Below are 71,520 nucleotides of genomic sequence, written 5' to 3'. Positions count from 1 at the left end.
ACATATTTATTTCGGTGTCTTCTTCAAACTGTTTGCAATTTCTTTTCATATTTTCTCGTTTTCTTAATTTTCCCATTTACTTTTATGTTTCTCGAGAAAAATGTCAATATTCGTCCTAATGCATGAAATATCTTAACGTCTGAAGGTTTGAAACTTGTGTAAGGTTATATAAATTAAAACATTCTCTTAGTTAATGTGCTGTCTACCTGTGAAAACATGTATATATCAATCATATTCAAATGCCTTCTTTATGTCTATATGATTATGAAGAGCACTCATGCACACATGTGCATGCACACACACACACACACACACAGGTAGAGAGTATATTCTGTGGGGAAAATCTGCAAAATATTGAAACAGTTAGAATGTAAAGTACATATGATGTATGAAGAAAAATATAAAATATTACACAGTATAAAATTATAAATTACTACATCACATTAATAATAGATAATATTCATTAAAGTTGGGATGCTTTGGTTTACAAGTGCTACTTTGTAATTATCACATTCTTTGAATATATTGGTTTTTGTGAACTTTCCATGGAACTTACATTTTTGAAAAGCTGTCAATATTTGTGACTATGATACTTTATACAAATGAAGGTTGGGTCAGCTCCCTTCCTCTAGAATGGTTCTTTAAGGTGTTTGTACTTTTATTATGCTTGTAAGAATGCTATTTGTCCTTGCTCTTCATTTGAAATTTGGTTGCTGCTAGATCTGTTTTCCCATTGATTCTGATTTTCTGTAAGGTGATTGGCTCACGAATAGACAAGGATCGTATCCCTGGAATAGATATTGCACTAAGTGATGGTGAGACGTGGATGTTTGCAGGGCATAAGGCTCTGGTCATAGAGACCCCTGGTCATACACGAGGTGAATCCTTGAATCTCACAAAATACTCAATATAACATGTGATGAAGACGCAAATACAGAGAATATTACAGGCTGGGAACATCTGTGTTTCTGAAAGTTGCTTTTTTGCTTTGGTCATGTAATGAAGTGAGATCGTGCCTGAGTTTGATGAAGTTGGATTTACTGTTTCTTATACTTACCTGTTCTCTATGTTCAGTTGCTCACATCTTCTTGGGTTCACCACATGCATCCAGTCTCACATTAAAAAGGAAATCTCATTCAGATCTAACTAATTAAGAGCATCGGGTGTTATCTACTCAACACCTGTGAATCTTTGCACCAGCAACCAACGATGCAGTGACTAAGTCACATGGGTAACCCTGCCTGGCTGACATACCAGTGTTGGTACAACAATTTAGGGAACATGAACACTTATAGTGTATCGTGCTTCATGGTTCAGATCTGGATCAGATTCAGATCCCAGCCATTCTTTTTTAAGGCTTCCATTTTTCCATCTTTAGTTACAATGGAGTGTGGACTATCCATAGTCCATACATACATACATATATGTATATATAATATTATACATAAAATGACATTGATTTGTCCAAAGCTAACTGCTATACATGCATCCATGTGACTTAGTATAGAAATTCTCTTTTTCAATAAATGGAATATCCAATATTTTAAAGCATCCACAAGGCTGTATGGTACATGGTTGTGGAAAACATTTTCTAAGCCATTGACCAAAAACCACAAAAACACAGAAAAAGAAATGGCAGGGTGCTTTACAGCAAAAGTTTGCAATTTTCCTCTTCCATACACTGCATAAATAGATATGCTGAATCCTAGCAGTTGCTCATTTTTTTGTCTGCATATATAAATAAAGGGAGGGTCTTCAGTTCTTAACTTCTTTCTTCTTCATTGAGCTTGCAAGATTGGCAGTCTGATTTGGTGATTGTTATATCAAATGAGCCTAATTTGAGCTTGAAATGGTAGTAGTTTAGCTCATGAGTTCAGAACTTCATATGAACTCACACAAGCTTCTATATAGAACAATAGCAAATAATTTGACTTAATGCAAAAAGATGTGGATTAGTGGGCAGCATGTGATAGGAGCGAGGATGCAGATGAAAAAACACATGTAGAAGATCAACATGGGCTGGGAAAGAAGCATATATAGAGAAATATACAGAAACACATATGCACGCACACACACATGGAGCTTATCCGAACAACTATAACATGACTCACCATGAAAATTTGCATGTGTGTGTGTATGTGGACCATGTCCAAAATCTACCTTACCGCTTCCACATAACATATCTTATTTTCCTTCTAGTTGTAGAATTAAAAGAAAATATATCTAGAGACTCTTGAGCATCGTCATGATATGGGGTTGGCCACCATGTCACATTGGCTGACTAGGTCTTGCTCGACTAGCAAGTTCGCCACTTGACCTTGATTAGGGCCCTCGTTGTTTAGCCTGTGAGATATAGTTGATAATATGCATTTAGACGATCATGGAATCTGTACTCAAACATTTAGATGAAATTTGCATTCAAATGAGGTCAAATAGGCAATGAATTTTAAATTTTAAACTACATGAGATGGATTAGTAATAGGTCGAAGTACATCGAGAAAAAGGTTTAGCGACAAGTTAATTTTTTTTTTCATGCAACTAGATGGTACAATTTCTGCTGCAGTACATAAAACCTGTCTCTTTATGAGGAAGTATATTATTTCATCAATCATGAGTAGGTAATTCAGGTGATATTTCTTATGCTGAAAAATCTTGCCAAATGTGTTCTTGCCAGGTTGTGAATGCGTCTTCTAATCAGTATCCACATATTCTGCTCTTATGTAAAAGGTTTTCTAACTTCTTATATTCAGGTCATATCTGTTTTTATTTTCCGGGATCCAAAGCAATATTTTCGGGAGACACTCTCTTCAGCTTATCTTGCGGAAAACTTTTTGAAGGAAATGCAGCACAGGTCCTGTCATTTCTATATGTAGAGCAGACCTTTACTTTAAGATTTTATATGTAGACATTTTCCTTAGTTTTCTGGTGATGACATTGTTTAGAAATTTGAAGCTGTGCTTTATGGTGATATTGGACTTCTTATGGCTGACCATGAAAAACCCCAAGAACTTGGACCTGTTACTGTAGGATGTACAGGACAACAGTTCAAAAATGTATAGATAGTATAATTAGTGAAATGCATCATTCACAACAATGAAGAGTTTTTTTAACTTTTCCAACTCCTTGCTCTTATTTTGGACAATCTCTAATACTTCTAGTGCTTTGCTCCTGCAGATGCTCTCATCTCTAGCCAAACTCGTGGCATTCCCAGATGATACAAGAATATTCTGCGGTCATGAGTATACATTGGTAAATTTTCCATCACAACTTTACATCCAAATTCATCTCATGTAGTAGTAATGCTTTTGCTTGAAGCCTTCATGTGAAGGCGTCTTAGTTGTCAAGGCGGCCAGGTGCTGCCTAGACGTGCCTAGCCTAAAAAGGTGTCCAAAAGTCGCTGCAATTTTGTTTATTTATTTGTAAGTCTAAAATGTTAGATTTATGTTTTATGTGTTAAGTTAGCATGTTAGCAAGTTAGAAATAGTTAAAATCAACTTATAAAACAGCAAAATAAAATGTTTAATGCATTGAATTTGAAATATAAGGCAAGTCTCTAACCGATTACAAGATAGTTTAAAAAAAAAAAAACTAAACCTAATCTATATAAGATGGAATGCAAATCATCATGAAAGATTTTATGATTTCACTAGGCTCTTCTATTTGAAGTGGAATATTTTCTTCATTCGTCTTCATCAACTTCCTTCGTGGTTGATAAGCATCATCGTCTTGCTGAGCGTTTGGGACTACAAGCGAAGACAGATCTTCTTGTGCCTGAGTGACAGGAACAATCTCTGGTAGATCATCTAGCTAGACCTGGGCATCGGGCTGGCCCGGCCCGACCCCATAAGAGTCGGCCCGATGCTCGAAACCCAAGCCCCAGCCCGGCCCGATTAAAATAAAAAATTATTTTTTAAATATAAAATAAAAAATTTTGAATATAAAATACGTTTTTAATAATAAAATATATATTATTATTAAATAAAAAATAATAAAAAAAATAATCGGGCCGAACCAGGCTGGCTCGATATATTATCCGGCTGGCCCGGGCTGGTTTTTTCAGCCCGGGTACCAGGTACCCAGGCCCATTGCCTAGGCTTACATTGGTAGTGGTAGATCATCTTGTTCTTCTGTATCAGGAACAATATCTTATGAAGGTTAGATGTATTGTTCCTCAGTGTCGGGAAGCGGGAACAACTTCTCTAGACATAATAATATCTAATAATGTAAATAATAAACATGATTAGCATAAATTGTAAATAATAAACATGGTTAGCATATCAATTAGCAACTTAGCCCAAACCATAGACCGTGCTTCTTAAGATTCAAATGAAGAATTATATACAATAGGCAAAATAATTTTTTAAACATCTATTACGGAATTGAAATTCAAAAACCAAAACATCCTAATAGGCTAAAATTCTCAAGCCTCGGGATCTGAGGAAAAAGATGATGCAAGGCCATCATCATCTGAATCATCATCTAAATCAAGTGACGCATCATCTTCCTTGGTGTCTTCAAACATTGTTTCTTCTTCTTCTTTAAGTTATTGTATTTCAGCAAATTTCGTCTTGCCTTTGCTTCCAGATGCACCCTTTGATTTTTTTTTTTTTTTTTGCTTATCTAAACATGTGGATGGGCCATCTTGTCTTGGGATCCTCTGCTTGCTTTGTCTACAAGGTCCCATGTGAGAGAAAGATCCCCATTGTATACATTTTCATCATCACTGGGCCATTCTTCATTGTCATCCACTTCTCTCAATATGCTTGGATCAATTTGTGCTCTAAGTCTTTTTCGTTTTTCGTATCATTCCTTCAGCCTCCAATTATATGAAACATATACTAAGTCGTTCAATTTCTTATGTTGCAATTGCAATCTATCTCTTTTTCTTATGAAGTTGTATACAAAGAAGCATTGCATAAGAGCAACGTTCAATCATATGAATATATTTAAATAACAACAAATGTCTTGGTATAATTACCTGTTCAAATGTACTCCAATTATGGTCACAATTAGAAGCACTGCATGTCAGGCCCAACATTCGTATGGTAAATTTTTTGGAGTTCAGTACATCCAATGCCATAAGATGTCCACCAATCAACTAATGGAATATACACTCAAATCAAATGATATGGTAAGTGATAGAAATACAAAGTGACAAACATTAATTACAATAAAGTATAAGTGTTGTATATAGGTATACATACTTGGCAAAAGTGTTTTTTGCTTTTGAATTGCCATGTCCATGCCAAATGGTCCCTTTGCTAGTTTGCTTTCCGATATGCTACCATTTGGTCATGAATCTTGCTCTGGTCTAATGGACTTCCTCAAGAAATATGCTTGAAGAGCCCATCTTTGATCTCATAATTGGATATCTGGATAATCATAGAACAATCCAGAGTTTAAGTATAGCCCTGCTGCATGTAAAGGTCGATGTTATATTGATCCTCCCATCTCTTGTCAACAATGTCTCATATGGGTTGATATGAGGAGTCTTCATTTTTCAAAGGCACCTAATTTCATGAAACGAAAACATTATGGGACATCGCTGTAAATTAATAACTTAGAAATAGAAAAACCTAATTTTGTGACTTACCTTAATTTTCTCCTTTGCACGGGTCCATTGCCTCATATATGTAACCCATTGATGGTCTTTCATCGCTATCAACCATGCGAAGTACTTCTACGAGTGGGTGCATAACTTTAAGGACCATTCCAAAATGTCTTTCTCAAAATGGTTCGATCTGCCATTTTTCCAATTGTAGTCTTAGCTAATTTGTTTCTGACCATTCATTAGATATGAACATGATAATAGATCCTTTTTGCATTTTTCTAAACTTTCCAAAGTTAAAAATCTTGTCGCAAATCGAGTCACAGCTGACCTATGAAGGTGTATGAGACCGCATCATGTTTAGAGTCTTGCCATGTGCATAAATAAAGACCACCAACTGCCTTGCTTTAGTAAATGTGCTTTTGAAATCTGGAATTTCTCCAATGTCTTCTAACATCAAATCCAAGCAATGTGCTGCACATGGCATCCAAAACATGTGTTTCAAATCCGGTTCATCCATCAACATCTTACCTTCCTTCCACATAGTTGGAAGCATTGTCAGTCACAATCTGGACTACATTCTCGTAGCTGCTAGAAGCAGGGGTGCTTTGCTGAAACGAAGCACTGGATGTGATTTATCAGTGCTTTGAGGAGACCATGATGAGGCATGGTGAGTCTTTCAAGCCTCTTAATCACGTTTAAGTACAAAAGAGAAGGAGAAGCTTTGTGGAAGCTAAGCGCAAACTATGCAAGAAGCATAAAGGCTACTGGAGGCAGCTGCTGAGCGTATTTATTGTACATTAATGAATCTATACCTGATTACTTAACTACCTAATTCTTAGACTGAAATGCCTATTTCATTTATTCTATTATTTAATTTTATATATATATATATATATATATATATATATATATATATTATATTGGCAGTTTTATTTGTTATATGATTGCTACAAGTGAATTATCGGTTACATTTTTTCAGTTATATTAGCATATAAACTTGTTTAATAGGCTGACTCTAATGACATACTTGTTATATTACATAATTATTAAATTTTATTCACTTTGTATTCATACACGCACTTTAAGCATTTAGTCATGAAACTTACGCTTCAATGCATCAAATTGTATGCCTCACTTCAATATAAGCACAGGTTAGAACTCTGATGATTCATACTAACAGAAAGTAGCTGCATTTGTTTGATTAAGCAAATAAAAATCATGCAAAGCAGGACAGGTTAAGCTAAAAGGCAGCAGCAGCAGGCGGCACAGGTTAAGCTAAAAATGATGCACAGCAGCACAGATTAAGCTAAAAATGATGCACAGCAGCACAGGTTAAGCTAAACATCATGCACAGCAGCACAGGTTAATCTATATGAGTAATATATAACAAGTAGTTAGTTACTAGTTGTATACCTGTTTTTGGCAGCAGCATCAGGCGGCAGAAGTTTTTGCATGATGGAAGGTAGAAAATATTAGCCCCTTCATACAGCCTATATAATGTATTTTTTTGGATAAACATGCCTTTTCAGATTTCAAAAACTGTTTCCAAGTTTATCTTAATCAGTTCCTAATATATTATCTTTACTAATTCACATGTTTATCCAAATGGAAGGTGATAAGTCACCTTCCAAATGTATTAGGCATCCCAAATGGACTAGGCAACAGAACGCCTAGTCCAACCTAGGCGCCAAACAAACACCCCACACCTAAGTGATGGACTTAGGCGTGGGATGTGGACTGATGACTAGTCCATGACTAGGCGTCGCCTTGACAACTAAGGAAGGCGTTGAAAGTGGCATCTGAATTTTCATCCTACCTGCTGAAGCTAGAATGCTAGATTTTGCTGTTGGAACTGCATGCACATTTAGATTTTGTTACACGTCTTTTCTACTTGCGCCTATGTGAACCATGTGTCTGGGATAGCCAGTTGAATGCTCGACATTCATATGTTTACTCTAATTTGGTAACTGAATTCCATCTTGTAGCCTTAGGGAGACTTAATTCATGACCGTCACTTCATTTTCATTATAGAGGTATATACAAAAGGGGACAAAAATGAATTAGGGATCAATAACTTTGATGCCCTGATCCCACCACTTCTGCATGCACGAGATGCTGTAACCATGGTTATCCTTGTATCTCTCAGTTATGATGGTTTTTTCTGTAATCCATTCTGCTTTTTCGTCTGCGGATTTCTTTCCTTTTCTTCCTTTTCTTTCTTAGCTTGGGGAACACTAAGTCTGAAAATACATGGTTGTTGTAATGATGGTAGAGCAATGCAAAATTTGCACTCTCAGTAGAGCCCAAGAATGAAGCTCTTCAAGCCTATGCTGCCGAGGTCTCTCAACTCCGTAACAAAGGCATTCCGACGGTAAATTTCTCAATTGCTTGTCATTTTTCTATAGTGAATCACTTATAAGTCTTGGTTACCTAGTGGGGGATAGGGAAAATATCTGCCTTGAAAGAACTGCTGTTTGTATTTCTGGTGTGCTTGTTGTCTGAGAGAGCTTTCTAGTTTGCATTCATTTGATGTTTAAGACATAGTTGTAGGAAGCAAAATTGCTTAGATTTTAAAAGGATAGAAACATGTCTCTATCAAAAAGTTTCAGTCTTCTTGCAGTTTGATCAAATTTTTCTGTTATTAGCTCATGAAATATTCCTAGGATGCCAAAAACTTTTCATCTTTATTTCATTGATTGTGCAAACTGCCTGGGGCCTTTTGTCATGATAGCAGTTTTGCAGGCTGGCATCCTCTGTCCATATGAGAGCCTGGGATGAAAATTGTGCTGGTGATCCTAACCTACATATCTCAAATGCCTATTGAGTTGTGCTGGGCTAGGATATGGGCTCACATTCAGCTATGAACTAGGCTCTTCATATGGGTCCTGATCCTGTTAGGCAAAGCACTGAATCTTATCTTTGTGATACCGTTGGTTGAGGAGAATTCCAGCTTTCCTTAATTGTTTTGTCTTTTTTTTCCAGATACCAACAACCTTGGGGACAGAGAAGGCATGCAACCCATTCCTGCGAACAGATAGTCCTGAAATTCGACAAATTTTGAACATTCCAAGCTCTGCAACTGATGCTGAAGCTTTAAGTGTCATTCGCAAGGCAAAAGACAATTGGTGACAAGCATGGAAATCGAAGTTCCATCATTATAATGCTACAGGAAAACGGCACATGCCCATGATTCATCCTTGGAAACTTGAAGGGAGCATTGTGAGATTGTAATGTGTGCTCAAAGAATACCCTTTTGCTTCTGTCTAGTTTTATATTTAAGGGCATAAAGGGTTGCCTGGTTAAAATTTTAAAAATGGTCGTCAGACCATAAATCATTGTTAAAGCCACCATAAATCATGGTTACATCATCGTTACATCATAAACTATGACCAATGTTTAATTAGTGGCTGTTTTTTAACGATAAACCTTTAAGTTTTAACCATCCGACATCTGGCACACAACATCAAATGACTCCGCTATGTTTGGTCGGGCTATGGATTTATTAGTCACGCTTTGGTCAAAACGGTTCTTCGTACGTGCATCAAAACACTATCGAGTATGTCTAGTTGACATGTTAGTATTCACCAGGGATACGCTTTTCACAGGTTCCAGTCGTATATGCATTGAATTAGCGCCGGTCAGTTTTACCCTCCTTTCAAAATTCATCCGGTGGCGCAAAAAGATTGTTGCCACATACGATGTTCTACACATACTATAATTTATTTGTGAATATATATACTCACCACATCAGTATATGGAGGGTAACATTGTGAATGTATATAGGAAGGATTTACAAGAAGTAGCCTTGTAAGAGATTTCAAGGCGTAAATTAAGGTGTGATAACTAAAGAATCTAAAAGCTCAAATTGTTTCGAGGCAGTAGCCTGGGCATCTCGGCCCGGGTACTCGGCAGCGTGCCCAGCCTTGCCTTACTCATGTAGGAAAGGAAAAAAGATGCCTGGGTTGAATGATGAAGCGACGTTTGAAGATGTTGCTGATCTTATTGAGAAGAAGCTGTCAAAGGAGAACTACAGTTAGAATCTCCATACCATGTCGCCACCTGGTGAGATCGGCGGTCACAGTAACGTTGTGAATATGAGCAAAAATAGTGGTTGGTTCCGGAAAGAGAGGTGGGAAATCAAGTCGAATTATTTGCAAGAAGACGACAATGGAGCCGAATATGGTGCATGATAGCATGTATAAGGGTCCAATCAATAGTAGTCATGGGAAGAATACCGCATTGATGAAGGTAGTTGGGTAATTGTACATGAAAAGGATTTCGTGGAAAGGGTCGGAGGGGGTACTTTAGATGGTACCACATTAGGTATGGATCTGGTTCTTTCTGGTACATGAAGAGGTCAGACTCAGGGAAAGTTGAACGGCGCCCCTACCCTGACTTCATCTGTTCACAGCATCATCTTCACTTTGGAGTATTTCTGAAGGGAACGTGTCACCTCTTCACATCGAAAGTTTAAGCTTGAAAGATGGTTGTCACCTCTTCACAACGAGAGTTTGAGTATGAAAGCTGGTTCTCATAGTGAAATGGAGGAAATTCTAGTGTGCCAAAAGGAAGAAAAGCGTTGGGTACCATGATCTGATCCTTCTCTCCCAAAAGGAGAGGATGGGAGCCCTACTGGCAAAGTTGAAGCTTTAGGCACAACCTTGGTGTCAAGAGTCGGATACGAATTATCCACCATTCGCTTCAAATAATTAACTTGCTCGATTCGAAGTTTGGTGGGATCAACAGGAAGTGAAAATAAAGATTATCTGAATTACAGTGAAAAGCATAAGTTGACTAGTCCTTTATAAGTGTCATAATTAACTTAAAAATGCATCGAGTAAAACTCTGTCCAAGTTCAGTAGCTTCTCTTTCCTTGGGAATTTAGAATTGTTCAAATCTATTTGAATTCATGATCAGAAGAACAAAAACCGTTTGATGGATATAATCTACATAATTTATTTAATAAATAACAAAAGTTAGATCGCGTCATTTTGATGAATACGAGGCGAAGTCAAGGCCATGAAACAGCTAAAAAAGCGGTTAGGAATTCATAGTGCCAACCTAACTATGATTGTGGCGCATTAGTCCAGGCTTTATCGCTCCCTTCGAAGACATCCTATAAAATTGGAAGACAGACTGGCATGGACAAAAAGAAGCTGGTTTTTTTATAAAGAGAAAAATAAAAGTTCATTTTTGGCATCTAGATATTTTACACAAGCCAAGCTTGGCAGCCTTAATTGCTGGGATGATAAAAGCCATGAGATGCCAGAAGTGTAGACGTGAGGTGAGACGTAGGAAAGCAAACAAGTCGCCTGGAACCACATGTAAATGAAGTGAAAACAAATTTACAAAGTAACGAAATGTCATCTTAATTTTGATATTTAATCCAACTAACCACAATATGACCACTTCACATCCATGATACAAATAGAATACCCTGCCATCTTTGCATCTCAAGCTTATGAGAAGCTTCACAAGATGACTTTTAAGGAAAAGGAAAAAATGGGGATGCAGTAACTTTCCTTTATCCCCATTTATCCGGGTACATTAACATTTAGTAATGGCGGTTCTTCTCTGGGTGGCATCAGCCATCTCTTGCATCAGTACTGCAAACTACACGAACCATTTAGCAGACGTATCATGCAAGCATCATGCATGCAGAAATATAACAGAAGCAATTGGCTGGACTGCTAATGTGCAGCAATGAATTGGTAAAGTGCATACCGAGAGAGCTGGTGTGCATGCAATGGAAATAAACAAGGATGGAGAGTAAAACAGCAACTCAACCCCAGGAATCAAGTATCACAACTTTGAAAGCAGCAACAACTCATCTTGCAGGCTTTGAGTCTGAAACCTTACTCGGCTGCACTGGTGCTGGAGTTGACTGGTTACCAAGTGCAGCTGCAGCGGACTCCACATGCACAAGCAAATACTCATATATCTTTTTCCTAAGGTGTTCAATGGTTTCTGACAAAGAACAAGCCTCATCATTTTCCTTTCCAGAACTGATTCCGTCTAACCAGTCATTCACTCTCTTAAGTTGTGATAGCATGTTGACAATGTGAACATTGTCTGGCACCCCAGAAGTAGAAACTGACTGGTTTCCAGTGGTGACAGTGCTATCTGCATCCAGAAATTTCTCAACAAAACCCAAGAACCATTCTTGAGATGTCGCTTTCAATTTTGTTGCCAAGTCAGCAGTGTCCGACAACCCAGATCCTTTAGTCCATTCTGCTGGAGGTGGGAGCTGGTTTTTCTGTGCTGTTATTGACCCATCGATAACACGCCGTGCTCCTGCTATTGTTGTCTTGGAAGTGGTGGGAGACCGAACTTTGCTCTGTGGCTTCTGCGCTGCAGCTTTTCCAGAGCTATCGAGAATCACCACAGGATGATCAGATGAAGAAGAGGTTAGTTTGTTTTTCGTAACAGAAGGAACTAGGGCCACTCTAGATCCAGTGGAACGATGGCTATATACAGAGAAAGGAGATAAATTTGTGGCCAATGCAGCTTGAACCCAGGAAGTAGCTTGCTTTTGTTGATCATATGAGATTTTCAGGGCTTCTTCTGTATCTCCCTTGTCACACTCTTGATTTTCAGGTGAAGGAACCGATTTAGATAAGGATTCAGCAATCAAACTGACCCTACCAAGGTCTTCATGGAGCTGTAAATATTGTTCAACTGCAGGTTGTGGATCATCATCTTTAGCAGATGAGTTCAGTTCAGCATATACACTGCAATGAATTAGACAAAAAAATAAATTAAAATGAACCAAAAGTCTGTACTGACAATCATACAAGGACTGGCACGCATGACTGCATGTCTAACTGGAAGCATGCATCTGTATGAAGAAACTAGGAACAATTTTTTCCTTCCCAAAAGAGATACCAAAGTATCTTCCACTGTGCCTAACAGAAATTAATGCACTTGCTTCTGGAAACTACGACGACAACAAAGGACATTCCATGCCACTCAAAAGTCTTAAAGTACGGACAACCTTTCCGTTGGGACATTTAACTGCAGAAATAGACCAATTTGTGAGAACGGTATTTAAATGACACTAAATATAAGTCCATTCATGCACCATATATACTAAGAATTAGTTACCATTTGCGAACATACAGTTTTCCCAGTCTATGGTATTCTTGAATTGTGAATAATGAATTCCAAATCAGTTTTAAAATTATCATGGACATATCTGAGCATGTTGTCTGCTTCAACAAATAGAATATTGCATGATGTTAACCAATCAAAACAATCACTGAAGCTAAAAATAGAGAAAAAATCACAGCTTAACAAGGAAATCCTTTCAGCTCCCCAACATAGACTATGCAGAACTGCTCCAGCAGCAATGTTCGAACCCCACCACAAACACAACTCTTTTTGTCAAGTTAAGAATTCACTATTTTGTTTTTAAATAGGAAGTTAGCAATTAATATGTTGTCAATTACTGTCACACACACATGTGAGTGCATGGTACACACATGCACACCCCACCCCATACAACCTGTTTAGTGCATCTGCACCTTTTCCCATGCCTGCAGCCATGCCCTGTGAAATAGTTTCTTAGGTTCTTGACAACCAGGTTGCTCCAATCAAAATTTTTCTTCTGCCACTTCTTTTATTTGACGGAACCTCAGTCTCTGAACCTTGAGCCAATTCAGGTTACTGTAAAGTGTAAACTGGTTAACATAAACTTATGATCTTAATTTTTCCCTCTCTTAATAGGTTGAAATTTTCATTGGTTTAAAACATGCAAAAGGTAGACATGCAAGATAACGTTCACTCCTGATAGGTTGAAATTTTCAATGGTTGAAATGTCCGATGCAAAACATGGACATGCAAGACAAGGTTACAGGGAATGTATCATGCTTAACGTGTAACTTTAAGTCCAATTGTGCCGTTTGCACTTTGGACAAAGACAATAGCATGGTGAAACCTATGGACATAGAACTTCAATCATCAAAACAAGGTAATCAGGTTGGAGGCTGTTGTATTATCAGGTTAGTGTCCCAATTATGCAGGTAAATAAAAATTACTGAATAAGGTGGAAGACAAAGACATAGATAATATAGTGCATGGGATTCCGGCAGGCAATTTAGTCGACTTAGATACAGTAGATTTACAATTCTTTGGGCCTGGTCAACACGACTTTGTTTGAAAGTAGGAGGCCATATAACAGAACTTGGTGCAAGCAGAAGCTTGCTAGTCTTCACACTGAAACATGGATGAGGACACATACTCTTAAAAGGTCTGGCCAACATGTTGTAGGCTAAGCATTCAGGTAGATATGCCTAAAAGAACAAAGCAGATATACCGTCACTAGCTCAACAACTAAATTTAGCTCTGCAGGTTACAGCTGGTCAGACTCAGTCACTCAGGTAAAATAAGTTCCCTCAAAGAAGACCCTTATGTGTAAAGGATGATAACAAATTTGTAATAGTTAGTCTGAATGATAATGTATCGAGGATAGAGCTGACTGAGCTACTGGCCACCAAAATAACTTTTCCAAAGACATTTTTTTTTCTAGGTAGACGATGTGTATTATAGGAAGCAACAGACTAGGTATTCCAAAAGTGGAGAAGGATCTCAAAATTCAGTTTGAAATGTCATGTTTTAACTACATAAGATACTTTTTGGGGGAAGAAGCAGCATATTCTCCTTCTAGATCCTTGTTATTTTAAACAAAGTTCATTACTAACATAATCTCTACATCTGGTCTTGCAGATGAAAAGCAAGTGTATACACCAAAAGTGGAAAATCCAAATGAACTTGAAGAATACCCAGAATCCTACTCAATATCAGTTGGTGACAGGAGCATTGACATATCTACCAATCAAACAGCCTAACGTTGGTGTATACACCAAAAGTGGAAAATCCAAATGAACTTGAAGAATACCCAGAATCCTACTCAATATCAGTTGGTGACAGGAGCATTGACATATCTACCAATCAAACAGCCTAACGTTGCACGTTAGTACATACAACAAGCCAATTCTAGCATGATCCCACACCAGTTCACAGGAGTAAAGTAATGAAAATCATAGATATATCTCAAAGGGATTCCTAACAAAAGGTTCTTCTTTCATCTTCTTCCTTTATAGATTTTAATGCATATCTGATCTTGATGGGGGAAAAGGCATAAATAACAGACCCTCAACTACATGTTTTCTGTGTTTTACCAGGTGGCTCGTTAATGTCATGAAAGTCTAAGAAATGACATAAAGTCTAATTATCATTCACAAAGCAAAATACAGAGCATTGATGTCGCAAGGGTGCTCCTAAACGGCTGCCGCATCCATGTCACAGACTCGCACCCCTGTTCATGCTGGTGCTTCTCTGACACAGCACGTCTGGTACAGTTTGCTGAATCGGGTCAAAATTGACCATTTTAAATATGCAGCTGACAAACTAGCTCCAGTACAAAAAATTCATATGTAAATATAGACAAATAAGGCTACTAAATAGTTAGCTTAACTATATCACAAATGATATATATACACATTATATATGTATACATCCTCGCTGCACCCACACTTTTTTTTAAAAAGAAAAAAATTCTGTATCTGCACCCGCACCTGCATCCTGTACCCATATGACATAGCTTTGAAGACTATGTGGTGGTAGATCCTTGAAAACATGAATCTCCATTCTATTGTGAAAAAAAAGAAAAAAGTGTTGTCTACATGGTGAATAACCACATGTTTATGTGCGACATATTGAGATGCAGTCACCATGTCAAAGAAGCTAAAAGAATTTGGCTCCCATGTGTCATTTAAGTCTCAGATAACAGACTTCTTCACAAAATAGTTCCAGGAGTTTGGGACCCAAATCTATGTTTTATATATATATACCAAGTTTACTTTCTAATTACTGAAAGGTTGCCTAGAAGGAACATAGATTTGGGTCTCAAACTCCTGGAACTATTTTGTAAGAAGTCTGTTATCTGATATTCAAATGACACATGGGAACCAAATTTTTTTAGCTTCTTTGACAAGGTGACTGAATCTCAATATGTCGCACATAAACATGTGGTTATTCACCATGTAGACAACACATTTTTCTTTTCACAATAGAATGGAGATTCATGTTTTCAAGGATCTACCACCACATGGCCTTCAAAGCTATGTCATATGAGTACAGTGTGTGGGTACTAGTGCAGGTGCAGATACAGAATTTTTTCAAAAAAAAATTAAGTGTGGGTGCAGTGAGGATACATATATAATATGTGTATATATAATTTGTTATATAGTTAATTTAACTATTTAGTAGCCTTATTTGTCTATATTTACGTATGAACTTTTTGTAGTAGAGCTAGTTTTGTTAGCTGCATATTTCAATTGGCCAATTTTGATCCGATTCAGCAAACCGTACCAGACGTGTTGTGACAGAGAAGCACCAGCACCAGCATCAACAGGGGTGTGACATGGGTGCGGCAGCCGTTTAGGAGCACCAATGTGACCTAGCTTCAAAGTAGTGGTTGATATGGCCTTCAATATAGACATCTCAGGAGAAGCCTAATAGCTGTTAGGACTTAGGACTTTAGGAGTGTCCAGCAGCTAGCTGACCTAGCCATCGGCTGCTCCCAGCATCTAGTAACCTAATTACATAAACATCCTTCGGACAAAAATAGAATTACATAAAAAAAGGAAAATATTTGCATCCAATAATTATATTTTTGTCCGAAGGATGTTTATGTAATTAGGTTACTAGATGCTGGGAGCAGCCGATGGCTAGGTCAGCTAGCTGCTGGACACTCCTAAAGTCCTAAGTCCTAACAGCTATTAGGCTTCTCCTGAGATGTTTATATTGAAGGCCATATCCTTTGTAATAACAATGCTCTTTGAAGCATTTTTAAGATTACAACCAGTGTTATCAGAATCAACCTAAATTGGCCGATTTGATTCCATTGCCAATTTGAGAATGCCACATGTCAATTACAAATAATTTTTTGATATATTTTAAAATTTTCTGCTGTAACAGTTTTCCTACTAATGTTTTTATTGTTTTATCTCATTCACTATGTTCCCTCTAAAGGCAATTCTTTCGATAATTACTACATCGTTTTAGGGGAAACAACTGAAAGCAAATCCTTTCATAATTTTTCTGAAATTTACAAATCCGATTTTCAAATACTTGTGATTCGTTCTTATTTTCTAACTAACATATGTTTGAGTGAGCAGATGGTTTTAATTTAAACTTTTAACACCTGGGTTTCACACATTCTCTTGCAGTTGCAGTGGAATCATGGAGTAAAGAATCAACAGACAAAATATCAAAGTAAGCTATGGAGAAAAACTAACCTATAAAGAACCAAAGTAGATTTAGAGGGTGTGTAGCAAGAAAGAGGATCATTCCAGAACTACAGAACCTAAAATTTGGATGAGAAAATCATTGGCAGTGTACAAGTTATAGTTGTAGTCTTATACAAAGTACAATGTGGATATGTATTAGAGAAACAAACACATCTCGTGTGAATGCACTTCATTAAATATGAAAACCTGAAATTCTGCTAGTTCCAACATAGACAGTGTAGTAAGTAAGCAACTATTTACCTCAAGCACCGAATTAAGCTATCTGCAGCAGAAGCTTCCTGCATGGCTTCAATAGCAGCTAGTTGTGCTGCATCTCTATATCTCATGACCTCCTGCAAAGCAACAATGAGATTAAATATAATTTCAGTGGTTTCATAACACAATGTGGAAAGCAAAATTTTTATGGTAAAAAGGAAATAACTAAGTGAAACTTCAAGATTTCATGCAAAGCAGATAAGACTACCAAGTGAACTGTACCTTCCCAAGCTTTGCTAGAGAGAGTGGAAGGGAAGCCCAGGAAATATTGTTCTCTGCCAACTTTCTACTGTTAAGGGCAATCTTAACCAGGTTTCCTGGACTAGTACTACTACAGCCCTCTCCAGGTACTTTCTTTCCCAAAGTTGTCTTAGGCTTACTTGACTTTTCTGGTGTGGCTGGAGCTTTATCTGTAGATGCCTGGGGAGTTTTATCAGTGGATGCTTTTTTGGATGGCGGAGCACTATTTTCCTCCTTAGATGAGGATTTGCCATTTGCAGCCAATTTCTTCGACGAAACCTAATTTTTTCAAGAAAAGTTAAATACCTTCCAAATGATTATATATAGTCAGGGGGATATGACATAAAAAAAATGCAACCTTCAAAAGTTATTTAAAAAACAAGATATGGACAAAAAAAAGGGCATCAAACACAGGGTCATTGATACTAAAACACTTCTCAAAAAGTAATCCAAATGGTCAAAGAACGAGATTGAGCAGAGTCAACAAATGAAGCAAAGTCTAGTATAATTCATCTGACACAAGTTAGCAAAGGCATCTTGGATTAGCTTCCAATAGAATCTGTCATCATGCTTGATCTGTATAAGATTGGAAATGACAAATCAAAAGAACAGGTAAACCTATGATAAGGATAAGCAAACAATGTAAAAAGAGATGAACATAAGGGCAGGAAAAGCACTCACAAATGTAAGGGAAGGAAATTTCAACGTAAATGAGATAAATCTACTATAGTCTTGAAACCAGAAACATGATAGAATACACCTCAGTCTACACTTTTCAGCATTGCGAAAATAGCTGACAAGATGTTAGACCTAACCAAATAAAATCCTGCAGGTTTAAACATCTTTAATGTCCAGATTTAGCTTTGGTATGCTGGGGCTTTTTGTTTGGTGGTAGGAGGAAGGACAAGCTAATGGTAGTTTCTAACAACAAAGGGTGGATGAGGAGGTTAAGAGGTCTGTTAAAAGGGAGGCGATTTTGGCATGTGAGATGGTCTAACGTCAAAGAACATGCTGGCTGTGTTCTTCTACTAAATGATTGAATTAGCAGCAGGAGTGGGCCAGGTGATGATGGACGAGAGGGCTCTGGATGGAAGATATGACTTTGGGTAAATGATAGCTTGATTCGTTTAGTTAGAGTAGTTTACTGGGTTCTTTGATAGAGCTTTCTGTATGGATTTGATTTTATTGGTTTAGAGTTACAGTGTTGCAGTGACTAGCTCTGGTGATTCGGTTTTTCTGTGAGATTCTTTCCTGTACATAGCTCATTCCAAATAAAGGTAGGGAGCCTACTTGTAATGATCAAGAGCTCAAAAAGCATCTGATGAAGACTATACAGAAATGGTATCAATGATCGCATCATCGTCAACCATAACGCATGAAATTGCTAAGCATTTAAACTTAGTGAGATGTGGTTGTGAATATATGTGTGCATGCGTGTGCCTCTGCATCTTTTTTGTGCACATACGCGTGTGTGTGTGTGTGTGTGTGTGTGTGTAGAGAGAGAGAGAGAGAGAGAGATTTATGAACCGGAGCAAAAGAATATAACAGAAAAAAATGACATGCGGAAAGAGCTCACCGAAGAAGGACGAGAATCCTGTCTGGTTTCCTTCTTTACAGCTTTGGGGCCTAAGGTTTCCCTGCCTTTGAGTTCGATGACTCCCTCCCAGCTCTTTCTGAGAGCCTTCTGTCCCAAGTCAATCCCTTTAAACGAATATAATGCAGGAGTCTCAGCCTTCAGGCCCTTGCCTGCTGGACCTCCCCTTAACACGGACGCTGCCTTCTTCAGCAGCCCTTGCCTAACTGTCTTCTCTGCCGACCCCTTGGAAGCCACAGAATGAATCGAAGAGACGGAACTCCTTATCTTGTCCTGCTGCTCCTTAATTCCCGCAGAGAACTTCTCGAACGAAGTCGGCAACGAGAAGCAGCTCGTCGGCGATGAAGGGATGGATCGGACATTCAGCGGCTTCAATTTCGCCGCCGCGAGAGCCAATGGAACAGAGCCGTTGCCTTCCTTCTTATTGGAACCACCGACCGACTTCAGAGAAAGAGACGTTGATCGGCTGAAAGTTTTCTTCCCCGAGTCCCCATTGAGCTTCGATGCCGGTTTGTTGTCTTTCGCCCCCGTTGAAGAAATAGACGCAGACCTTGATTTCTGCCAAGGCCCATTCTCGCCGATTTTTTTGTCCGACCTATTGCTCGACTTCTTCTCCCCATCAGAACCAGATGGACTGAGGAAGCAAAGAGACTGAGTTGCGGTGAGATCTTCCGGACTTCCCACACATGAATGCCTGCCGGGAACGGGGCGAACGCCTCTCAGGATGGGTACAGGGGATGCAAACTCCAACCTCTCCACATGAATGAACTGACCCAATTGGAGCTTATCGCTCAGGATGAGATCATCATGTTCATCAGGCAGGGTAACGTAGGTGGCATGGGAGGAATCAGAAACCTTCAGATAGAACCCCTGATTCGGCCACAGTTCTCCACCGGCCAGTGCAGGAACGATGCTTATAACCTGCAAAAGAACCGATCTGTGCTCACCTGCTATCTTTACATCTGTTTTCATATGCTGAAGCAGCTTCAAAAGAACTCCAGGAACCAAGGTCGCCATTAGTCCGTCTGGATACCAAAAGGTGCATCACTCTGAAAGCCCACAAACCCAAGAAATCATTTTTCTCGGAAGCCCGGCAACTTTAACCGTCAGAGTTTTTGGGTGTTGGTGATTGACAAGAGCCTTTTCCAGAGGGCCCTCTCTTTATATCTTCTCAAATGTTTGGCCGCTAAGAACAGAAGAAGAACATAAGTTTTTGAGAACCAGGAAGCAACAAGGTTGGTGGTCAAGAAATGAGCTTTTCTCCTTTCTTCTTCCAAATCCCAAATGAAACAAAGGCTGGTCTCTTTCTTTCCCCAGGATATTAACTGCCTTCAAAAACCAAGGCAGCCAATAAGAGTGTCCTGTTCTTCAAGCAGAAATCGAGAAAACCTAGACCCGTTTCAGGTTTTCCAGAAAATGGGTGTGGTGGTTGAATGAGAGAGAAAGCAGACCTCTCTGATGCTTCCCTTCTGCTTGATCATCAAGACTCTAGCTGTAGTTACATGATGGGTGCTGTAGCGATGTAGCTACATGATGGGTGTTGCAGAAGAAAAGGTGACTTCCTGCATGATTGAGTTGTTGCCCTCTGGCTCTTCGACATATACAACTGCAGCCCAACAAACCAATTCAGTGGAGAGGCAAGGAATATGACCCACCAAAACTATAACCGCCAAGAGATTGTCATATATTTTATGAAGGAATAATTAGCAAAACTGGTGAAATGATGCAGTTGGTAAGTGACCGCGGCCCGCAACCGGCACATGGGCAGCCTGCCTGCGACTGCCAACTCCACAGCAGAGAAAAGAAAAGTCGCTTGTTTCAGCTATTCACAGTCCTGCGTTCTGCCATGTGAAAACTAAAGAAGACACCAATTCCATGGCTACGTTGGTCATTTCCCCTTCATGGGTCCAGATGTAACAGGTTACCCATCCTCCACTTTTTATGGGAAGCTGCCTAGAAAGGAATGCACATACCATCGGAGCTCTTTCGTGTATGCAGTCATTTTTCCAAGCAGAGTTTCTGAGAGCGTTGTAAATGAATGAATGCGGTCTGCTTCTCGATACGGCATGTCAGCCGATACGTATCATTGCTGGTAATGTTTTATTTTAACAACAATCTACCATTCTTCTGTGACTCCGTCTGCTTTTAACCTGATCATTGCTGGATCTTGGCGTCCTTACAGGGCTAAGAAAGAGGATAAATTACTTGCATTTGTCTAGACTGCTGTCGGAAGTACCTCATCTATGTGGTCATGGCTGCTGGCGGGTCCCTTGCCTGATTAACGTGAAAAGCAGAACAGGTTTCAATTTCAAAGCCGAAGCGCTCCTTGAAAGCAGAACAGGTTTTAATTTCAATGCCAAGGAGCTCTTTGATCGTCCAACCTCGCCTTTAATTAATGTCCTTTGTTAGTCAGTACCTCTTTTACCGTCGCCTCCCACTTTTCGATGACGGTAAAAGTTGCCAAACAAATTCCAAGGCCACCATCTTCTTGAGAACAACAAATTAGCGGGATTACTACTGTTTCCTAGAGCAGTGTTGGTATTTGCTCTGTTCTTGTAAATAAAACTCAAAGGACGAAAAAATAAATGAACATGTTCCAGTGTGCACAAATAATGATGTGCACCATGTGCAAATCCTCACACAACATATTCCCATCACGTGTTCTCACTCAAACCGGGAAAGGAATTTGGCTACTAAGCATTGATTTTTTTCTTTTCTTCTGCTAAGTCTTTTCGAATCCACCTCTCTCAATTTAAATTCATCAACAAAACCACACATCTTCCACGAAATGCCAAAAAAAAAGCTTATAAAATGTAAAATAATATACAAGAATCCTTCAAATGGCAATACTTAATTTCCTGAAAATACGGTTATGGTATGCTGTTAATGTGGCTAAAGCAACAAAATAACTATTTAACTCTTCTCCCTGACTCCCCAAAAAGGCCAAATATTGAATTAATTTCAGCTTCCATTGAAGCCAAAACAAGCCAAGACAGCCAAATTAAACTTCACTTTGTGAAGCTCTTCAGCTGCTTGTCACTTCCCAATCAACCGAAATGGATGGAACACAATTCCATTCCAAGCTAAAGGAATGAAATGGAAATAACGTCCAAAGTGAAATGAATGGAATGTGGTGCTATCATAATAGAAAGCAATGCCATCTCAAAAGAAAGCATAAACACAAAAAGAACCTGCCAAAATGTCCAAAAAGATAAAAGATACCAAAGGAATCCAGAAAACAAAGTCTAAAAGTCCAAAGTATATGATGAACAGCTAACAGAACAACATAAGATGCATATTCTTGGCAGAAACATGTAGATAGAATGTCATTGGCAGGACTTTGGATGCACGGATATGATGTCACTACCGACATCACAATTGGATGCATGGAGATTAATAACACTGTGCATCCGAACGGTTGGATGTATATATTGCACTTTTCCTTCCAATACTTTACAACCAACTCTCTACCAGAAAGGGGTTTGCCTTAGGTTATTCTAGGCATTGAATAGTGAAATTTAACTTCACGTGGGTTCTTGAGAGGGCTTTGCTTTTCCCGTTTGCTTTGTTTTTGTTAGAAGCGTGACAATAGTTACAAACTAGCAAAGTGGTGCTCGAATCTATAAGAGGGTGTTAGTAATCTTTAGAATACGGGGTTCCATGAATGTACTTATAAACATGTCCAGGTTTATGGAACTCTGCATTTCATGTAGCACAGAATTTTTAAATGCCCTTTAAGAGGTTGTTTGACCGCAAAAACATTGTTAGACTCTTTTATGAATTTACCTTAAACATCAAACTGGCCCCAGAGGGGCCTTGGAGAAAACTGGGGCTTGAGAAAGACACCTAAAGAGAGTCATTTTGCCCCAAATCAAATATGTCAATGCATAAAACATAAAAAATAACCACTAACCCTAGAATTTTGCATAAAATCATGCATGTCATGATCTGAATTTAGTCGAAATGTGAATTTTGAATCGTAAAACCCTTGAGGAAGGTCCCTAGCTCTAGTTTGTGCTAGACACCTTCAACTTCACCAAACAACCTCCCTTGGTGTGCTGGCAGATTCTCTTTCTCCTCCTTTCTCTTATTCTTCTCTCTTTCCCTCTCTTTCTATTTTTTTTTCATTCACTCTCTCTCTCTCTCTAACTGAACAAGTGTTTCATGAATCCGTCTAAACAAGTGTCCCATGAATACCTCTAATCTTTAAGTTAGACGCTCTATGTATCTACCTCAAACATTTAGGGCAAATTAATAGAACAATTCAAAAACTATATCATGAATCTGTCCCAATTTGTGGGACAAATACATAGTAACATCATGTTATTTGTTGTCAAACAACTCCTAGGAGTGCTTTTACTATCACTTTTTCCTTTGTTATTACTTCAAAGTATGATCTCTTCAATATTGATGTTCTACCATGGTTATCTATGAAAATGCTGGAAAGTTGTTTTCTATGGTAAGCTCATGATAGAAAGGGAGGATTGTCTACATAACTATGGACCAATCCAAGTTAGGTAGAGGATTTAGATTTATTTACTGCACTAATTGTCTCCATTTGTAGAGTAACATAATATTTTTTTTCTATTTTTTGTTAATAGAGTTTAACATAGATTCTTATTAGCTTTATTAAAGCATATTCTCATTTTTAGTTTGTTTTTTTTTTCTTTTTCTTGTATATCACATCAAAATCATGTTGTAGTTTAATTTTAATTTATTCGTGAGCGGAATCTCCCTAACTAGCTCCTTGTTTGGCTACCATCTGGACCGCATAGCAGTTTTAACAACTTTGGCCTGTTCTAGAATTGGTGAGTAGTTACATAATTAGGTGAATCTTTATTACATTTACTTTTGGAATGTTTTGCGGTATACTCTGTGTTGATTGCGACTTCAATCGGAATGTCTTTTAATAATTAAATTTTGTTTCATTATTTTTTGCCTTTTCAAATTCAGTTTTGTTTTCAGTGATTAATTGGAATAGGATTCATTTCTTACTGACTTTTCATTCCAGGATGTATAGATCGACGCGGTAATAAGTTTATTACTTGTTTGATAGGTAATTTAATTTCACTTTTATATTTTACATATTAGGTAATTTCCATAGTTTTTTAATATTAGTTTATCTTATTGAAAAAGATGCACTTTTTAGTTGTCAATAATAAAGCCGGTACTGTTTGTTTGGTATAGTGTTGTTGGATGACTAAAACTTAAAAAAAATATCCGTAAAATATTAATTATTGGTGACTTTTAACAAGTATTTATGATCCTTTTAGGATTTTAACCACCTGTTAGCTATCCGGCATCCAATGATATATGGCAATGAACTTGGCCATGGCACACGTAACGTACAAGTGGGCTCAGATATTAAGATTGTGACGGTGTTCGACATATATTTTTTAAAATAGTAACGGCGGAGATTGAGAAATAAATGGCGAAAACATTTCACCGGTACTAATGCACCTTAAAGCTAAAGCTGGACCTACTCCCCAACCAACAGTTCAATACTTTTTTTTAATGATTGAAAAGTTAGGGAGGACGGTACCAATAGTGCAGAACTTGATTACGATCTTCTAATAAAACAATCAAGCTTTTGATCGTAGCGCTTCAAAATATTCAAAGCAAGGCCTTATCGTTTGGATTGAAGCGCATGGTGGCAACAATAAATGAAGTGCTAGCAAATGGAAATTCTTACAGTCCTTCCAACCGCATTTTAGCATTAAAACTTGCTACATGAACCTGACCAAGATATTGTTTTTAATGCCATTAGATGGTAAGATCCGACGAACACGATTGACATAATTAGCAATAAAAACAAGAAATTAAAAGAAAAAAGCGACACCTTTGATGGATAAAGATTTAGCCATCCTGCCATTTTTGAATAATCTTGTTCCCTTCATTCTTTTAGAGTGCCTTCATGGCTTTCAGCAGTGCGTCTGCTAGCAATGATATATAGAGTTCAACCAAAGACTAAGACAAAGGAAGAGATCGAGAAGGAGTTTAGGCCTTCTGGCCAGCTACCCAAGTTCTGGGTTTTACCTATTTCTTGTCTTATTTCTCTGCCGATACGATACGTATCGGTGAAGGCGAGGTGGTATTCTTTCTTTACAGCGTTGGCTTGGCTGGATGGCGACCGACAACCGACACGTAACTCCAAGGGATGGCATGGGAGGATAATGACAACGATGACCCCAAAGTCCAGAGCGTCGGTGTGTTCGGGACAATGCGTCGGTGCGGTATATCGTTCGTTGGAAAGAAAAACATTTTTTGTGTCGTATGGTTCACCATTCCACGGTTGGCGGTTTTCGCTTCTCCAGGGCCCCAAAACAGGAAGGTACCCAGCACGAACAGATTGTCCGGGACCCACAAAAGGGTATTTTGGGTATTCTGCAAGTGAGCGAACCCTTCGAAGTTCGGAGCTTGCCCTAACTAAGCCAGCGGCTTTGCCACGTGACGCGTAACAGGGAAGGTCTTGACCCGGGCAGCTCGAAACGTGAACCCGTCGGGTCCTGTCCCTTTCGGTCCCGTCTCGAGCACGTTTGCTGGTAAGGGCAAAAGACTGACGGCCCCGTTTTTTCGGCTTTTCCCCTCGTTTTCTTCGCTTCGCTCGACCCCTTTTGGGCGGGAAAAATTTTCCCGGCGTTGATCCGCGCCGAAACGGCCGGAGCAGTCGACCGTGGTTCGTTCGCCGTGCTAGAGAGTCCCGAGCGTTCAGTACGGGTGAAGAAGATCGGTCCGACGACTTGCCCTGTGATCGCCGGAGAGACTCCGAGAGATCGACTGCCGGAAACACGAATGCTGAGTGAGTGGATTAGCGTCGGCGCCGCCGGAACTTTATGCTGTAGAAGTTCCATCGAAATTGCTTACGTTACGTAGACCTCTTGGCTTTTGGTTTCATTTCTGGGCTTTAGGTCTCCCGGCGACGGACAAACGTTGATCGAGCAAGGAAGGACGCAGTTCTCCGTATTTCTTTTTCTTTCCACTAACCTGATCCCTTAGACGCTCTCCAAAATCACCGACGACGACGGCTCTTAAAATACTGAACAAAAGATGATCAGGCCCTTTGTTTCAATATTTTTCTAGAGATGGAGGTAACGGGAAGAGTGGAAAATCAATGTCCGCCGACTGGTTTGTCGTTTTCTTTCGATCTTATTTCTCCTTTGGAAACGAACCTGTTTGCTTCTGAGAGGCGCAGGGAAAGCAGGTTCTGGTGAAAGCCTTGCAGTTTCTTCCCAATTTTGGAAACTACGGTCAACTTCGGGTGACGCAGACTCCTCGAAGATCGAAGTTTTGACTGCCCTTGGCCGATGCTCCTCGGTCCTCCTTCCCGCCTTTTCAATTTTCTATCCGCGCACTTCCGAGCAAAAACCGGATACGTGGAGGAGCCTTTCAGATTTAAGAAATTTTGAACACTTTATTTGAAAAAGAATACCCTTATCTCATCTTTGCCCTAAAACGACTGCTAGGACTGTCCGTGTCGAAAGGGCCGTGATCTTTTTGCTTATTGACTTGTCGTCAACGTGGATCACTAGGTGCCGCATCATTTGCTACTTTTGTAGCATATTGGTTGCCAGCCATCCGTCTATGTCGTCTTACTTTTTTATTTTTAAAATTAATTCCGAAATATCAAATTATTTTTGAACTAAAATATAAGCTTTTATTTGCCGATATTCTTTTCTTTTTTTCCTGAGTGGCTAGGTTGGTAAATATCGAATGTATAAAACAAGCTCTGCGGAACTGTCAAGAAGTTGCGGTCACTGATGGTGATCATAAATGGGCTGCAGCAGAAGTTAAACATGATCAATAAGATCATATGAGCATATGGTGCCATTTTTCTCCACTGAATACAAATGGTCGCCATCAAGATCGTGTAAGTAGGTCCTAACATTTGTTTTCAAGATTTTGACGAGACAAACTTGTAACAGTGGAGATGTTAGACGTTTCTAGAGATATCGTTTAATTTAACTCTTGAAGGACTGCCCACCTGTCGCTTAATAAATTCAAAACGTAAGGACAGATTAACACATACTAAAACTAATCATATAAGAACAAAATAACACACACAAAGCGGATACAAGATAGGAATTGGATACAATTTAAAGAGGGATCACCACATCAATGATAAACTAAAAAAACCAGGCCAACTGTGGGAGCTATGCTAACAGCAGGGGATGGGTAAGAAGCTATGCTAGGATGGAAGGAAGGCGTCGATGGCCTAGGAGGTGGAAAATTTTAGAGGAAAGAAGCAATGGTGTTACAGTAAACAACAGTGAAGTGCCGAAGAAAGTGGGCAGGAAGAAGCTCAGATAGAGAGGAATAGATTACAGATATGACTATGGGTGATGTTGGCAGCAATTTTTTCAATTTTACAGGGAGAGTAGCTGGTTTTTAGGGGACTGTGTTAGGTCCCCAGTTAACTCTTCGCGTACTAGAATGTTCTTGATCATCTTTTTGTCTGATGCTTATGCATCTTTCCTGTTATTTACATATCCTTTGGACATGTTTTTTCTTGTTAAGGTAAAAAACGCGACAAAATTAAATGCCGTTTAAAAGTAAAAAAACATGTTTTATGAAAAAAATGTTAAAAACTAAAAAACTTGTTTTTAACGCCTTTTTTTCACTTTTTTCATTTTTCACTTTTTTTTAATGCCAAACAGTTTTTTTTTTTCATTTTCTTTTTTTTTTTGTTGCAAATCTACTTATTTTTTTATGTTTATATTATTAGTTTCTCAATTATTTTATTTTCCCTTCATTTTTAGTTTTTTTTTTATTTTTTAAAATTTATCATATTTTTCCTTTTTTTTCAAGCTTGCTTTATTATACGTAAGAAAAACTTCGTTGTTTAAAACTCCGAAACATTATTTGTGACTATGATTAAAGCCTCTCATTTGGTCACACCATCCAAAGCTCTCATTCTTTCCCTTACCACCAGAGTTTAGAGCTACATCGGTATTAGGTGGTGAGATTTCTCTGTGTTTCAACTTGCACGCATGACCCACCCCCCTCTTTTATGATTTAGGAGCATAACCACCAAAGGTGGAACCATAGATGCAACACATAATGCACCCCAGCCCCCAAACATTAATATTAACATGATATTTCAAACCATGAATGGTATATCTTTTTCTCATTATTTCTTTAATACTGAATTGACTTTATCTCGTTGCTCTAAGCTTCATGATATTAGGTTTGTTTCCCATCATTCACATATAAGACTAAAACCCCAAATCTCTGTTGCCCCTATGGAAACTAGACTAGAGACAATAGAGCATGAGTTGCAATATAAAAAATTCACTACCTTGAACTAATCAATGGACATTCAAAAGTTACCATTAACAAAAATAAAGTCGTAGTAAAGAATCTGTACATTTTGTATTTCTAATAAGGTAGGGCATTCCAAGGGGCATATCTCAAATGGGCGGATGGGATGCGAGTGCGGCACATTACTAGTTCAGCCCATGCAGGTTTATGCTCCTGTACCAAAACTGGGGGTGGACTCTACAAGCATACAACTATTCTTACTATGAAGGAAAAAGGAGGAAGCTTCGACTCTCGTTTGGGTAGTAGGATAACCTCCCTCACGCCCAGAATAAGTTAGAACATAGGAGACTACATAATTGCCCACAAAGGTGGAAGCCATATTACAGGCAACCTATCTTTGATGGATCTAATTAAGTATATTCCCCTCTTACTTGAACCCTTTCTTCACGCAAGCCAAAAATGCCTCGAATCGGTACGTGTTGTTCTTTCTTATTTATAGCTGTGAACTTTATTTTTCTGCAATTTATATGTAAAACTATAGATATTATTTTAGAAATTTGAAACATATTAAGCAGCACGTATATCATGTTTAATAGGCGATGAGTACATGAGAGCTGTTTTCTTCATACTTCCTATGAACAACCAAGTTGAAGGTCAAATGGGTTGTGAAAATTAGTACATTTCATGTGCTTCTCTATTTCGGGTGAATGGGAGAGATCCATCACTAGTTGAAGGTCGAAGCCCTCACCCAACTTTTCATTCTTATAAGGTAGAAAGTCTGTTTTAACTTGCACATCTACTCATGCTCACCCTTGACATATACATGTATGTACATGGACATACAAGTATCATTTATGCAGTTATGCTATAAGTACATATTATATGACATATATGTACATATTATTCAAATACATATGTGTTATACAAATATATGTTACATGCATATATAATATTTGCATATTATATATATGTAATATATATAAGAGATATAAGTACATATATAAATATGTACGGAAAATAATATATGTATATAATATTATATATAAATACAATATCTAACAAGCATTCCGAAAATGGTATCAGTACTGTAGCACCACCTTCCATTATCATCCATTCCCGAGTATTTTCCTGAAAACCGTTCTCCATCCCGACTATTTTCCTAAAACGTATTAAGCAGTACATATATCATGTTTAATAAGTGATGAGTACATGAGAGCCGTTTTCTTCATACTTCCTATGAACAACCTAGTTGAAGGTCAAATGGGTTGTGAAAATTAGTACCTTTCATGTGCTCCTCTATTTCGGGTGAAAGGGAGAGACCCATCACTAATTGAAGGTCAAACTCTCACCCAATTTTTCATTCTTATAAGGTACAAAGTCTCTTTTAATTTGCACATCGACGACCTTTCTTTTATAGTACAGAGAGTTGACGCTCTGGTATTCAAAATAAAAACCAGCGACTTACTAGCTTCACCCTTGTTGTGCCAGCACTCCCGAGGACTCATGCTCACCCCTGTTAGCATAGAATAGATAAATTGTGTTGAAACCAATAGAAGAACATAAGCTACGAATGGACGTCAAAGGCTTTAATGAACCAATATGCGCAAGGGTGGATCCAGGAGGGGGGGCACATGGACCCTGACCCCACCTTATTTTTTTTTTAAATTTATATGTAAATTTTAGAAAATTTTACTTATGTTATATAAAAATTTTGAAAAATGATATTTCAGCCCGTGTCAAATTTTAAAAACTTTAATTCGCCTCCCTTTATAAAAAATTTCTATTTAACGAGAAAGGATGCTCGACCTGTGGCACATGATCCCCCGCTTTATTGTTTGGAAGATTTGGTGAGCATGAAAGAAATTACAATGTCTTCCGTGACCAGTCGGTCACTCTCGACGCTATCTATGGAGCTGTCCTAGATGATGTTCATGTTATAGCGGAGGCTCTTCTACTAGGCAAGGGATCGGAACAGGAGCGTCAAACCTGGTGGAGCTCGGATATTGTTCCTTCTCCTCTCGTTCTTCCTGTGGGCAACCAAGTTTATATTCTATTCAAATCGCTGTGAGTAAACGATCCAGAGATTTTCTACGATCTTGCTGTTCCTTTACAAGACTGCATATATGTGCAGAGTCCGGATCATGTATATATATATATATATATGCAAAGAGGACATGAAAGATTTCTATGGGCTCCATACATCAGGAGTTTGCATACGTATCCCCAGTCTCCATGTTGGCTACTTAGCTAACATGACAGCTAGCCAGCTTGATATACAACATTCGTACAATGGGTAATCATCCATTGGTGGAGCCAGAAAAATTTCATAAAGGATTACTTATTTGCAAATTTTTGTATTCTAAACGGCACTCATATATATTAGAGATGAGATATTTGAGAATGTTAAAATGAAAATAAACAACGCCTACACCAGCCCACATGTAACTCCGCCATTGGTATTTGGTTGATGACAACACATATTCTTATTCAGACCTGCCTTGATTATTATGACATTGCTTTTTGTGAGCAGGCGAAGTTCATTTTTTAGTATGGCCAAGCCCTTATATTGACTCATCCCTAGGGGGCCCATTTGCATCATCTTTGTGCTGAAGGCAAAATTTTATTCAAAAAATTATATATATATATTTGAAGGCCTAGACTCTTACTGATGGATCTAGAACCTACCCATCCTATCTTATTTTTTTTCATGAACCTTTTCTAGTCTTCCATCTTGAAATGATCAACGACCAAGATGATTATAGGTCGCATACCTATCAATTTCTATATACATGTAAGTTTTCTTCTTGACGTCCATCTTATCATCTAATGCAGTGTAAAGTTTAATTTGATGAATGTGAGTTGGTAATGTGGAACTTGAGTCAGCTTCCAGTCTCATAGACAGATATATGTTTTTTTAACTAATTGAATTTAGATTCAGATAGATAATTGAATCCCTCTTTAACTTCCTATTTCGCAAAAGTAAGGATCTCTCTCCCTCTCAACATTATCATGCCAATACTGTACCCCATTCTTTTTCTTTTCTCATCACTGACTCATCTTTTCGGGTAGCTTTTTCTTCCTTCTGTCCAGATCTTTCTACGGAGGGAATGAGAGCGAGCCGTTATTTAGAATGAACTTAGGCGACATTCAGTACAGTTTGAGAGTGTTCCCATGTGTCCTTCCATTGTCGTTAGGAAGCGTTTGATTACTTCAGATTTGAAATCCATGGATTTGATGTGGATCTGTTCAACAATAAAATAAATATTTGATCTCCTTGGACCTCCAGCAGGTAACTAGCTCAGTGAACGGAGCTTTGAACAAATGAAGGGTCAGTAGCAAAGAAAGAAGAACGATTGTATGGTTCGTGAATCAGTTCTTTGTTCTATAGCTTGCTCGCTTGATCATGGCTAATCTAATTTCACATAACAAAGCTGTTTGCTTGATCAGGGCCTGCTTTCGGTGCTTTAGAGTTAGAGTCGAATTAAAGTTTCTAAAATTTACATATGAATTTAAAAAAAAAATTGAGGTGGATGCGAATGGTCAAGAGAACTTAGGAGGCGATTTGAAAATAATAACATAGTGTTGTTGCCTTATAAATCTACCACAGGAAAAAAAAATGTAGTAAATTCATGAAATAATTTATTGTAGAGTTTGATAAATTTGTCTCCGATTAATAGTGTGTTACTATTACCAAACAATTTCTAATGAGACGTTTGAAAACAATAATGTTATGTTATTGTTTCATTCGTTGAACAGTTTAAGAAATGTTTGCCTCATTTTTTGGAGCAAACCTATAGAATAATAACAAAATATTACTATTTGGAACAACTCTTAGAAAGTTATTTGGCAAATGAAATATTGTGTGGATGTTCCAACCACCAAAAAGACCCATAAGATAATCATGGACTTGAGTCCACTAACAAAACACGTAAAGAAAAAAAACTTTTGAAAAGTAAAACTATTTGTTAGAAAGAATGAAACCCGCTCTAAAGAAAACAATGTATATAAACATCACACCAAAGTAAGCAAAAATTTCACTGGCCACTGTTCATTTTTTTTTTTCAAAATCTCCACAATTTTTGGTATATATATTTTTTTTAAAAAAATTAAGGTTAGGGGCGCCCGAAAACATGGGATCTGTTTGCTGTTGCTGTTCATTTGAAAGAAATGCCTAATATCAAAGGAGCTATAATTGATACTTGTTAGCAGTACAGAGCCACATGGTGACTAGTGTGGGCAGTTGCCCACAACAGTCTCTTAAAATTTATTTATTTTTAAATAAGCATCATTAAACATTTGTCCTTATATATATATGTAAGTGTCTCATCATATGTGAGTATTTTTAAACAAGTGCTCCTCCAGCTAAGCGAGTGTCAAAGCAAATGCTTTTATGTTTCCTTCTCTCTTTTGCGATCAAACAAGTTTTGACAAGATACATTGGCATTCCAAGCACCTTTATTAATATTTGAAACTAACTGAATTTTTAGCTTCTTTTCATCTGATTAGGACAAGTACAGAACCATGGGAGAAAGCCATAATCCACAAAACAATTAGTGCCTCCCGTCCCGTTTGCTTTGGCTTGAGGACACACAACAAACATGAAGTAATGACATGGTAACAAGTCCTTTGGTCAAAAAGGCAGTACTATCAAAAGCCTTAAGAACAAGCTATTTCATTAGTGTGAAATGGGTCATGGTTTGGATCTAAAACTTCATTTTGGGTATGTAGCTTAAGGTCCAGATTTTCGATCTAGGGCACGATTTTTTTTCATCTAGTTCTGGATATGAGATCCAAATTTTGAATCTATGTATGGATCTAGATCCTAAAGGCATTGGATATGAATCAAGAGTTAGGATCATGACCAGGAAAGGCAAGCGATGTCAAACAAACGGTTGGGTTTGGGTCTGGATTTGGAACGAAAGAGAGGGCTGGACTTGGATATGGATCTCAATCTAGAGAAAGGGGCTAAGATCCGATCTGGATATATGATTTGGATTAAAAACGGTATGAATATAGGATTTGGGTCTGGAATGGATTCAAAATGGAATTTGAGTCACATTTAAAACTAAAAATAAAATTTGGATCCAGAATGAATTCGAAAATATCAGAAATAGCTGGAAAAGGAAAACCGTTCAGTACACTTTTTGTGATTACCAAAAGCACACGAGGTTTTAGATTATATGATTAAAAATATTCACCTAATTGTTTTAAACTTTTATTTCTAAAAACATTTTTGCGGCCAGTTTAACCTTGGCTAATTCAAACTTAAAGTGCGTTAATAAATCAAACCGGCACGAATACCTTGAAGTTAGTCTTCTTTCTGTGTTTTAAAAATTTGGTCAATCTCATGTTAGTTGAGAGGTAATTCAATATCTCTTGCTGCCAACATTTACTGATCTACACACACACACACACACACACACAAAACACACACACACACACACACACAAATATATATATATATATATATAATATTTTATCTTCTGTTTAATGAAAAAATGTATATTTTTTTGTGAGGTAAAAATGAAAATGTACTTCCGTCACTCACCCGACTGCAATTATGAAAGAAAAACATATCGTATACTTGTATAAAAAGTGGACTTAATTTTGAGCGAAAAAAGTATAGTTGTAAAGTTTAGCTGCATTTTTAACCGTATGAACAAGATCTCCATAGTTCATACCTTCAACGAGCAAACAAAAGATTATATTTTATAAATTTTCAAAATTTTTGGTTGTAAATTTTTTTTATCCTTCTAAAATCTCACGGATGGATACATCCAAGTGAACCTATTTAGCGGTGGATTTATAGGTTTTGAATTATAACTACATTCACTTATATATAGCTCTCGGGGTGAGGGTACGGTCCTCATAATCCTACAATGGGAGTAGCATTGGGTATTTGATCGCCCATGATCTAAAATCCTTATGATTTGAGATCCTTGTTCAAAATCAGACCCTCCTACTTCAGATCCTAAATCAGACTTTTCTCATGCAAAAAATAAATTACGTTGAGTTTCATAGCTTTAGATCCGATGCTGCATAAAAAAAGTGTATTTTGAACATCCACATCTCAGGATGTGCATGCTACAGTTAAAAACCAAGTGTTTAAGGTCGGATTGGGGAGAAGGGGTCCGATCTTAAATCCATAGATCTAAGATCCTAGGGATTTCAGATCAGATCTGAAACAAACACAACATTAATGATTTCAGTTGTGGATCTTAAGACCGACTTAAGATCCTTAGTTTGTTGACCTATGTATTTTAATGATTTTACGGTAGATTTTTTGCATGAGAATCTTGCCTGTCAGATTGATATCAGATCCATGGATTTTAAATCTGAAATGAAGAAATGATCAGACTCCCCACCTAAATAATAACTATCATGAAAAAAGAACATGACAAGTTAATTAAGATCTTTGAAAAGAACTTGAAAATTTGATCTTTTAATTTCACAATTTTGGTACAATTTCCTACACGTCAACTGCCATTTTTTATCAAGTATTTCTTTTGGGAAGCATTTCCTGAATATATGGTGAGCTCTCTGACCTGCAATATTTAGGAAGATACCATGATGGGAAAGCTTAGAATTTCAAAACAGAGTTTCCAACTCGAAAGGGACGAAGATTAACTAATGATGATTTACATTGCAAAAACAAAACGTCATCTTAGTAATGTGGCAGAGAACAAAACATAAAGCTAGCAGACAAAATGTCGTTAACGGGGACAGAGACAGGTCACTATATAATTCTCTTCCCCACCGCCCCTCCTTTCCTACTATTCAACTTTCACGCGGTTACGTTTTTGCTGCCCCCCGCCCCATCTTTTCCCGTATATATATCTCTCTTTCTCTCTCAGAGCTAGCCCTCCGTCAAGCCATCAGGGCCATCAGCGTCGAAGTCACCGAAGGATTCCTCTCCCTCCTCCTCAAGGGCAGGCAAGAATCGCCTCTTTCATCTTTCCCTGCCAGTTCGATATATATATATCTTTTTTTTAGCAATAAGGAAAGCGCTAGTTTTCTTCTATCCTTCTGTTGAAATTTTGCGGTTATTTTTTTTCGCCATAAGGATCATATTCTTTCTTGACATCTTTTATCCTTTCTTTTTTCTGTCGGATTTTTTTTTTTGGTTTATTCTTTTGTTGGCGTTCAAAATTATCGTTTTTCTTGCCTACCCATCTCGGGATCTGGTCCCTTTGATGGTCATTTGATTAAATTTTGCTAATTCTATTGAGTTTGCGCTATTTTCTTCCTTTAGCAGGTACTGGCGTCCAGTTTAGTACTTCGATAATTTTTTAAAATTGTTTGGTTTTGATGTGAATTTGGGCCCCCAGGTTGGGTGGGAGGTGTTTGTTGTGTTGGGGGGGGGGGGGGTAGGGTTGTGGGGGTTGGTGGTGGCGCTTGGTCTGGGTGTTGGAGATTCTTCTTGTTGAGCCCTTGCATAAACATATAGGGAGAATTTGGTATTCAGAATAACAGCTTTGCTTTTGATATTGTTTATGAACGGATTGGTTGGTGGTGTTCGACGCTTCCCTAATTAACTTTTGGTTTAGGACATTAGTTGTAGCTACAAAAACATTGTGGGCGTCAATGCTGGCTTTACATTGGTCATCCATCCTCATAGAGAACATTGATCACCTTTTTGGTTACCAGCTGGGTTTTATTGTCTTTTTGCTTTCTTATATTGTTGAAGTATTGGTCTCGTACTCTGCATTTTGTCTTCGTCCTCATCTCTTTTAAAACTGATTCGTGATTTCCTTGACTTTTTGGGTTTTGGCTGTGAAATGGAAGATATTGTTTGTTGTCGAGGTGTGTTGGTGAGGATTTATGAGAATCCATCAGAGACTTTCTGTTTTCCCTTTTCATTATTAGTTTTAGATCATTTTGTTTCATAGCCATGCCTGCGCTCATCTGAGCAACCTTTTTATAGGGATTTCAAGAAGGCAGCCTTTGTCGTTCTTTTGCATTGGAAACAGTTATTAAGGGTAGCGTCCTAGTTATTGCTGCAACATTCTCATTTGCTTCTTCGCATCTCAGGACCATTCCTACCTTGAAGAATTAAGACATATCAGGAGGAGATACAGGATGAAGCGGTGGCTTTGTTGCACTGGCTATACAGAAGGTCCATACAAGCCGGATGAAGGTGATCCACTAAAAAGCCCCTGGGATGCTCCAGATGGTAGGTTATTCCTGCTGGCTTTGCTGAACTATGGGGCAGTAATGTGGGAATCAATGTGCTCAGTTTTTTAGCTCATAAAGCTGCCCTTTTTAAGGTTAGGGTGCAAGATTGTTGGAGAGGAGAGTTGCCATAATTTTAGGAGCATGGTTGATTATCTAATGTATAGGAAGACTTATGCTTGTATGGTATATGCAAAACAAGGAACACATTTAATAAGTATATATTTGATGTTTCCCCTTTTCCCCTTTTCATCTTGATATCTGCATAAGAATCCTTTCCTTTTCTTCAACCTTATCTTAATTTTGTCATCTTGCACTCATTCTTCTGCACGAGGACTTTGTAATTTGAGTAACGACGTCAATAAGTTTGAGGGATGAAATGGAACATAAAATTATATAGAACTCTACACTTGCAATTGGGTTTAATAGATATCAAAATTCTAATGCTATGAACTGATTTTTTTTGTTCTTGAGTATATATTATTTTGCCTTTTTTTGGGGGTGAAATTGGAGTTCCACTCAAGATTTTATTCATGTAATGAGTTATAGCATATGCAGTTCACTCAAGGTTCTGTACATGTAATGAATTATAGCATTTGCAATCAAGAAGATTTTTATTGTGCTTGATATTAGTGCAAATATGGAATAGACACGGTATTTTTGGAGAGTTACAGTGTCGATCAATGTGTATCTTGTATGTCCATATGTATGTCGTCAAAAGTGCTAGGTCGTAGCCAGGCCGTGAGTTGGGCCTAGAGCCTAGGCTGGACTACGCACGAGTAAAAACATTGAGCAGCCCCTTTCCAGATGGAAGGTAAATCAATAAAGTGCAATATTAATTTTGAAAAGTCACAACAAAACTAAACATTTCTCATTCAACAACTTGTAACAACAAATGATTAATGCACAATAGCATTAAATATTAATAGATTAAGTCATGAAACATTCCACAACATGAGAATGAAGTTTAAAGACAAATTTAATAAAATTGAATGGTCAAGGCTTAAAGGTTATACCACATAAAAGAAAGTAAGTTTATGAGCTAACGTCACTGCTTTACAATGTTATAAAGAATGCAATTTCTTATGATTTCCCAAATACCAATTGTTAGTTTCCAGTTCTAATTTCTAAAACTTAAAGCCTAAGTAAAAGCTTAATATTACTAAAGGGAACAGAAGTCCTCAGCATAATCACAACTTCTATGTTAATATTGCTTGTTGTGAACTGTTTTCCACTATAATTCTAATAAACAAGAAAAGGTATTAGGAAGATCAATGCATAAATATGTGAGACATGCATCCTATCGAGATGTAGCTTCTACTGTATTTGATTGAGGTTACCCTTGTGTTTTCCAACATTTCTGCCAAGAGCAGGAGTACACCCAGTCCCATATTCTGTTGATTGTGATCTAGTGGCAATCGCCATTGGGTTGAAGGAAAGGCTTCATAACCTTTTCTCTCTTAGTACTCGTTTATTGATTGCTCTTCGTATTCATTATCATACCATTTTCAGGCATTGCTAGTCGAAGTGACTGGCTTCTCGCCTGAGGGTTTGATGGCAGGCTAAACCTGATTGGAGAGGGTTGCAGTGTTGGGTACATGAGCTGGACATTCTTAGTTCTGCTGAACCGTCAACTCTGTCCATTGGCTCCCTGAATTTGATTTCTCATGCAAGATGGAGGTAGACCAAGGTCCATTGTGGTTTAATACTGTAAGGATATGAAAGACCCATTTTTGGCTGTTCTTCTCACTGACTTGAGTAAGCCATTCATTCCTTTCTTCAATAGGAGACTAAACTTCCTTAGATGGAGAAAGATTTTCTGGACTATCCTCAATCACTATGGGAGCCAAATATTCCTGCTTAGTTGTTGTAGGCATCAGCAGCATCTGCTGATTTGAGGAACCGACAATTCCCTCTGCATTAGGATTCTTCTTAAAGCTAGTCTTTATGTTTTCCTTCTTGTTGTGGTCAGATTCAGAACTAGTTTCCTTACTTTACTTCAAGAAAGCCTTGCATGATTAATCAAGTCCTTATCGTGATCAAATTCAACTTTTCCCTGAACAATATTTTCTTCCTTAGCTGGTTCAGGTTGCGCCTTTGTCTCTTTTGAAGAAGGATAAAACAAATCCACATCTTCTTTTCCTACCCCTTCCCAAGTTTTTGATTCCTTAGGGTAACCAGGTACCACTCATATCTTATAGTTGGCACACCCTCTTTCACTGGTGGGCTTTCTACTTTAGATGATTCCTGCTTCCTTCTAATAGGATAGCATCATCCTCCCTCCCTCATACATTAACTATGCTATTTGGGTGCATTCTCCTTTAAAGTATCTTCTCGAAAGAATGACAATTGTAGAAGCCTATTGGTCCTAATTGCGTATTCCAATGACAATTGTAGAAGCCTATTGGTCCTAATTGCGTATTCCAATGACAATTGTAGAAGCCTATTGGTCCTAATTGCATATTCTCTTCTTTGCAGCCTATGTGTCAATCCCATTTGTTCGAGCAATTTTAAACTTAAAACAACAAAAAATTATTCGAAGTACGATGGTATAAGAATTGTAACTGCAACTACATAGATAAGTACAGATATACACACTCACAACATGTATGTATACTTCTAATGCAAACTCACATGCAATGTCAAAAAGAATGAGAAGAAAAGAGAAGAAGAGCAAGTGACAAGAAGAAGAACAAGGGAAGGAAGAAAAGAAAAAGAAAATGAACTGACTCAAACTGCAAAGAAGAAAAAAAGAAGAAAGAAAATTTAGTCCATTGAAGAGAGGAAGACTTAGGCTGTTGACTGCCTAGGTGTCTTATGTGATGACTTAGGTGCTCTCAAGTGGCAGGTTGCTTAGGAACAGGCAGCCTAGGCACCAGCCAGTCCTAGGGGCCTAGACACAAGCCTAGGTGCATATTTGACAACATAGTTACTCATGGCATGCGAAGTAGATTTCGACATGGTATATGTGAAACAAAAAATTTAAATAAGCTCTTGGAGTTTATAGATATTTTAAGAAATGCATGTTTGTTTTCAGAAAGTTTACAAATCCACTTAAATTTTGCTCTTTTACTGGACTGTCTGGCATTATTTCTTCATCATTCTTGCCATAATGTATTTTTTCTCCCCCGCTCTCTCATCAGTTCCTTCTTATTTGGTCTGATTCCTTTTACTTCAACAACCAAACCCTTTACCTCCTCATCCTTTACAAGGAAAATGGTGGGTACAAGGGTATGGCTTTAAGCGGACACAATATATGTTCACACTTTTTCAGACAAATAGTTACAGGTCACTATGAGCTTTGAGTGAATGAGAGCTGTGTTGTACGATACGTACGATACGGGGTCGATATGTTCGATACAATACGTATCTTTTATAAAATACGATACGATACACGCCCCGTATCTTATGATACACAACCCATATCTTACGATACGGGCTGATTTCAAAAAATGGGGGCTGGAACCCCCCTTTTCGAGTTTTTTTATAAAAACCCGGCGCTTCTTCATTTTTAACCTAGAGATTGTGCCGCCGTGGAGGGAAATTATCGATTTTCATTGTTAAATCATCGATTTTCAAAATAAAATCATCGATTAAACCATGGATTTGTGCGTGGGTGGCTGATTCTCGTTGGGAGGAAAGAGGTTTTTTTAAATCGTGAAGATGAAAATGAAGAAGAAGATGGAGATGAGGATGAGAATGAATATGATGAAGATTATGAATGAGAGTCGAGAGTGCTTTCATTTTATATGTATTGACATTGAACATTTTCACAATTTCATTGTCATCTTGTGATATAATACATAACATCTAAAACTTGTTTTTTGATGTGGTATCTCATAGACTTATGGACCTTATAACTTATAAATGTATGTGTTTTTTATGAAGAACATATTATTCTTGTTTTTACTGATTTTTATGAATTTTTTTCCTATTTTTTCTGATTTATTAAAAAAAACGATACGGTTACGATACGTTACAATATTTTACGATACAACGTATCTTAAAGCCAGACCGATACGGCTTATGATACGTTTTTTACAACATTGAATGAGAGTGCATCTAACTAGAATAGGCATCTAAGCTACTGCCCAGCACCTACGTCGGCCTAGGTGGGTGCCTCCTTTTTAACTAGAGATGTGCATAGGGAGAACGTTGTGATATTATCATGATAATGTTCTGACATTTATCTTCCAGCAACATTTTGAAAGTATGATCAATGATAATAGTTCGCCAATAGTATGATTAATTTGGAAATAGTGATAATAACTTGACGGTTTCAAAATATTTGTGATTATGATGGCATTAGTTTATGTAGCTATACTCAATCATATTAGTGCATGCTTACCTATATCTAAGTCGGTTTCTCTGTTCATGTGTAAATTCATTACAACGATGCATTGGAGAAAATTTGAAACACACACATAATGATATGGCAGTAATTAAAAGCACACCTCACTTTTCAATAATGTTAAAACACACCTACATTTGTCTATGGTTAATTAAGAAGAACTGTATCATTATGTTTTGGCAATATATTTGTTAAGTCAGTGAAAATTATATTTTACCTCTAAAAATAACTTTAAGAATATAAGAAACTTTATTAATGTAATAAAGTTTTTCTTGAATACCTCTAACATTAATAAAGAAAAAAAATCCAGATAAGTGGTCTCTTTTATCAATCAAAGATTAACTAATCTGGATACATGTATTTACATTATTTAGTAGAGTTAAAGATGATAATACAAACTAATATACTTAAATCAATATTTATTTTGTTTTAATCTATTTTAAATTAACCCTAATCTAAGTTAGTAATAACCTTGGCTTATTTGACGAAAGATTGTTTTTTGATTAATGGTATCAAAGTAGATGTGTTTTTAGTAATTATCAAAAAGATGTATTTTTTATTCGCCAACTCTTTAGGTGTGTTTTGAAAATTTCCTTTCCTTAATCAATGCTAGAAAGTTTGGTAAGGTAAACTTAAGATGTATTCCCAAGGTCGGGCATATACTTTCAAATCCTTTTTTGCAAGAAACGATGGTAATTTTTTCTAACTTAGTAGTTGATTTGATAGAAATAAATATTTTAATTTACCATGGGAAAACTTATTTGTATTTTTAACGATGCTGAAACTTTAAGTGCATTTTATATTGTTGCTAAATCCTTATGCATTCTTTTGGAAATTTCATCTTAATATATTGTCAAAGAGAAGATCACCCATAAAAATGCAATTGCAAGTTTTGTGGTAAAAAATACAACTAGGCACTGGATGACAATCTAGACCGTAGACTGAAGCACCTATGCACCCCAAAAAAGTATTATTTTGTTTATTTTAAGCATCTAGAAGTTTAGCTTTTTTATTTGTTCTATATTCTAATCTGTTCATTGATATGGAGGACTAATTGCTGAAGTACTGATGAAGAGTAGGGCAGTTTGTGGTCAGGTCACTTAGTTTACGAGTCCACTGGTTGGTCATATCATAGGCTTCATAAACTTGCTTCCTGATAAGCCCATTGTTAGCCTCCCGAACTTGCTTCTTTTAAGTTTCATCTCTCAATCACTGGACATGCAGCTTCCATGACAGGGTTATAGCCCAGTACACTAGTTGATATGGTTGAGGAGTGGGAAGAGGAATAACCTGTTGGAGAAAGAAATAGGAGATATTTAATTTACTTTGCATCATTTTGTTAAATGAATATAGAACTCTCACTAGTTTGAATCCATTCCCTTAAGTATCTTGTTTATTAACTGATTTGTGCTTCTCTGAGCTTCCTCTGTTATTGGTCTTCATGTCTCAGGAATGCGAGGTTCGAAGCCATCAGCACCAGCTAGAGATGATCCACAAAAAGTGCCACCAATTGAAGTACCTGCATTATCCTTACAGGAACTTACAGAAAAGACTGACAGTTTTGGATCTAAGTCTTTAATTGGTGAAGGGTCGTATGGCAGAGTTTATTTTGCAACATTAGATACTGGAAAAGCTGCAGCAATTAAAAAGCTTGATGTCTCAAATGAACCTGAATCTAACACTGAGTTTCTGACTCAGGTATGTCTTTTTGTATTTATAAAAACATTTTAAATAAAAATGCTGTTTTGGAGAGAACAAATACTAAAGCCTGCATTGCATGGTTCTTGTTGGAAGATATTATAACTGTTAATTGAACAGCAACCAATTCATTATTTTGCAGGTTTCTGCAGTCTCAAGATTGAAACATGAAAATGTTGTTGAGTTACTGGGATATTGTGTAGAAGGAAATTTACGTGTTCTAGCATATGAGTTTGCCACAATGGGTTCCTTGCATGATATTTTGCACGGTATGCTAGATCGCCTCTTGTTTTTCTCCTTTTTAGAGTCTTGGACTACTTTTTATGGGTCTGACTGATCTTGTTGCTTGAATTTCAGGTAGAAAAGGAGTACAAGGTGCACAACCTGGTCCGACACTTGACTGGATGCAGCGAGTGAAAATTGCAGTTGATGCAGCAAGGGGGCTTGAATATCTGCATGAGAAAGTTCAGCCCTCTATAATACACCGGGATATCAGATCTAGCAATGTTCTGCTATTTGAGGATTTCAAAGCCAAAATTGCCGACTTTAACCTTTTAAATCAGGCTCCTGATATGGCTGCTCGTCTTCATTCAACCCGAGTATTAGGAACATTTGGCTATCATGCACCAGAGTAATTCTTCAAAATACTCGTTTTTTTATCTTCTATGAAATGCAGTGCTGACAGTCTTGCGTACTGCACCAGGTTTAAGAGCATAATTGTGTTGGTGGACTATCTGCTCTTTTTTGTGCTTCACTTTTTCTTACTTGGATATTTGCTGCTGACATAATTAATAATCAGAAACGTATTCTGAGGTTGCAATCAAGCTATAGCTTTGATAATATCGTTAAAGTGTATGGATACACTGAAAATTTTTTGCTGTGCTTGGCATTCAATTCCAGGTATGCTATGACAGGTCAGCTGACTCAGAAAAGTGATGTGTATAGCTTCGGCGTCGTTCTTCTTGAGCTTCTAACTGGCAGGAAGCCAGTTGACCATACAATGCCTAGAGGGCAGCAGAGTCTTGTCACTTGGGTACGTATATCTCAAGTCTCATCTCATCATGAGATGATTGTACTTTCATTGCTAGAGGCTTACTTGCGATTTGCTTCATGGGTTAGGCAACTCCCAGGCTTAGTGAGGATAAGGTTAAGCAATGCCTAGATCCGAAGTTAAAGGCGGATTACCCTCCAAAAGGAGTTGCTAAGGTTCTCTCTCTCTCTCCCTCTCTTTATATATATATATATATATATATATATATATATATATATATATATAGCATAATTTACGAAACTTCTCCTGGCTGCATGCTTGGTATTGAAGATAGTTAACACTGGAGTTTGGTTGGTTCTGTCAATTATGCTTGAATTATAAATCGGTCTTTGGCTTTATTGGTTCCTTTGGGTGCATTGCAGCTAGCAGCCGTGGCAGCACTATGCGTGCAGTATGAAGCGGAATTTCGGCCGAATATGAGCATTGTTGTCAAGGCACTGCAACCACTTCTCACACAGAAACCTCCAGCTTTGCCGCCGCAGCCAGCTGACACTGAGACCTGAAGTTCTGGGCCCCCTCCTGTCAACGCTTGTGCTTGGATGCTTCTATCACTGACTCTTGAGGTTTCATCAATTGAAGGGTCTGTTTATCTGGGGTTCGGCTGTTCGTAATCTGCCTCTTTTCAGATTTGACATGCTTTTGCAGAGGTTGTACATGCTTCCCCACTTGTGACTGTTGCGGTACATGGTTTTCATCGCCTGCACCAGAGTGAAATTGAATTTGAACCAGAACAAAAAACACATGGTCGGGTGATTTAATGGTATATTTCCCTGAATTTGTATTTTATTTCTTTATCCAGCACGCTGGGTATTTTAACTTGGACCCTGTGATTCTTAAAGCAGCAGATTGTTTCAGTTCTTTATACTCTTCTTCTCTAATAGCAGCAGCAGCAAAAGCAACGGGTAGTGCACTCTATTTAGCCATGGGCTTCTAGACATGGTATCATCGTTCTTGGGTTTTAATGATAAAGTTTTTTTGTTAAGCATTTTTGGGTAAAGTAGTTTTTCTTGGGAAAATTTCTCAGTTTGGTAAAATAAAATAAATTAAAAAAGTTAGATAAAATGATAAAAATAATGTTTTAATGTTGGATGATGAAAATAACGTCATCGAAGTTTAATTATGAACCCATGATGAAAAAAGGGGGAAAATGTAGTAAATTTATTTTACCATTTTCTCATAAAACATTATTTTATTTTATATATATATATTTTTTTGCTTTTTGGGTTAATATGGTGTCATTTCTCTTTCTTTTTCTCTCTCTCTCTCTCTCTCTCTCTCTCTCTCTATATATATATATATATATATATATATATATTATAGCTGGAACAGTGGAATTGTTTGACTTGGACGACTAGTCACAATCATTTTTGTAAGTGTGTAACTCATATTTGGTAAATTTTAATAATAATAAATGGTTGAAACTTTTTTTTAGCTTACGAATCTCGCCTTATTCAATGGTTTAATCATTTATCACAACTTTGAGACATTGTTTTCACTTTGTGGGCCTTAGTCATGCCCCTCTTTAATCACATTCCCTGCTGTGTTCCTCTTGCCTCTCGCGACCCTGTTGGTCTCTCAACACTCATCGGCTACCGATCAAGCACAAAGCTCTGTGGCTACCAATCAAGCACAAAGCTCTCTCTCTCTCTCTCTTTTCTGTTGTTGGCGTCATAGACTTAAAGGGTGAACACTAACCGAGTTGAGCTCCAGTTCAGCTCGACTAATGAAACCTCGAGCTTGACTTGGCTCAGGCTCGAGAATAGATCGACGGAAGCAGCTTGAGCTCGACTCGACAGTTATGTTGAGCTCGAGCTCAACTTGATTAAGGATCGACAAACTCGTTTGAATAGAATTCATATTCATTGTTATGTGTTGAGTTCGAGGATTAACGCTCGAGAAACTCGTTTGAATAGAATTGATATTCATCGTTACGTGTTGAGCTCGAGCTTGACTCGATTAAGGCTCAACAAACTTGTTTAAATATATGGATTTGATTAAGACTCGACAAACTCGATCAAGACTTGAGCTCGACTCGGTAGTTACGTGTTGAGCTCGAACTCAACTCGATTATTTGAACGAGTTGACTTATGAACTCGAGCTCGACTCATTAAGCAAATGACTAGTTCGAGCCGAGCTTTAACGAGTCGAGCTCGAGTAGCGTTGTCCACCCCTACATAGATTAACGGCCATTCTGCTGCAATTGAGAAAGTAGCAAGAAGCAAGAATGAACTCTGCAACCATGCATAACCCTTGGGAGCTTGGGCAGAAAGTAATATATAATTCTATAGAAAGATAGAGACCAATGTTTATCAGCTTGTTCATCTTTGGTTTTACACAATGACTTGGTAAATGATTTAAATTAAAAAGTACCAAACTATTTAAACTTCAGATTTAGATTTCCCTTAGATCGATATTCATGTTCATGCAGTGCTTGGAGACGGACTGAGGTGTTTAAACTGTTGGTGCTTCACATATGCTTGGAAAAAAGATTGGCCGTTCGAATTTAAAAAATGCCAAACTGTTTTGCGGTCAGAGATTCAGAATCTAGTCTTAGATCATTTTCAAGTTTTAATATCCTTAACTTTCGTTGCATGTCAGCGTTTAACTTGCACTCTTTTTGTTGCTTTTAAAAGGTACCTGCAATCGAGAATGAGAGGAGAGAAAAGACTGAAAGATTGTGTGTAAAAACCTTTTTGTTAAACCAAAAATGGACTTTAGTGAAATCGGATTCAAGAAATTTTCAAGTTTGAATGCAAATGTATATTGTCAAGAGCTTAGATGGCACAATCGTTCATGTAAGTTGAATATATCTCACCCGGTTCCATGGAGTGGCGAGCCACATATGGTCCAGTGTGGTCAATTGCCCACATCAGCCCTTTAGAATTTCTTTATCTTTACATTATTAGCATTGAGATGACTCGTATAAATTGAATATATCTCATCCGGTTCCATGGAGTGGCAGAGTCACATGTGGGCTTAATTTTTTTTTATTTTTATATTGGCATTTTAAATAAATAAATAAATAAATATAAATAAATAAATAAATATATATATATAGTTCATAACTCTTGTATTCTAATCAATCCCAATTTGAAAGAAAAACAAAATATTCAGGGATAAAATAGTTCACTTCATAGAATATAAGGTTGGAAGAGAAATGACTGATTGGACTAAAATAAATAGTCCCATTCTACCTGTCAATGCTGACAACAATATAATTTGTTTGTAGGCCCAGGAAACTTGTTGACTTTAGAAATTGTGAGGGTTCAGAGTCCATCTATCCTCAATAAATGCTAGTTTACGATATAAACATTTATCTTTTTTTTTTTTTCCAATACTTTCAAATTAGAAGCGGTTCAAAATTAGATATGATATGTTTATCATTTGCTCAACTCTTCGGCAAATGGATCCTATCTGTTTCTCTTTTGCTTCAACAGTTAATCACAATACATGTCCAAGGGCAGAGCCAGATTTTTTTTTTTTGTCAAAGGGTCAAATTATAGATTCAAAATATTAATTGGGGTTGAAATATAAATGTTTAAAATTTTTATATATATTAGACTAAAATTTTTTACATTTTTATATAAGTTTTTAAAGTTTTTAAATTTTAAGGGAGACCGAGACCCCTACAGCACCCCCTTCCCTCCGCCCTTATATATGTCCAAACAAACATAACATATAGGTGCATTCTGCGTGTGAGTATTTCTAAACGAGTATTCCTCTAACCAATTTTTCTGGCTCCACCACTGGTTCATATCATATTTATATTCAGATTAAAAAATTCATCCAAAAATCCAATAAAATATGATGAGTGCAAGACCTCATCCAGACCTTACATGACTTCAGTAAACTGATTCGACCATGAATCGCGTGCATTTTTGGCCTGAGTCAGTATATCTGATCATGATCACTTAATACGTTTGTTATCCTACGCCAAAACACAATACGGTCGAAACCAATTAATGCTCATCGATTAAAAGACATCTATTTAATATTTGTTAAATTGCCTTTTTTCTGAAGAGAATAAATAAACTTTCCTAACGAAATGACAAGATTGAAACTTGATACAAGTTCCCCAACTTGCATCTTCTTTCAAAAAAGAAAAACTCTTCATATACCTAAATATTTTTGATGTTTGAAGTTTTTTTAAACACTGTTCAATTCCACTTCAAGAGATATGGAACTTTCAAGTTCTGGAAACAGAAATGCGAAAAGAGAGAAGATAATTTTTCCAGATTACAAGACGGAGGAGCCTAATTCGGAGGACCACCCATTTAGTCATGATCCGAAAAATTTGGAGCTCATGCTTCCGGTCGTTCTCACGTGGGAGCAAAACAAAGGCTAGTTTTGTAGTGTTCTTTTAGCGCTACTTAAAATATTAGTGAAGATATTCTTGCAAGCGCACACAACTTATGAAGAAGGAATAATGCAAACCTACTTCAGTTTTTTTTTTTTTTTTTTAGTTAACGGCTTGAGTTATCTCAAAACAAATCATTGAATGAAATAGATCTAAATTGGTTATATGTTATGACCCATAACGTTATGGATCGTGTGTTATAAGTTGAAAATGACTAAAATACCCCTGCTCAATGGATCGCAATTCGAAGGGCCTATGGGCCCTAACAGGAAACATATGGGCAAAAAATCATATTTTACTTATAATGTTAATCTATATAAAAATTTTAAAAAATTATATTTCGATTCAACAATATTGACAATATTATTTAGCCCTAAGACTCGCGGACTCAAGATCCCCCGTATAAATGTAAAAAGTAGTATGCACAAGTTCTTCAAATGCAATCATCAAAATCAATTCAAGCGTGTTTTTTTTTTTTTTTTTTGTTATATCACCAAAGCAAAACTATTATATGTTTTTGCAAAAATTTCATTATAAGTTGAGACAATCAAAAGTTAAAACTAACAGTACCACTCTTTCTTCCTTTGTGAGAGCGAATTATAAAGTATACAAGCAACTGGTAGGAAAAAATAAGGTTACTTGTGTGATTTTCATGAATAATATATAATTCCATATGCATAAAATTCAATTGCAAATATCCGGGATGTTTAAATCCGGAAAATTTTATGCTTACTGTGTGTTAAACCGAGTGCAAAGAGAGTCCGAATATTACTATGATATTTTCATTAAGGTAGCGTGACGCGAATTTCCACAATAACTGGCGCTTTGGTGATTTTATCCCGCGTTAAAATGAAAAAGAAAACATCCGGAGGCACGATATATATATTCTCCAGGAACAGGGGGCATCAACAGATGCTGTACTCAGGTACGAACTTGCTCGCCAAATGCTAGCTTTTACCATAGAATAATAGTCTTACTACAATCAAAGATCGATTCAGAAAGAAGATTAACAGGACAGACTCCCGATCGAACTTTCATTCAATCCCCACAAGAAAACAAAGCAAGTTAGCAGGACAACAAGACCTTGACTAAGTACAGTGGAATATCGACTGCTCCACTGAATGTACAGTCGAATATATGCTTGTTTCTACGATATAAGAAGCTTCATAACAGAGCGGTGCTGAGCTAATAGCAGTAGCAGTGACTAAAGGACGGATTAAGCAGACGATCAAGAAGCTGGCTTCATGTCTAAGAAGCTAGCTGCAGGTTGCAGGTGATGATCACCTTCTTCTTCCCCCACAACCTGACTCGCGCTGGCAGTTGAAATAAACAGCAGCCACGGGCAAGCCCAGGTTGTACTGCTCGGCGAACTCCCTCGTGTTGAAGTTCTGCCGCCAGCAAGGCGCGAACACCGTCTGGCGGCCGAGCTGCTGGAACAGCACGAAGACGAAGCGGTGGATCCCGACCGTCGGCCTCGGGGGCTCGTAGCAGATGACCTCTTGGCCTGAAACAAAGGGAAGTAAGCCTTCATGGGTAGTGAAGAAAATGGCAGCTACGTTCTTAAATTTGGATTATAACACCAGCAGTTGCTGTATATTACAACTATAGTTGCGTAGGGAATCTGTGTTGCTGTTGCTTACCAAACACTGTGCCAGTGGTTGCTGGAATGTCGGTTACCATCCTAATAAGCAGATACAACAGCAAAATCAGACTCGAGAGCGAGAGAGAGAGAGAGAGAGAGAGAGAGAGAAATTTTAGTGTCAAAGACAGCAAAATAACGACTGCGCACCAGTGCAAATATTCTCTGAGACAGGGATCGCTAGGACTGGGGGCATCAGGATCAACCATGATCTGAGGGAAGAAGTAGATCAGTGAAGCATAAAATACATCAGCACTGCAGTTTGAAGGTGCACTAGAGCACAAAGAACGTGAAGATATATATGTAGAAAGATGACATTACCAGTGTGTAGAAGACCCTCAGGTCATCCCCCCCAATAGCAACCCTTGGCTGGTTAACCAGAGCCGAAGGCCTGAACTCACAACCGTTGGCCACTTCCCTCGAGCTATATGAAACTCTTAGGGCTACGGACCTGTTGAATGGATCTAAGACATCCCCAACAACTCTACCAACAATAAGTGGGTCTCTCTCTCTTGGCATTTTCTCCCCCTTTGCAACTGACCACTGCCGATCCTCTATCAGGTGGCAGTCCTATTGCAGTTGCAGAAAGAGAATGCAACGAAGGAAAAGGAAGGGAGATCTTGTCCTGTTGGCAAAAGAATGCTGCGTCTGTAAGAGCAGACCAGGCATGACTGTTAAAGGCAGGAGAAGGGCCTATATATAGCGATTGCCTTGGAACTCTTCTTTGAGTTACGATGTTTATGTGTAATCCCCAAGTGGACCAACCACTTCTTTCCTTGCTTTTAGCATTCAAACTTGCAAAAGACGGTCAAGGGCATCTTAAAATTAATAAATGACAGCAGCAAATGAACTTGAACATATATCCTTACAAGAGCATATACCACATAAAATATGCCCTTGCACAGTGGAGACTCGGTTTTTCTTATTTCAGATTTTTTCTGGACGATAACTTTTATAGTCATCCGGCTCCCGGAAAACCAGAATCTCCATTGCGAACCACTGAAATTCGATTTCCGCACAATTACTGTGTCCGGTCTTTGTGGCTGACAAATATGCGAAGGTACCATCAATGGATCCACAAGATGGTGACTGTTCTGTGGACTAGAGCGGGGAGTAAATTAAGTTTTAGTTTCCTGATAATATTGGACGGTGGTGAAGTTCTTTTTGTCACCTTTCTCTTGTACTCATTGAATCAGTCAAAGACTAGTCTATTAAGCGTTCTGAGAAACAGCAGAAAGTTGTGATTGGATTGATTTGGGAAACTGTATATTGTGTACTCTCAACTAAATCGAGTGATTTGTTCACATGACTGGTCTTACCTGTACTTGTCGATGGAACATGTTTGCCTGTAAAGAATTATTTCTCACTGTGCATGAATGTCAGTTGTTGTCATATCAATTAGTAGTTAATATTTGTGTGCGTAGAAGCTTTAAGGACCTTCTATGTATTCCAAAATGGCATACATGAAGAAGAAAGTTATAAACATGGAATTTCCTCTTTTGCTTAGGATTCTGGTGCGCGCAGATTTTTAGTGGTGTGGAATTTCGATGACTCTGTGCCAACCTTCAGTACCGGACGAACCGCCAGATTGAACCTCATGACATGGCAACGTGGGCTGAATTCTCGAAACAGAATGAATGAATGAATGAATTAATTAAATTAATGAGCAAGTCTCTTTGAAGTGTTTGACTGAAGGATTCCTTTGGTATAGAGAGGAAGAAGAGCATGGGAGATGCTATGAAACGTGGAACCAACAGAATGTGACCTGTTACTGTGCTCATTCTCTCTCTCATTATGGCTCCTGAAATATGACAATTAAATATATGATATAACTGATATTTATTTAATCGAATCAACGTTAGTTATTCATGAAATTTGTGTCTTTAACTTTTCCAAAAACGAAACAGGAATTACGTACGAGGAGTTTTAAAGCTTAATCTCGAGAAGGTATTGCACCTCCATCCAAACAAATGACTAACAAAAAAATCCAAGGAAAACTGACCCATCAAAAAATGACTCCAAGTAAATGTAGATTTATAATTTTAATGTGGGTTTCGAGCATGAGATTCAGGCAATGAGTACATGGAGTCCCAAAAACATATCCCATATTGATCAACCAACAAGTTACTTACAGTTTTATAATTTGTTGCATTGTCCAAAACAAATTGTGTAATATTCTTAATCTCAACTTCTTTTATAATGAAATAAAAGGCATAAAGCAAAGCATCACGCGTATTTAGAGTATTCGACAAAGCAATATATTTCAAGAACATAGTACCTTTAAAACAATATAGAAGAAAGTTTATCAACGTGTTAACCATGTATGAGTTTGTTAATCTGTCAGAATGCTGCACCTTGTTCCTTTTCATCCCCATCGCAATTCATCATAACACGTCTTTATTTTTTAACCATGCCATCAACAATTTTTCCTGTCAATTAATGATAAGAAGGTATTTTTACTTCAAAACATATAAAAGTAATTGCATCCACCATAACTTATAAATAAAATGAGCCAATTGCATTAAAAAGAATCATGTGCCACAAAACCATGTCTTTTCGAGCCCCTAAGTGTACAGACGTTAAGATAAAAGTTTGGAACAATATAATAGACCATCAGAGCTCGGTTTACTAATTGGTGCCCCGGCCGTGCCTTTGGCAACTGCTTGGCCGTTAAGCCCTCCGGGCTTCCGCCTAGGGATGTCAATATATCCTATTTGAATCGGATATCCAACCGATTCGATCTGAAAAAATCGAATATGGATAAAAATTTAATATCCGATTAAGAAATCGGATCGGATTCGGATTTAATAAATGACATCCGAACGGATTCGGATATACATGAATATTGGATCGGATTCGGATACGGATTCGGATCAGATTCATTTTTAGACAAATATCCTCTATCTAATACTTGAAAATGGCAAAATCCGGTTCAAAATTCGGATTCAGATATAAATATAAAAATCGGATTCGGATTGTAAAATCGGATTTTGGATTCGGATATGACTTTGCTTTATTCGAATTCGAATCCGAATCCGAATCTGAATATATGAATATCCGTATGGTTAAAGATATATCCGATTCGAATCCGATCCGTTGACATCCCTAGACTGATGCGGTAGTAAAAATTAGTAATGGTGTACCACCTCTTGAAAAGAAATAAGCCAGAGGAGAAAAATGCACTTTTACGTTGTTCGGACGGGTAATCCTACATCCATGTTCTTTCACAATTAAAACTCAATGGCGTGAGGTTTCCTTGTTTCCACAATTTATACAATGCTCTTGTGGACAATTACATGTTACATTTTTATTCATATTTGAATTGTCCTTCCTTATCGTAACAGCTTTGCTCAATTTTAATAAGGCTTCAATGCTGTTTTGCATGCCTGGGTTCACTTCTTTAATGTGTAATCTTCCTTGATTGACCAAATCAGGACCAGCAAAGATTGTGATTATGCTAAGTAGAATTGCCAACTCCATCATTATCTCTTTCGCGACTGCCATCAATAGATTGTGCGGTAACGTTCCTCTTCAATCTCGAGCTCGGATCTTGTGGGAGACAGAGAATTGTAAACCACTGATGTCAGTCATCCTTGAGGCAATAAACTCAGTGACAAAAGCACCAAGCACCAACCTTTCTCTTACATAATCAAAGTCAAGCTCAATATGCTTCATTAAGAGTGTTGGTGGGTTTGATGGTGGCCTGCAAGGCAGATAAATTGCCACACAATAGAAGAGGTGGTTCCAATAGAAAAAGTCCATTGACTCTTAGAATAAAGGCCAGCCATGTTAATTCAGTGACAATGGCCACAGGGGCTCTACACCCATCTTCACAGCAACTTTTTGTTGAGAGAAAGGTGCGTGGGCCACGCACACGCAGTAAAGGAGGGAATGATATTTTGGTGATTTATTAAAAAGAAATGTCTTCCATAATCTTTTTATTTTTTTTCATTTTTAATTTTGTCTTTACAAAAAGTTTTTTTTTTTTTTTTTCAGTGTAAACTAAAGGTATTTTAACCCTCAACTATACTGACCCATGAAAATTCATGCATCCGTATAACACATATAACCAGATTCAGGTTTTTAGAGGTCCAATGAATGTAATTTGGAGTTATGAAAGAGTATAATAGCATGTTGTAGAACTACTAGTGTCGGGGCATGCATCCTGCCCAATCGGCTTCTCAATAAGCTCAAAAAGATAGTTGTTTGGATTTATATAACTGCATCTCATGCATGCGATAATAGTGCCATCAATGTAACAAATAATTCTTTTGATTAACTGGAAACACCGCATTGAGGTGGGAACATGAATAAATTGGAAAACATAATTAACAATATAGGTAATATCTAGTCACAGAAAGGTTTAAGTATTGTGGAGCTCCAACCAAACTATGATACAACATTTGAATAAGCTTCATATGTACTCCCCAATCTAGAAACGTTTGCGACCATAGGCATGACTTTTGGCTTACACGAGCGGCAGCATTTGTGTTGTCCCCAAAATGTCCATCGCATACCGGTGTTGGTTTAAAAGAGGCCCGAATCATTGCGTTGAGCTTGAATTCTCAAAATATAGTGTAGATTTCCTAAACCATTCACGGCAAAAGTATCATTCACTTGTTGAAAGTATGCAAGGAATTTTGAACGGCTACCAATCAAGGGTGGAGTCAGAAAGTTTTTTTTTTTTTTTTTTTTTTTTTTTTTTTTTTCTACGAAGCACTAAATATATATATTTAACACCCAAGTCTACCTAGATCGGTTGGGTAGTCACTCGGGGGCTTTGTGGGGCTGCATCATATAACTTGACCCTCAGATCCAAGATCCAAGTATTAAATTAAAGAGTGGGATCCATGAGGCATTCGCTCAACTAAGGCTCTCATGATCCAATGTCCTCCATCCAAGCACATGGGGCACCAACTAAGCTGTACTGAGGTACGAACATGGCTTCCCAAATGAAGGCAAAAGTTAGCTTTATTGCACACAATAGTAGTCTTACTACAATCATAGTTCGATTCAGAAAGAAGATTCACAGGACGACTCTCGATCGACCTTTCATCTCAATTCCTGCAAAGCAAAGCAAATTAGCCGGGCAAGAAGACCTCGCCTGCGACGGTTACAAATAAAATGAGTCCTTGAAGCTCTACCGAATGTAGAGTGGAATAGATGCATGATATAAGAAGCTTCATAACAGAGCGGTGCCCAAGCTAAGAAGCTATCGGCCGGTTGCAGGTAATCACCATCTTCTTCCCCCACAACCTGACTCCCGCTGGCAGTTGAAGTAAACAGCAGCCACGGGCAAGCCCAGGTTGTACTGCTCGGCGAAAGCCCTCGTGCGGAAGTTCTGGCGCCAGCAAGGCGCGAACACCGTCTGGCGGCCTAGCTGCTGGAACAACACGAAGATGAAGCGGTGGATCCCGACCGTCGGCCTCGGTTGCTCGTAGCAGACAATCTCTTGGCCTGAAACAAAGGGAAGTAAAACTTCATGGGCAGTGAAGAAAATGGCAGCTACGTTCTTAAATTTGGATTAGAACACCAGCAGCCGCTGTATATTACAACTACAGTTGTGTAGGGAATCTGTGTTGCTGTTGCTTACCAAACGCTGTGCCAGTGGTTGCTGGAATGTCGGTTACCATCCTAATAAGCAGATACAACGACAAAATTAGAATCGAGAGAGAGATTTTTGGTGCCAAAGACAAGAAAATAACGACTGCCCACCAGTGCAAATATTCTCTGAGAGTGGGGTCGCTAGGACTTGGCGCATCAGGATCAACCATGATCTGAGGAAGGAAGTAGATCAATGAAGCATAAAATATATCAGCACCGCATGCAGTATGAAGGTGCACTAGAGATCAGAAAGAACGTTAAGATACGTAGATATGTTGAAGGTGACAGTACCAGTGTGTAGAAGACCCTCAGGTCATCCCCTCCAATGGCAACCCTTGGCTGGTTAACCACAACCGAAGGCCTGAAATCACAACCGTTGGTCACTTCCCTCGATTTATATGAAACTCTTAGAGCTATAGACCTATTGAATGGATCTAAGACATCACCTACAACTCTACCAACAACAAGTGGGTCTCTCTCTCTCCGCATTTTCTTCCCCTTTACAACTGAGTACTGCTGATGATCCTCTATCAGGTGGCAGTCCTATTACAGTTGCGGAAAGAGAATGCAATGAAGCAAAGGGGCAAAAGGATGCTCTGTCTTCAAGAGCAGACCAGGCATGACTTGTTCAAGCCAGAGAAGGCCCTATATATAGCGATGGCCTTGGAACTCCTCTTTGAATTTCACCGTTTATCCGTAATGCCCAAGTGGACCAACCTCCTCTTTCATTTATTCCAGCATTCAAACTTGCAAAAGACGGTCAAAGGTGTCTGGAGATTGATAAATCACATCAGCAAGTTAAGGTGAATGCATGTCCTTACAATAGCAGATACCGCATAAAGGTATGCCTTTGCACCATAGAAATAAAAAAACGCAAAAAAAGGGCGATAAATAAGTTACCCATTTAAAACTTAAAAAAGAACACCATTAACAAAAAACGCCAAAACAAAAAAAAAAAAGTAAAAAAAACACTTTTTTTCATCGCATTTTTTAAATTTTTTTCATTTTTATACACGAAACTACTTGTCGTTTATTTTTTAATGTTTATTTATTGCAAATCTTATTATTTTCTCATTGATTTTATTTTTTTTCTAATTTTAGTTGCTTTTAATTTTTTCAAAGATTGTCGTATTTTTTAATTTTTCTTAATTTCGGTCATATTATACTCAAGAAAACCTGACGTGAGATTTTTTTTTACTTTACTTCGCTTTTATTTACTTCGCTTTGCAGAGCTGAGAATCATTTTGTCTTGTTTCAGTTTTTTTTCTGGACGACAACTTTTCTAGGCATCACGTTGGCTGAAAACCAGGATGTCCATTGCCAACCACGGAAATTCAATTTCCGTGCCCTACCTTTGTGGCTGAGACATAGGCGAAGGGACCATCCATGGATCCACAAGATGGTCACTGTTCTGTGGACTAGAGCGCGGGAATAAATTAAAGTTTTCAGTTTCCTGATGCTATTAGTCAAAGAGATATGTGATTGGATTGATTTGGCAAACCCTAAATGATGTACGGTCAACTAAATCTGGTGATGTGTTCTCATGACTGCCAAGAGATCCCCCTACCTATGAAGATGTATGCTTGTAATTCATTGTTTTGTTCTGCACATGAATGTCACTTGTCATAGTTTATATATATATATATATATATATATATATATAAAAGAGAGAGAGAGAGAGGAAAGTTGGTAAAAGCATGATCATTTAGGTAAGACAAAACCAGACCTATTGAAATTAATAATAATAATTATTTTTGAAATCTAATCTCATAGATATGATGTTAAGAGTGATTTGATGAGAAGCATATATTAAATTTGTTTTTTTACTTACAATAATGTTTTTTAATAGTAAAAAAATGAACAGCCATTATAACATCAAAATTTTGGTAGTACGAAGACAATTTTTTCTTTTACAAAAATGACTTGAACTGAAGAGTGATTTATATTAATTTATAAATGCATTAGAAGGTTTATATTTTGTTTCACTTTTTAACATGAATTTAAGAGGTCTGATTTTTGTTCCTTACTTTAAGTGGACCGGTACCTATTTAAAACCCTTTTTAACATGAGTTTTTGAAGTCTAGTTTTTATTTCTTACTTGAGTGGCCTGGTACCTACCAACCACACTTTATATATATATATATATATATATATATATATATGTGTGTGTGTGTGTGTGTGTGAGCCTTGGTTTTGGTGCTGTCAACTTGTAGGCCAGCTCAAAAAATTAGATTAATTAGATTTGAGTTAGAAGCTTTAAGGACCTGCCATTTATTCCAAAATGGTATACAAGAAGAAGAATGGTATAAACCTGGAATTTCCTCTTTTGATTAGGATTTTGGTGTTCAGAATTTTAGTGGTGGGAAATTTCGATAACTCCGTGCCAACTTTCAGTACCGCACGAAGGGCCGGATTGAACACTTGGCGACCGATTAATCCTCAAAACAAAATGAAATGTATGAATGAATGAATGAATGAATAAATGAATAAACAAGTGTTTTGGAAGTGTTCCTGACTGACAGAAGGATTGAATCAGAGGAAGAGAAGCAGGAGTCACGCAATGGAAAGTGGCACCAACAGAATCTGAGCTAGGAAATTGAACATGAGCATCTGCTGCACACTCACGTTATGGCTCCTGAAATACGACGATGAAATATATAAGTTAACTGATATTTATTTAATCAAATCAACGTTCGTGAAATTTTTGATAAGCACAGAGCGGTTAAGGAAGAAGGCTTCAACAGATCCGAAGGATGATCTCTAGCGTCGGAGTATAAAGAATGAGAATTATCCAAAAACTGTAAACACTGTAATGATGTAGATAAAGAAGCAGAAAGTTCTGTTGTAACAACTCTTCAAATCAAAGAGTTGATCACGATGGCTCAACTATAAAGAAACAATACAATCCTCCATAGCTTCAATGCTTGGAGCTTCCCATCGTGGATGCAGGTGTCTATTACACCAAACCGCGTTAAATCTGCTTTTCTCTTTCCTCTTTGTTTGTGGCAATTTTGTGCCTGTAACTTTTCCAAAAGAAAACGGGAATCGCTAAAGCTTAGGAGGTGTTTGAATGACATTTCAAAACTAGGTTCAGGTAGCTTAGGAGGTGTGTGGGTGACATTTCAAAACTAGTTTTAGGTTTTTAGAGTGTTTGGTTGCCATCAAAACTGGGGTTTTGAAGAAAACACACTTTTGACAAAACCTGGTTTCATAAAAAGGAGTGAAAAACTTAGTTTCCATTAAGTTATTCAAAAATCAGGTTTTGGGGATGTGTCACTTAAATAAAAAACAATGTTTCTAGAACTCATTAAAAAACGTGAAATTCATAAAACCTAGATTTTACAGAACTGGGTAAGGAACTTAATCTTGAAAAGATATTGCACCTCCATCCAAACAAATGATAAACATAAAAAGTCCAAGGAAAATTATTTGATTGGATCTTCACGAACCGAACTGGCTTTCCTCCAAGCACTCACCTTTTTGAGGTTAGAGTTTTCAAAACTTTGTCCTTCCCCTTAAAGAGTGAGGAATCTGTCGTATCATTGGTGGTAATAATGATGAGGAATTGAATAGTGCTGTCCAATTTAAGTGAGAAAGACAAATTTAGTTATCAAGCGAATAGTCCTTTTTCTGTAATGATCCCCAACTTATCCGCTATATCCTAAAAGCAGCAGTCCCCTTTTGGAACATTTTGAATCTGCCCTCTTCTTTTTTAACCTTGGATGGATACATCGCGCTGTTTCCAAACGGTGAAGTTGGAGGATTGCTTATCAAACTAGTTATAGAGCGGAGGACGTTTTTACCCTGAAACGTGCCTTCAGGTATAATTGACAGCCAAGAATCTTCGAACTGGAATAAAGTTTCAGAAACAAAATTCCACGAATTAGTGAAATGGCAACAAAATCTCTGTTTGCTTGATAGATCAAGATTTGTATTCCTGGAAACAAGTTTCTTTGTTTGATAGGCATGTGAAGGATAAACAGCTAGCATAATCGATCAATGAAAAGTCGACTATCATGCACCGGGAAGATGTTGCGAGTGGTGGAGTTGAGAGGGCAGAGAACAGAAAGCAGTATCATGAGAGCGGAAGTTTCTCGTGGGGTGGGACAAAAAATTCTGGATTCAACTTCAAATGTCAAGATTGTCATCCCTGATTTGATCAAACTGGGATAAGAATTCCAATTTTTGAATTTTATTTTCTCTTCTACAGTAAACTTCCAGTCCATCAAACATGATCTAATAGACAACATGTGAGTTTCTAACATATGCAATGAGTATTCTTTTTTCATGAAACTGACCTCTAATATGATGTTTCCACAATTAGTATCCCAACATAAAGATGATATTTTTCCAATTAGCGAGTACGGTTCCTTCAAGCCAAAACTTTAACTTGGCCTTGATTCTTAAATCTTCAGGAAATATATCCTTCCTTCAATAATTCTTTTTTTAAAAAAAGAAAAAAGAAAAAAAGGAAAATGTTTTGTATGTTGATTCTTAGATTCTTGGATGTGGAGATCACATAATGAGTTATGATTAAATATTCACACATGAATCTAGCCGTTCGACCAAAAGGTAAAACCTTTTTCAATGTGTCGAACCTCAGGCAGGCCGACTGGAAAATGTATTTGACAACTTGAAAGACCAGGATGAATATGAAATATGGGTAATAAAGTGGAACTGCTATGGAAAAAAATATTCATAAAGCAATTGCAATCAATGACCTTTGTACCTTGTGATTTAAAATCCCACCTAAGCTCCAAAAAGGTTTCCAGCCTCCTCAATTCAAGGAGTCTCCACCATTTGGAGGGTAGAAGAAACCTTGAAAACACACACCCACACACACATATATATATATATATATAAAAGCAGGTAGTTACTGGACTAGGGTTCCCCTTTTTTTGATGGGAATTAACTCCGCCATTGATTTCGAAAAGATCATATGATAAAGATTAAGTAATAAAGATAAAAGCCAACTTTTTTTTTTTTAAATGCAAAATACCCCTGAAAAACACCGGGATTTCATTTAGGAAAAATCAATAACTTTTCCTCTCTTTATTTCTCTCCTTTGAAGCACAATTGGAACTCTTCCGCACAAAGGCTGGGTGGTGGATAGCCCCCCAACTATTTTATTAAAAAGTATGTGCAAACAAAAAATGGAATGTCCACATGATTCTACACCACAAGGATCATTCACAAAAAGGATTCCAATCCAACCCCATGTCTACCCAAGTTCTACAAAAAGTAATGTCAAACTCCTAAAAAAATAGTTTAACTTCTGTATTTACAGTTTAAGTTTTACCATCTGATCTCTTAGAAATTAACAGCTCATATTATTCCGGTCAAAGTTTGGTGTGTAAAGGTCAGGTATGTACCTATTATACATATATATTCCACTAAAAGACTATCTTTTCCACTATGAAAGTATTAGATTCCAGTAGATGTAGGTGCTTCATTTATTTTATACCTTTTGTCTTTCCCCTTTTCATTCTCATGGTGATTGATCATTAACAAAAAGATGCACGGCACCAATGAATCTAAGTAGAAATAGTTAAGGGGTCAGAAGTTAATGATTGAGCATTAGTACTTCCTTTTCAATTTTAGATGTTTTTGTCTTTTGCCTTTTATTTGGAATGCATGGAGATTCAACGTCCAGTAAAAGCATTTTCTTATATGTGTTCTTCATTAACTGGTATATCATGCATTCAGGTGGGCTCACGTTGGGCTTTGCTCATATGAAGCGCCTCATTGGTTGATATCACGTGGTTTTTAGATAAAACGGATATCCTTACAGTGAGTCCTGTTGACGACGATGGCAGCGATGGTGATTGTTCAGGTGGGCATGTCGGGCCTGTTTTTTTCCTACTTTTTAGCTTGTTTTTTCTGCAAGATATAACAGTGACGTCCAATTTCTAGCATCCACAACAAAGGATCCTTGTCATCTTCTGATGTCATGGCTAGCGGCCGAGATACTTAGGCGGGTGGCCAAGATACTTAGGCGGCTCACATCAGTCTACCAAAAGTTTCATTTAAAAAAAAAAAATGACGTTGAAATGACTTTAAAATGAGATAGAGTGCCGGTGACTCAAATGCCCCTCAGCCAAAATAACTCTGCAGCTCGCTAATGCAAATTTCATTTTGGCTTCAAACATTCAAGAGAAAGTGCTTTTGGAAGTGTTTGGCAACTGAAACACTGCCTAGGCAGTCCATGAACCTTTCTTAAACATTTGTTGCACATTGTTTTGTGCACTAAATTCATAGGAATCTAACCTATAGTTTATAGTTTTTAGAGTGAATTTCATGCAACTTGATTTGAGACCGCACAGAAGCATATACACTCATGATGATTGAGAGTATGCGTACTATATATACCAATTTCTTTGGGTGTTAAACATCCATTAGCAAAAGTTATTCATATAAGTAAAAACTAGAAAGAGGAACAACCATTTTTTTTTTCTTTTGGTGGAAGTCTTCTTTGGTTTTCTTGTTTAAAAGTCCTTATTTTTTCGTTTGTCTTTTGTAAGGAAGCAAAAGTTGTCTTTGTCATACTCTAAAATGGCCATGCATAAGTTCATTGATAAGTGATTTTGGGTGTGCGGAGCCTAATCCCAGCACCCATTGAAAGCGGAAGCTTTCCCCTTCCTCTCATCCTCTCCTTCATCCACCCAGGACTGGGGCTGCTTTGGTGCCTTAGGTGATGTTCCACTATGTTTCAATTTGTATATTGATGATCTTTTTGTAGCAGAGAGGGTTGACGTCATAGGAGTTCAAAACAAAGACTGACTACCTACTAATTCATACTCCAACCGTTGCGCCAACCCTCTTGGGAATGCGTGTGCCTAAGTTTTGAGGGACTAATGAATCCCAACTTCATTACTACATTAATATAAAAGGCTACCTGAGCTAAGGGAACATCTCATAAAATGTTAACCTTGCCATTTGTGATAGACAAACCATGGAACTACTCTTCAAGTTATTTTTTTAGCATGTCTCCCTTTTAAAGCTTAAGGCTTGGACCTTCCTTTTCTCATGTCTTTCGATATACTCAGTTCTTTGGTTAATTGCTTAGAAGTAGTTAATATTCCTCTTAAATGTCCCCAAGGGGATTAACACAATGGACAGGGTTGGAGCTTCAGTTTTTTGAACCTTAAGACGTCAATTCTTTGTTGCAAAAAGTGGGCCACCACCACACAAATTGAGCATGGTAGGGGTGGCACCCCAAAACACTAAAATAGCACATGTACCTCAGGTAGATGAAGAATTGGGTGGGGGTTTCAGCTCTCTTCTTAAGTGTATGATTAAATACTCATCCTGCTCACCCAAGTTAATATTCTTCCTAAATCGTTTCAATAATTTTTCTTTGTATTAATCCTCTTACCATGTGTGACTTGGTTCTCTTGTTTGGCTGTTTTTTTAATGCTGTGATATGGACTCTTTAGAAGCGTTTGATAACAAAGATTTTATGTTCTTTGAAACAACACATGTTCTTAATAGATCACCCAAAAACTTCGTGTTCTCATTATGAAAAAAGTGAATGATGTTCTTAACTCAAACAATAAATTATGAACATAATCGCTCCATTATTTCTAAAAACAAATTAAGGCATGATGTTTACAGCGTATGAGCATGCTTTCAGAAACACAATATTCTTCTTAACAAACATGCATCTTGTGGAACCTTGGCCCTTCAAACTAGCTTGGGCATGGCCTGAGTGAGCGCAAAAAAAAAATATTTATATTGAAAAAATCAAATTCTTTTAGTTTGGCCTGACCAGTCGCTCCTATTAACCCCGACTCATAGACTGTTTGGCCTGTGTCCTTAAAAAACATCCTAAACTCCGCCTAACAGTTACTGAAAACTTCTCGGGCCAAATCATTCGTGCTTAGTCACTAGTGGTAAGCCTCGAGTCATGACGTTGAAATCTTTGAATGAGGCCTTGGAAACAACTTTGAATGAGGCCTTGGAAACAACGCAAGATTAACAGGGTTCACGGGACAGGCCCGGCTGTCACTCGCACCACATCAATTAATTAGGATGAGTGCGGTAGGTTGTCCTGGGCAAAGCTTAGGTTCGCTGTCAACTCCACAAAAGTGCCACAAGAACATATCTGAAGCCTCAGATCATCATCAAATCACAACTTCATTATATACGCTTAAAAAAAAAAAAACTTGTTCTTTAAAAGATATACAAGGGTGATATAACAGTGGTGCGCCTGGAAATCTGGGCAAAAACTTAGAGAAATTTTTAACCACATATATATATATATATATAGTTAAAATCCTCTAATCATCTTGAGATCTGCCCAACAGTTTGATGCAATGCAGTTGATATGATTAATCACACTGTCATTGCATTGGACAGAAGATTTTTTGTTCAAATTTAAATATAACAATCACAAGTTGTACCTTCAAAATATTGAAACACTTGTACATGGAGATGATGGGTCATTGATAAGGAGTATGACTTGTGTATGAGAAAAATAGATGAAATAAAAAAAAAAACAAAGAAAGAAACAAATGAGTTTTCTTAAAGGAGACTTCTCGCCTCATTTGAAAGGTATTTTGGTCTCTTAAAAAAACAATTTTGATTCTAAATTTTCAACTTATTCTCACTATTTAATCTCCTTAAAATTGATATTTAAAAATTCTCATTAAGTATGGTATATGAAGGTCCCATAGTTAGTAGCGTGTGTATGTGCATGAGCAAATGTGAGATGTATATAAAGCTTTTAATAATGAGGGGCATGGGCCCAATGTGTTCTTCCTGGCTCTTGCCACTTGGTATGCCACAATTAAACAATGGTTGAAATGAAACACATGGGCGACAAGAATGCAATTAATATTTACTTAGAAGAAACTATCTCTAGCATAAAACCCCAAAGGTTATATCATTATGTATCTAAGGTTAAGCTTCAAGTCCTGGATGACCTAGTAGTGGGTATCTTTAACTTGAGCATAGTGCTTGCCAACATTTGTCGCTTAGATTGGTAATATATTACAAAGTGGCCAGGACTACAAGATTTGAGCTTCAAACCCCTTGAGTATGAGCACCCTACCTGGTTGGGTTATATCATTATGTATCCAAGGTTAAACTTCAAGGCCTAGATGACCTTGTAGTGGGTATCTTTCAACTCGAGCATAGTGCTTGCCAACATTTGTGGCTTAGATGGGTAACACATTACAAAGTGGTCGTGACCACAAGATTCAAGCTTCAAACCCATTGAGTATGAACACCCTACCTGGTTGGGTTATATCATTATGTATCCAAGGTTAAGCTTCGAGACTTGGATGACCTTGTAGTGGGTATCTTTCAACTCAAGCATAGTGTTTGCCAACGTCTGTGACTTAGATGGGTAACACATTACAAAGTGGCCGTGACCACAAGATTCGAGCTTCAAACGCCTTGAGTATGAGCATCCTGCCCAATTGGGTTATATCATTAGGTATCCAAGTTAAGCTTCGAGACCTGGATGACCTTGTAGTGGATATCTTTCAACTCGAGCATAGTGCTTGCCAACGTTTGTGACTTAGATGGGTAACACATTACAAAGTGGCCGTGACCACAAGATTCGAGCTTCAAACACTATGAGTACCCTACCCGGTTGGGTTATATCATTATGTATCTAAGTTAAGCTTGGATACCTGGATGACCTTGTAGTGGGTATCTTTCAAATCGAGCATAGTGCTTGTCAATGTTTGTGGCTCAGATGGGTGCACATTACAAAGTGGCTGTGACCACAAGATTCGAGCTTCAAACTCCTTAAGTATGAGCACCCTACCCGGTTGTGCTACACTCCTTAGAAGACATATTTGTTAATGGTTACTTTTCCTTTTTAGTATCAAACTTTTTCATGACATTATATTGGTACTAATGGTAATGCGGACAAGGCACACAAGGCTCTTTTGAAAAAGCTAAAAAGTAATGCGGACAAGGAACAATAGGCACTTTCGGAAAGTTGAAAGTTATGGCGATAAGAAAAATGAGTGTATCGGATGCAAGATCGCTCATGGTCATGGTCATGGCCAGTTTGCTTGTGATGATACTGTAAAGGGTCGGGCGCCATCGGTTTTAGTGCTGCGTGAAGGATCAGATACCATTCTTTACATGAAGATTTTAGAGGAAGTTATTATTAGGGTGTGTTTGATAGCCTCATATATAACTGATCAATTAAAATCTTCTGGGTCACCCATCAGTGGTTAGTTCACTTATGATGATGAGGTCGTCGTGATGCCATCAATTCAAGTTCCAATCTTTTATATGTATGAAAATTTTAGGAGAGGCTATAAGAAGGCATGTTTGAATATGGACCATAGTTACATAAAAAGTGTCTTTTTTTGTGGATAAATTGAATGACCGTTTAAAACTTAAAAAAATGTTTTTTTTAAATATTAAAAACAAAAAGAAACACATTTTTAATGCTTCTTTTTTCACTCTTTTCATTTTTTTAAGTCTTTTTAATGCCAAACAATTATTTTTTCATTTTCTATTTTTATTTGTTGTAAAGCTATTTATCTTGTGATTTTTGTTTTATTATTTTCTCACTTATTTTATTTTTTTTCCTATTTTTAGTTTTTAAATTTTTTAAAAAATTTACCATATTTTTTTAATTTTTTGAAGCTCGCCTTATTATACTCGAGAAAAATATCGCCGTTTAATACTCGAAGACATTATTTGTAACTATTATAGACATCCCTTTTTAAGTGGTTAAGACCTTACATTGATACCATGTCGGTTTGTGTGTGTATATTACGAAGGGGGTGTATTTCATATGTGAGGTAAACCAACATCCTCTTATATTATTGAAGAGCTTGTTTGAAATAAACTCATGTATTGAATTTTAATTTATTCTAAATTTCATTAGTTTAGAAAAAACAAACAAAATTTGATTATTTCGATCCAAAGCACGAGCATGTGGGATTTAGGAAATAATTTACTTATACCACCTTTCCACCAATGAAATACGGGTCCCCGATCTTGCAAAGTTTTTTTGGGTTTATAGCTTCATAAACCTTTCTTTTCGTAAAATTGCCAGAAAACTGTTAAAATAAAAACACTTGAAGTGAGAATTAATAATTTGGTCCCAGAAGTTGGTCACTAGTATAATACATGCATAAGACGTTGTAACATTATCGTCATCTTGAAATTTGCAATTAGTGATAATACAAATATTATTTTTCAAGTCGGCTTGCGGCTTATGATCCACTCGGTCAAAAAAAAAAAAAAACTTGATTTCTTTTGCCCCAGAAATATTTGCTATATGTATATATGTTAAAATATAAGATAATATATAAATATAATTAATTATAATATACATTAAAGAAAATAATATTTTAAATAAGTTATTGGGCGACCAAATAACTTATCATGCCCAAATTTAGAAGGTAAGGACAAGCTTGGTTAATTATCCTGCTAGATGCCCACTTTGTGTTTTCATCCGCCACTTGCCCGACCGCCCGCTGTTGTTTTGATTTCGTGCGTCCCATTCGTAGACTATTACCCTTCCACCGCCTGTTTCCATTTTTTCCAAATAAGGAGGAGAAAGAACTCATCGTTCATGTCTTTAGTTGTCAGCCAAACGGAAAAAATCCTCCGTTCTTTTCGAAGCACAGTGCTGCCTTCATTCGCATGCACTTTACAGCAGGGACAGATCCTATTTTTCTCTCAACGTCATAATTGGAGATGGAGCAGTAGTACTTTCCCCTTTTAACAAAGATTCCGATGTCATCCTCAGCATTACTTTTCAGGCGATCATTCTCAGTCTTTCTTAATTGTTTACTACGAATGATCCATCTCTTATATTATATGTGCCGCATGTGGTCAAGAACCGACGAGATGTTAATTGCTGCAATTTCACTCCCAGTTGGCTTAAAGAGTGTGAAGATCTGTCTCAAGGGATCTTCTTCTTCCTGGCCTTGTTCTAAATCCTACCTAGCTTTAGAACTTGCATATCAATTAAATAGGAAAGGTTCGAACTATATATATATATATATATATATATATATATAGTGCATGAATAGTGATTTTTGAGTCACCGGATATCAAACTAAGGTTGTCCATCTGTTTTTTACTCTTCTACCTCCCCCGTCGGCATTGGCAGCCACCAGGCCTTCGTCAAAGAGAAGAGGAGGCCTCGTGCCTCCTCCTTCCCTCTACCCATCATCTGACATCGCCGGCACATCTGCCGGTGACCGCAAGGGGAGCCGTTAGCTGTCAAAGTAAGAAGGGGAGAGGGAGAGGGATGTAAGAAATGATGTGAGCCATCTGATTCGATGCCGATGGCTCAGGTTTGATGTCCACTATATGTGAGGTCACTGTTTCATTTTTGGTGCACCCCATTCCTTATAAATGAAGGAGAAAAAAACAAAGGTATATGGTAGTCAGATCTCAAGTCTAACAACGAGTAGAAAGAAGAAAGAAAGAAAAGGAAAAGAATTCAATCCCAAAATACGAGGAAGCATATGCCTTGAAACCTGGCTATTTTAGGTCCATAAATTGCTAGTGAGGTCACATGCCTCGAACCACTTTTTTTCCGGTGAGCAAGAGGCTGCACGTGAAGAGGGCAAAGCATGTCTTTGTGTTGGAAGTTGACCACTGAAAGGACCTGCAAGCCATTATTATAATGGGTTGTGAAAAAGATACTTTAGCCTTTTTTTTTTTTTCCTTTTTTGAACATTTTGTATTCTTTTTATGAAAAATTATTTCATAAATGTTCCCTAAGTTTTTTAGATAGATTTACCATTGCTAAACAGTCCAAAAAGTATTGGAGGACCTCTAACATTTTTTTGGGTAGATTCATAAAAGAATAACAAAATATTGTATACCATTGCTAAACAGTCGGAGGAAAGTATTAGAGAAAAAGGCCGAACAAAAATTTCTACTTTCGTTAGGAGCATTTGCAATAGAGGCATTGTGTTAATGTCTCCTAGAAATATGTTCATCAAGCCATACATTTCTTCAATCCCCTTACGTGAACAAAACAAAATTTTAAAAACGCCAAATACTTTCTTTCTTGGAAGTCCATTAACTGATGTGGACCAAGAGCTGCCCCGTCATTTGTTATCATGAGATTTGTAATTGGTAATTTTAAGACAATGATTTTGTACTTGTGACTTTTCCTTTTTTTTTTTTAATCGAAAAAGAAAGTTGAAAGCCTGTTCAAGATAGAAAGTTCGCCGTTCTTTTCGAAGCACAGTGAAGCTTCATTAGTTCATTTCCATGTACTTTTGGGACTTTGGACTCTGCTACTTTTTCTGTTCAAAGTAATCGTACAGCAAGAGAACTTTGCTTTCTCGAAGGTTCGCAAGTCTCTCCTTTATTCCTTTTGTTTTGTTTTTTTAAGATGAATTTCAAGCCATCAGCGCTAAAAGCAAGATTCTCTGGGTTTGAAGTTGTGACTCTCCCATAACTTTTCAGGGGCCATTTTCAGTCCGTTCGTTTACTATTCCCTTTCTCTCTCCACCTCTTTATATATATATATATATATATATATATATATATATATAATGAAAAAACAAGCTATTGGGCTATCTGTTTAATCATACCCACTCAAATGGAAAAGCTAGTCATTGTGCTATGTGTTTAATTATACCTGCTTAATACAATAGATTGGATGGAATTGTGCTATACATATATAGTAAACAAAACATGAACCTTGTAATGTGTTTATCAGCACTAATTTAATATAAAATGCTTTAGTTGAGGTTTTTTTTTTTTGTAAAAAAGTTAATCATTGTACTACCAAAATTTTGACGTTATAAGAGTTGTTCATTTTCTTATTATTAGAAAACATTGTTTAAGTAAGCAACAACTAACTTAATATATATTTCTCATCAAATCACTCTTAAAATCATATCTATAAGGTTAGACTAAAAATAAATAAATTAATTTCAGTAAGTCTAGAAGAGATGGTCTCAATTTTACCAACTCTCATATGTGTGTGTGTGTGTGTGTCCCTAGTAAAATGATTTAACTTTAAAAAAAAAATGACTTGAACTAAAGCATTTTATATTAAATTAGTGCTTATAAACACATTACAAGGTTCATATTTTGTTTAAAACATTTTTCAACCTGAATTTAAGAGGTTTGGTTTTGATGCTTTACTCAAGTGGTCTGGGGGCTACGGGGGCTACCCACTGAATATGAAGTTTCACAAACAAGCATCGGAACTTGCAAAAATGTACAACAGTAGAATATTATCTTTTAATGTACCCAGGTTCCTGTATGGAAATGCTCCAACCAAGATGGTTCTTTTCAAGGAAAGCAGACAACGCATCATATTTTGGTGATTGTAATGTCCACCGTGATGATCTACGATTAATTTTTTTACAGACTTAACTCAAGGGAACCAACCCTGCAGGTGATCACGAACTTTATAATAACTAAGCCATGACTTTGCTGAACCTCCATTATCTCCACAGATTGGTGTTTGATCTTCTCTGACCTTAGACAGTGGTGAAAAGAACTGCAAAAAAAAAAAAGATAAATAGATAAATTAAAGAATTAAACCAACCTGATGCATTGGCATGAAGACAATAGAGATTCCCAATATAAAGTTAATGGTTAAAGTATGACCGATTAATGCCGCAGATGCTATGCCGGTAAAGGTAGTAGCAACAGTCGATCAATACTTCTTCAGAATGGTGTCTGTAATCGTTGCAATGTTGTTAAATTACTGAATAAGATTCGAACACCAAAAATTAATATTCAAAAGTTAAATAAATAGTACATCCCAAGCACAAAACATTGGCTGCAACGTATCAAAAAGGATACACAAGGCAAATCTCATTTCAGGAGGAACTCATACAAATGTCGTCATTGAGAAGATATTGCAATATCTTTAAAACATGACAAACATAAATAAATAGCGAATGGGTGATATATTCCCCACTGAAAAAAAAAACACTCTCTTCCATATACTTTATAATTTATGCGAATGTTTCCCATGTTCTTCTCTATTTTATAAATAATTTTGAATCTTTATCAATATTTCAAGCAGTTCTAATTTTTCTATTATTATTTATGCAGTTCTAGTTTTTTTAGATTTCAAAACATCCAAAAAAATACAAAAATTATTTGTTCAAAAGAAAGGAGGAGAAAAATAAGAAAGGGTAAGAAAAAAATAGACCACCTAACCTGCATATTTAAAAAAGAATGAAAACAAAATGCCTTGTGCTACATTGTTGCAGATTAAGAACATGGTAGCCCGATAGTGGTCTTGTAGAATATTGAAGTTATATGGTCCTGTAGTAGTTTGACAAAAAGTGTTTAGCACCATGCAGGAACATGACAAAGAACAAAAGAGATTATGGAATGAGACTGCCACAAATAATAGGGAAAAGGAGCTCCACCTAAACTTAGCCGTCCAAATTGAAGACCCAAATCAAACCAACTTACTAAAACTGAATCTGATATGTGTGTTTAAAAAATATAGGTGGACGCTTGTCGTAGGCTACTAAGCGTGACATTTTCTTTGTGCTTTTTGGTGCATGTAGAGTAGTAGCTTTATCGCAACCCAAGAAGAATGTCATCATTTTTCTAAGTTTTAAAACATCAGGTTACGCAGGTGACATAAACTTTGGACTCAAGCATCTGAATGTCAAATTCCCGCACCTTTGAGTATGGGTGTTCCAAGAATACCAAGGAAATTGAAATTTGCAGCATATATATCCAATAAAAATAAATTTCTATACATGAAAAGAAAAAGGATCAGTTATGCAAACATAAAGCTATCTAAATTGCTACTGAATAGTCAATAAGCAAAAGGCAGAAACATCTACTCTGGCAAGACCAGTATCTAACTTGCAGAGCTTAGTAGTACCACGTACAGTTCAAACAACCAGGTTATGGGTGCAGAAAAGTAGTGATAATATACAAACTTACTCCTGCAATCTAATGTCCATCAACCAATAAGAATAAACCATTTCAAAGGACTCACATAGAATTGACAAAATTATGCACACAGATGGCTGCATTGTGCAACATATAAATAATTTTCCTTCATACAAGTCAAACAGTAATCCATTTTCTAGCCATGAGAAAGAAATGAAGCTCAACTATTTTCCAAGATAAAAGTTAGAAAGCGACATCAACCCAAGTTTTTACAGTATTTGCTAACAGCTTGTTAGGTCTATTCCAATAGGCGACTCACAAATTTGGGCACAAGTAAATTTACTTTAGGAAGCTGGATGGTAGGCTTTGCAGGTTGAGTTCAAACTTCCTTTCGGTTGCCAGTGTGGATAATCATTGATCTAATAATTGAGACAAGTTTTGCAAGCTTTTTTAAAACTTTTGCTTCTCTTAGGATGGACTCAAAACTTCAAACAGTGATGCTTATGCAACAAGTAATACAAAATTTGGAAAGATGTTTTTTCTAGCCATCTTAAAGAATTATTGACAGGCAATGAAAAATCTTTTCTTAAAATTAAAAAAATAAACAAAAGAA

The 71,520-nt window shown here is 37.3% G+C and overlaps 5 protein-coding genes across 8 annotated transcripts in view; 2 read left to right on the top strand and 3 right to left on the bottom strand.

Moving 5' to 3' along the window:
• The window catches only part of LOC116250697 (probable hydroxyacylglutathione hydrolase 2, chloroplastic), a 14,384-nt gene extending 5,430 nt beyond the window's left edge, over positions 1-8,954 (top strand). For both annotated transcript variants that reach the window (XM_031624528.2, XM_031624529.2), the window contains exons 4-8: positions 755-878; positions 2,751-2,851; positions 3,175-3,249; positions 7,824-7,922; positions 8,534-8,954. In XM_031624528.2, coding sequence (XP_031480388.1) covers positions 755-878; positions 2,751-2,851; positions 3,175-3,249; positions 7,824-7,922; positions 8,534-8,680 — 546 coding nt within the window. In that variant the 3' untranslated portion in view covers positions 8,681-8,954. The remainder of the gene's footprint in view (positions 1-754; positions 879-2,750; positions 2,852-3,174; positions 3,250-7,823; positions 7,923-8,533) is intronic.
• A 1,941-nt stretch (positions 8,955-10,895) lies between these two features.
• Positions 10,896-20,686, bottom strand: LOC116250298 (uncharacterized). Of its 2 annotated transcripts, XR_004171416.2 has the most exons (5): positions 18,935-20,686; positions 17,341-17,637; positions 17,104-17,195; positions 11,276-12,282; positions 10,896-11,164 (listed from the first exon to the last, which is right to left on the bottom strand). XR_004171416.2 is itself a non-coding variant. In XM_031623922.2 (4 exons), the coding sequence occupies exons 1-4, from the start codon at positions 19,967-19,969 to the stop codon at positions 11,379-11,381; spliced, it is 2,328 nt and encodes a 775-aa protein (XP_031479782.1). In that variant the 5' UTR covers positions 19,970-20,685; the 3' UTR covers positions 10,896-11,378. The 2 variants fall into 2 exon arrangements, 1 of the variants encoding a protein (XP_031479782.1); XM_031623922.2 differs by having other exon boundaries at positions 10,896-12,282; positions 18,935-20,685.
• Positions 20,687-34,984: 14,298 nt separating this feature from the next.
• Positions 34,985-44,344, top strand: LOC116250070 (PTI1-like tyrosine-protein kinase 3). The gene is made up of 8 exons (XM_031623437.2): positions 34,985-35,143; positions 36,242-36,383; positions 42,184-42,431; positions 42,574-42,700; positions 42,789-43,062; positions 43,332-43,464; positions 43,551-43,637; positions 43,845-44,344. Exons 2-8 carry the CDS (start codon positions 36,290-36,292, stop codon positions 43,983-43,985), a joined length of 1,104 nt encoding a protein of 367 aa, XP_031479297.1. The 5' UTR covers positions 34,985-35,143; positions 36,242-36,289; the 3' UTR covers positions 43,986-44,344.
• Positions 44,345-49,119: 4,775 nt separating this feature from the next.
• On the bottom strand, positions 49,120-49,997 carry LOC116250071 (protein FLOWERING LOCUS T-like). Its single transcript, XM_031623438.1, has 4 exons — positions 49,800-49,997; positions 49,629-49,690; positions 49,480-49,520; positions 49,120-49,343 (listed from the first exon to the last, which is right to left on the bottom strand). Exons 1-4 carry the CDS (start codon positions 49,995-49,997, stop codon positions 49,120-49,122), a joined length of 525 nt encoding a protein of 174 aa, XP_031479298.1.
• A 4,714-nt stretch (positions 49,998-54,711) lies between these two features.
• Positions 54,712-61,999, bottom strand: LOC116250672 (protein FLOWERING LOCUS T-like). Of its 2 annotated transcripts, XM_031624484.1 has the most exons (5): positions 61,978-61,999; positions 55,374-55,555; positions 55,194-55,255; positions 55,072-55,112; positions 54,712-54,935 (listed from the first exon to the last, which is right to left on the bottom strand). In XM_031624484.1, the coding sequence occupies exons 1-5, from the start codon at positions 61,997-61,999 to the stop codon at positions 54,712-54,714; spliced, it is 531 nt and encodes a 176-aa protein (XP_031480344.1). The 2 variants fall into 2 exon arrangements, with proteins under 2 accessions (XP_031480344.1, XP_031480345.1); XM_031624485.1 differs by lacking the exon at positions 61,978-61,999 and having other exon boundaries at positions 55,374-55,580.
• Positions 62,000-71,520: the final 9,521 nt, after the last annotated feature.

The sequence above is a fragment of the Nymphaea colorata genome, chromosome 3 (genome assembly GCF_008831285.2).
Source record: "Nymphaea colorata isolate Beijing-Zhang1983 chromosome 3, ASM883128v2, whole genome shotgun sequence".
Taxonomy (NCBI): Eukaryota; Viridiplantae; Streptophyta; class Magnoliopsida; order Nymphaeales; family Nymphaeaceae; genus Nymphaea; species Nymphaea colorata.
The sequence above is the reverse complement of the archived record's forward strand: the minus strand, read 5'-3'. Positions and strand labels throughout refer to the sequence as shown.

Coding starts and splice junctions, on each gene's coding strand:
- LOC116250298 (XM_031623922.2), bottom strand. CDS start 19,969: ATGGCGACCTTGGTTCCTGGAGTTCTTTTGAAGCTGCTTCAGCATATG. Junction 17,638..18,934: donor AGGATTCTCGTCCTTCTTCG/GTGAGCTCTTTC, acceptor TGAAAAAATTAG/GTTTCGTCGAAGAAATTGGC. Junction 17,196..17,340: donor CTCTAGCAAAGCTTGGGAAG/GTACAGTTCACT, acceptor GTTGCTTTGCAG/GAGGTCATGAGATATAGAGA.
- LOC116250070 (XM_031623437.2), top strand. CDS start 36,290: ATGAAGCGGTGGCTTTGTTGCACTGGCTATACAGAAGGTCCATACAAG. Junction 42,432..42,573: donor ACACTGAGTTTCTGACTCAG/GTATGTCTTTTT, acceptor ATTATTTTGCAG/GTTTCTGCAGTCTCAAGATT. Junction 43,063..43,331: donor TTTGGCTATCATGCACCAGA/GTAATTCTTCAA, acceptor ATTCAATTCCAG/GTATGCTATGACAGGTCAGC.
- LOC116250071 (XM_031623438.1), bottom strand. CDS start 49,997: ATGCCAAGAGAGAGAGACCCACTTATTGTTGGTAGAGTTGTTGGGGAT. Junction 49,691..49,799: donor TGAGGGTCTTCTACACACTG/GTAATGTCATCT, acceptor TTCTTCCCTCAG/ATCATGGTTGATCCTGATGC. Junction 49,521..49,628: donor CTCAGAGAATATTTGCACTG/GTGCGCAGTCGT, acceptor TCTGCTTATTAG/GATGGTAACCGACATTCCAG.
- LOC116250672 (XM_031624484.1), bottom strand. CDS start 61,999: ATGAGATGTTCCCTTAGCTCAG. Junction 55,556..61,977: donor GAGATGTTCCCTTAGCTCAG/GTAGCCTTTTAT, acceptor GGAGAGAGAGAG/ACCCACTTGTTGTTGGTAGA. Junction 55,256..55,373: donor TGAGGGTCTTCTACACACTG/GTACTGTCACCT, acceptor TTCCTTCCTCAG/ATCATGGTTGATCCTGATGC.